Source organism: Hakea prostrata, chromosome 10 (assembly GCF_041222555.1).
Source record: "Hakea prostrata isolate BN-2017 chromosome 10, UWA_Hpros_2, whole genome shotgun sequence".
Classification (NCBI taxonomy): domain Eukaryota; kingdom Viridiplantae; phylum Streptophyta; class Magnoliopsida; order Proteales; family Proteaceae; genus Hakea; species Hakea prostrata.
In genome coordinates, this window is record NC_142609.1 from 18,270,623 (window position 1) to 18,342,711 (window position 72,089).

The 72,089-nt window shown below is 37.3% G+C and overlaps 4 protein-coding genes across 5 annotated transcripts in view; 2 read left to right on the plus strand and 2 right to left on the minus strand.

Annotated features, from left to right (window-relative positions):
* The first annotated feature begins 6,844 nt into the window (after positions 1-6,844).
* On the plus strand, positions 6,845-7,291 carry LOC149002216 (uncharacterized). The gene has a single exon (XM_089138665.1). It carries the CDS (start codon positions 6,845-6,847, stop codon positions 7,289-7,291), a length of 447 nt encoding a protein of 148 aa, XP_088994791.1.
* Positions 7,292-12,042: 4,751 nt separating this feature from the next.
* LOC149002217 (cytochrome c oxidase copper chaperone 2-like) lies at positions 12,043-25,260 on the minus strand. 2 transcript variants are annotated; one of them, XM_089138385.1, is made up of 2 exons: positions 25,107-25,260; positions 12,043-12,618 (listed from the first exon to the last, which is right to left on the minus strand). In XM_089138385.1, the coding sequence occupies exon 2, from the start codon at positions 12,615-12,617 to the stop codon at positions 12,369-12,371; it is 249 nt and encodes an 82-aa protein (XP_088994511.1). In that variant the 5' UTR covers position 12,618; positions 25,107-25,260; the 3' UTR covers positions 12,043-12,368. The 2 variants fall into 2 exon arrangements, with proteins under 2 accessions (XP_088994511.1, XP_088994510.1); XM_089138384.1 differs by having other exon boundaries at positions 12,048-12,618; positions 25,057-25,260.
* A 16,133-nt stretch (positions 25,261-41,393) lies between these two features.
* On the minus strand, positions 41,394-41,993 carry LOC149002218 (uncharacterized). The gene has a single exon (XM_089138666.1). It carries the CDS (start codon positions 41,991-41,993, stop codon positions 41,394-41,396), a length of 600 nt encoding a protein of 199 aa, XP_088994792.1.
* A 22,840-nt stretch (positions 41,994-64,833) lies between these two features.
* The window catches only part of LOC149002219 (putative magnesium transporter NIPA6), an 11,958-nt gene continuing 4,702 nt past the window's right edge, over positions 64,834-72,089 (plus strand). The window contains exons 1-6 of the mRNA XM_089137293.1: positions 64,834-65,403; positions 65,509-65,565; positions 65,954-66,044; positions 66,156-66,316; positions 66,397-66,524; positions 66,959-67,096. Coding sequence (XP_088993419.1) covers positions 65,274-65,403; positions 65,509-65,565; positions 65,954-66,044; positions 66,156-66,316; positions 66,397-66,524; positions 66,959-67,096 — 705 coding nt within the window. The 5' untranslated portion in view covers positions 64,834-65,273. The remainder of the gene's footprint in view (positions 65,404-65,508; positions 65,566-65,953; positions 66,045-66,155; positions 66,317-66,396; positions 66,525-66,958; positions 67,097-72,089) is intronic.

Here is a 72,089-nt window from a genome sequence, read left to right on the forward strand (position 1 = left end):
GTACGAACCGTCACAGGACCCATGGTTTTAGTCTATCAACAATAATAAATACAAATACAGATAATCAAGAGCAAGAATAGTGCAATAATTAATAAAAAGGTTACAGGAGTCCAAAAACTCCAATAAATCCAAGAACGAACGAAAGAGGGAAAATCAAGAATCAAAAGTAATATCGAGTGCAACGGAAGCAAAATAAATAACTAAATAATCTTCTCTCAGGTTTCTCTTATAAATCTAAAAACGGGTTATCTAAATTAACAAGTAAAGATGTCCTCCAATCTTTCTCCATACGATCATCAAAATACTGGCAATCTGCCTCCGTCTGCCATCAATGGTGCTAAAAGTGCACACACGCATCTTCAGGAGGCTTCATGCTCTGCAAGTCCATGTACCACTATTTGTCTCACATGAGCTTCATACGAGAAGGCTCTTTCATATGAATCATCTCAAACTTCCGACATTGTGCAACCATCTGTACAGTTTATATAATACATACAATGAAAAGAATGAGTTCCAATGAACTCAGTAAGGAACAAGCAATTCTCATATATATGTCAATACAATCCACGAATGCACAGATGAAATGATATGGATGGTATGCAGAAATATGAATGCTACTAAGATCTAACTATGCAAGTCTCTATTAGCTGACATGCTTTAAGATATACACCAGCCTTCCTTTGGGTAAGTCTCATCACTCTGATCCGGCAAGGACTGGTTACCTCTGTAGGGATCCTGGGCAAAGGGGGAAAGTCCACACCTGGCTCTCAAACCATGGCTAGGGGTTAAGTCAACACTCTCTCACCACGACCATTGGCAATGAGTACTGGCGCATGTCGAGGTTTCTAATCCAATGCAAGTCATAATGGTAACATACTATATGGAGTCCAAATACTTCCCCTATGGCACCAACCAACTCGGTTCAGTATCCTTCGCAACCTAGGAGTGAGAACCCTCACGGACTGGCTACCGCTATTGGACTCCACTCCTTAACCCTATGGTCATCCACATATTATTGGGGGGGATGCTCTCATGATTCCTCACGACACCCGGTCCGATCCTTGGACATCCATGAGCCCAACCCTAACATATGCAACCCTACCATTACATGACCAACAGTGGACCCAGTGGCGGAGCCACGTTGGGACCGGAGGGGGCCATGCCCCCCCCCCCCCGGATTTTTTGAAATTGTAAATATCCTTGTTTTTTTTCCTTATCTCTCTATCTTTAAATGTGAAATGCCACTATTTGGCCCCCCCCCCCCTCCAAAAATTAAAAATAAAAATTTAAGATAAAGATGATGGGTACAAATGTCATTCATAATCTTTATCTAATGGTTATCATTAAATCCCTAGTTTTAAGGAATAAAAGGTTAAATTCTAATTAAAAACTAACTCACAATCCATGAATTTCTCCTTATATATTCTCTCCTATTTTCATTTCTATTTTTTTCTCTCATGAATCTCCTATTTTATTCCTATTTTTTCTCTTTTTTTTTCTCACACGTCTCACAAAATATTGAAGTAGTTAGCAAATTTTGAAATTTTCCTAAATCTTCTCCACATCAGGTATTCACTCTCTCTTTTTCAAATTATTCATTTCTCTCTCTCTCACACTCACAAATTTTCTATTAATTTACCTAATTTTTAATGTAAACTCCACATTAAAATATAATAATATATTCTGATATGCGACCTACAGTGGGTCCCACATTGGCCCACATACATTCGGCCCCCCCCAATGTTCAATCCTGGCTCCGCCCCTAAGTGGACCACTGAGTCTCCGCATGGACTGGTTACCGCTGTAGGATGAAACATAGTCACGTCACCATTGTCACGGGTCACCCGGCTTCAATTCCCCTGCCGAAAGGGTAATAGCATGTGGGGTATCTAGCCATACAATTCTAGACACTCCTAAGTATGTCATCCAGTAATCGTGATAGTGCTGGAGACATCAACAGGCATGTGTCCTATTCCACAGCCTTCTGATATCCCAAGCTAAGATATCCCAAAGGAATACCCCTTCCATCACAATCACGCTACATCACTCTTTATCATACCATGAACAGTTGTGCAATATCATGAAAGATGAAGTACATCAAGGAATACCACAAATAGCAAGTGTACAATAAGATTCACATGCTTTATACAATTATAGCAAGTTACATGATCAAAGAATAGTAAATAAAACAACTGAATCATCATGTATATGTAATTGCATATAAACAAGAATGCATGTCCTTACCTATAATTATGTAAAATTCCTCTAACTTGAATTCCAGAAACTGTTATAAGACTTTTACTTGAAACAGAGAACACCTAGGCATAGGGTTACAAGAATATATAAGAGTCAAGAGTCAAAACAAATCCAAAATCAAACTTACACAGACACTGGAAACTGGCCGGTCGCTTGAGCCGGTCGCTTAGGTTGAGCGACCGCCACTAGTGACCGCCCCAAAAACAGAGAGTTTCAATTCGAAACTCAGGCTTCTGATCATCCGTTTTCAATCCGGATTTCGAGTGATCATGGCCTAAGTCTCGAATCTAACACTCCTAAAGACAATAGGTGAAGGGGAAACTAACAATCATCATAAATGGATTACCCAAAAATTCTCCCCTTGACTAGATCTATCCATTAACAAATGCAGGGATTCGTTTCTGGACAGGATCTCATCAAGAACATTGAAAAGGGAGTACAACAAATCAAATGGGTAACCACTAACAAAAAGGGGATGGGTTCATATCAATTAGAGGTTAAAAAGAAGAGAATTGCAGATGGAGATTCATTACCTTAACCAGAATCACCAATAATAGAAGAGAAAAGGTTCCATATCACTGACAGCACTTCAGACCTGAATCTCGCACGTTTCCACAGCCGCCTAATCGTCCAAAATAGCAATCCCGAACATAATAATGCGTTAATAGGGCGAGGGATGCTATTTATAACGAACAGGGGGCAAAATAGGGCAAAACCCCGAAAACAGACCGGGCGGTCGCTCCAGGCGGTCGCTTGGTTCAATCGACCGCCACTAGCAACCGCCCCCATGTATATTGCTATACAAGGGTGCTTTGCTCATGGGGTTGAAGACCAAGTACAACCTAACCCAAATGAAGACATGGGGGAGATCTTAGTCCGAAAATGAATCTCAATAGGTCAATAATAAAGGGGTTAGGGTTTTATCAAACATGGCTCTCATGGAAGGGCTAGGGAGAATCAAGATTCACCCTAGGGAAAGAGAAACAAAGAGTGCACAATCTAAAAAGGTGTTGGGGAGTTTCCAACAGATAAAAGAACATTAGGGTTTCAGATGTGGTTGCCTCTTATGAGAGTTGGTTACCTCTCATGAGAGTTACCCATAATTAACTCTCACAAAAACAACCCAAGATAGATAAAGGAACATCTCATTAGTATTTCAGAATAAAGAATGGCATTGGAAAGGGTCTACCAATGAGAGAAAATAAGGTTCTCAATTAAAGTGAAAGGAAAGAAATTCAAATCATACAATTAGGGATTTACTAACCAGAATCCGTGTATCCCACGGAAAGACTAAGGAGAATAAAGATTCACTCTTAGGGCAAAGAATTTACAATCAAGAAAGGTTTTGGGGAAGGTCCAATGAATTAACAGAAATAAAAAGGGTTCCCAAATGGTTACCCTCTCACGAGAGTTACCCAAGAATTTCCCCTCAAAATCTCTCCCTTTTTTGGTTTCCAATGGTCCAAGGAATATTAGGGATCAACTCCTCAATCATGAGGACACAAGGGAAGGTCATGGTAAAAGTATGAGAACTTCCCCACAATCATAAAGATAGGTAGAAAATTCAGGGAAAGTGTCATCAAGATCTTTGGTGGAGTCAAATTCAAGGATCATCGCCATATGGCTTCAAGAACATAGAGTGAATTGGGGGATTCTAGAATCTCTAGGGCTAAATAGAATTAGAGAAGAGGTCATTACAGCAGTGTAATACCCTTCTCATAAACAGAAGATCAGAAGTAGAGAAGAAAGAATGAATTAAAGAAGAAACGAATTGAATACCAACCTCATTGAAGAGAAAGCGATGAAGAAATCTAAACAGATGCTTGAGGATCTTCCTTGGCTTCGAAGGAGAGGTTCTAGGGATCTTCCCACGTTCTCCAAGGCTTACAAACAGATTGAGAGTGAAAAACATGGAGTTCCCCCTTTTAAATAGCACAAAGAGTTCAAGAATTACTAGGATTTCACCAAACTGACCAAACTGACCCTGTTGGTTGATTGGTCGCCAAAGAAGAAGTTCTAAGGTCCTTCCCACACCATCAAGAGGTTTAGAAACATGGTGGGATAGCTTACCACGAAATTCAAAGAAATAAAGCTTTAAAAAACCTTCAAAACAGAAAATTACCAAAATGCCACTGCCTGGACAGCTTATTCAAAACAAAGGATTTAATGGGCCAAACTTCAATATTTTTGGATGGGCTTCTTTCAACACATCATACTACTTACCTAGTATGGAGGGAAGTCTTCAAAACAGGTCCAACTAAGCTTTAGGTCCATAAACCAAGTTCTTCTTCACAAATAAATAGTTCAACTCCAAATCAAATAAGGTTTCCATAAGGAAACACCATCATCAGTATCCATGGGTTTTGGGTCAAACACCATATCTTCTACTGAGATGGCCCACAAAGACATCTTCCTCATTTTGGGACATTGGATCAACTCTAAGGGAAAGGTTTGACATGGCTTCCTAAGATTTTAAAAGATAGTAAAACTGAAATCACGGTCCAACTTCAAAGTCAACATTAAACAAACCCGACTTCACCCAAAACAGATCGGGTTTCCGGGCTAGATTTGGGATGGGTGTCACATTATCGCCAACAAGCACTCTATGAGGCATTACGTGCAGCATGGAATACTATTTTTTCCAGTGGAGATTGTTCCGATGAACGGAGATAAGTTCGTGTTTCACTTTGGCCATGAGCAAGACAAGTTCAATGTTATAGAGGAATCACCTTGGTCGGTTTCAGGGAATTTACTTATGCTAGAGTCGTGGCATGACGACAAGCAATGGGAGTTCACCAAAGTCGATTTCTGATTTCAATTCCATGCAATCCCCTTCGACCTAATGTCGCTTGACTTTGGATTCCAACTTGTAGAGAAAATGGGCTTCCCAGGTAAAGGTATGATAATCTAGGGCTTTCAAATGGGAAAACAAGTTCACTATTTTTGGTGTAGAATCACCATTGATAGGCAGAAGGAAATGAAACAATCACTGATAGCACGACACAAAAATGGAGCAAAAGTGGAGATCATCATCAAAGTTGAGAAATTACCCATCTATTGCTACAGATGTGGTCTATTAGGTCACGATGACTCTCATTGCACTAGTATATATTCAACATCTAAAGGAGAAGGGACAAACAACTTCGCCTAAATGCTCAACTCAGGGGATTCATACCAGATAAACATCTTCAAGAAGAAGTTTCATCTCTTTATTTTGAAGAATCAGACTATTACCAGCAAAAATACTCGACGCAGGAGCAGCGGCCAACAACCAAACCCAATGATCGGCCGATGGAGGAAGGCACAAGAGCGACAGGATCCGACACTTCCCTAATCCCTGTCTCCAGGGTTTTTGCACATATCTCAAGCGTGTTGCAGGCGGATCCTCTAGGACCACCAAATCATGCTTCTCGTTCTCCATCTTTGACCAACAATACAGAGATGTAGCCATCCACAATTCAGTCCAAGGAGGACCACATGCTGTCTCCATCCAGCAGACGGCTGGACTACCCTAATTTAACTACATCCTCTTCTGCAAGTGTTAACCTAACCAACCTCTTAACCCAAGTCCAAAATCAACAACCTTTTCCCAACAAACCCCTCATTAACCTAGAACTTCAATCCCTCCTATACTCCCTATTACCTAACCTAGCTTCAGTCACTCTAGCCCATCCACAACACAACATTTCCCCAACCCACCACATTACCCCACCTGAAAGCCCACTGAGCCCTTCTACTAATCCAGCCCATTTAGGGATTAATCAAATCCCAAGCCCAAATGTTAGTTCTTCCCCTATATGGAGCCCGGTTCTTTCACCCCATCTCAACACTTCTCCTAACCCAAACTCCAATAACATTATACCACTTTCCTTAAACCCAACCCAACACCTAACCACCCTTCAACCCTCTCCTTCACCAACAAGAAATCTAGAGCTGCAAGCTGCTTCTTTGATCCAACGACGGATGCTGGCAAAAAAAAGAAGAAACTGCGATGACGACCAGGTTTCACAAGAGGAAAGAATCAACATGGAAGAAGAATCTTTCTTATCATTTACTTCCGTGGAGGTTGGAGAGAATCAGCCCCATCGAAGAAATGATCCTGCTGAGCTAGAATTGTAGAGGTCTTGCAAGTCCCTCTACAATTCGTATACTGTGTAATCTTGCAAAGAAGAGAGGACCATATGTAATATTTCTTATGGAAACTATGGTCAAGAAGGTTAAAGGTGAAAGGGTGGCTAAGAAGTTAAAGATGGAGAACTGCTTTGCAATAGATTGAATTGGCAAAGGAGGGGGCCTGGCCATCTTGTGGAAGGACCCAATTATATTGGAAATTAGATCAGCCTCTCAAAGGCTCATTGATGGTTTTCTATCTATTAGCCAATCTCATAAATTTGATATATCCTTTGTAAATGGCAACCCCGATAGAAGATACAAGAAAGAAGTTTGGGACTCTTTAATTGAACTAGGACAACAAGAAAGAGAACATTGGTTATGTATAGGCGATTTCAACTCAATATTGGCATGGCATGAGAAGAGTGGAGTGGTATGCAAAGGCTCCAAAGATCTTAAAATCTTCCAGGAGACAATCATGAGATGCGGTCTAAATGATCTTGGAGCTTATGGATCAGGTTTTACTTGGAGTAATAAGCGATTGGCTAAAGCGAATGTTCGTCTTAGATTGGATAGAACCTTTGCTTCAACAAACTGGATGCTAAAATTTCCTGAGATAGCGATCTTTGTTGAAGCAGCAGTATCTTTAGACCATGCTCCATTACTCGTAGATACTGATGGTCGACCATCTAGAGGTCCCCACCCATTTATATTTGAGGCTACGTGGCTAAGAGACAGAAGTTGTGCAAAGATTATTAGGAAAGCTCGGAATAAACAGGCCAAGAGCTTGGAAGATCCACCACCTTCTATATTGTTTCAAAAATTGTCTTGGTGTGAAGAAGACCTTAAGAAATGGAATAAGGAGCACTTTGGGAACCTTCAATCAAGAATAACAAAACTGATGAAAGAGATGACATCCTTATAGGGGCAACAAGCTATTGAATTTTCCCAAGTGAAAATTTTCTACATAAGGAGCTGGAGCATCTTTTAAAATGTGAAGAACTTTTTTGGAGGCAAAAGTCCAGAGTACAATGGCTGAAAGAAGGCAATAGAAATACAGGCTTTTTTCGTGCAAGCACCATATCCCAGAGAAGAAGGAACCAAGTGTTAAAACTCAAAGATGAAGAAGGCAATTGGCATGAACCGGAGGCAGATATTTATGACATATTCTTTGCTTACTATCAGGATCTCTTTACCTCAAATGAGATAGAAGATGAGGACTTACACCTTGCTTTGGAAAGTACACCTTCAATTGTATCCCAAGCACAAAATCAGATGTTGTTGGCTCCACCTTAGCTGGAAGAAGTCAAGAAGGCCTTATTTTTCATGGCTCCACTAAAGAGTCCGGCTGTGGATGGTTTTCCCCCCTTGTTTTTTTCAAAATTTTTGGGAACTAACCCATGTGGAACTATACAACTTTGTAGTAGATTTTATTTGCACAGGTTCTTTGCCGGAGAATGCAAATGATACTTTGATTTGTCTAATTCCAAAGAAAGAAAATCCGGAGATGGTGAAAGATTTCAAGCCTATAAGTTTGTGTGGGGTAGCAGTCAAAGTGGCAACTAAGGTGATAGCATCAAGACTTCACTCCATTCTCCCCAACATTGTCCCCCTGAACCAATTGGCCTTTGTTCAAGAGAGGAGCATCTCAGATAATATTTACAAGGCACATGAAGCTTTCCATTGCATTCGAAGGAAGAAGAAGGGGAAGAGAGCTCTATTGGCCTTGAAATTAGATATGAAAAGGGCATACGACAGGCTAGAGTGGAGGTTTGTCTCAACTACTCTTACAAATTTGGGTTTTGGGGTTAAATTTGTTGATTTGGTCATGAACACCTTATCATCAGTCAGATACTCGGTTTTGGTGAATGGAGCTGAAAGATTTACCTTCATACCTGAAAGGGGTATCAAGCAAGGAGATCCTTTATCACCAGCCCTATTTGTCATTTGTTCTCAGAGTCTCTCCAACTTATTGGCTATTAAGGAGGCACAGGGTGAAATAAGCGATCTAAAGATTAGAAGACATTCCCAACCCTTGACACACCTCATGTTTGCTGATGATTGTATCATGTTCTCTGAGGGCAGATTAACAAATGTCTACACTTTGAAGGAGTCTAGAGAACTATATTGTAGAGCTTCAGGGTAGGCGATAAATTACAAGAAATATGCTCTATGTTTCAGCCCGAATGCAGCCCCTAGAGTTAGGACATGGATTTCAAAGATCTTCAAAGTGAAGTATGGGGAAGGTCCCGCAAAATATCTAGGCCTACCAACTGATTTTGGAGTCTCCAAGGTTGAATTGTTCCATTCCTTGAATGATAGAACCACCTCTAAATACAATGCATGGTTGGCACAATTGCTAAACCATACGGGCAGAGAAATCCTCTTAAAGTCAGTGGCTCTTCCATCTTCCAACTATGTACAATCTCACTTTCTTCGTCCCAAAATGACACACAAGTAAATGAAGTCAAAAGCAGCTACCTTCTTCTGGGGAGGAAATGAAGCAAAAAAGACCATACACTGGATGTCTTGGAAGAAATTGATTCGAGCGAAACCTAAAGTTGGTTTGAACTTCAGAGACCTTCTCTTACTTAATCGGGCCCTTCTATGCAAACACGCTTGGAGATTATTTTCACAGCCGGAGCTAAAGTGGTCAAGATTCATGAAGAATATATATTTTCCCCACAAATCCTTTATGGAGACAACTCTAGGAAAATCACCATCATGGGCATGGAGGAGCATACTAGAAGGTAGAGAAGTACTGAAAAAAGGTTAATATGGAAGATTGGTAGAGGTGACAACATTAAGGTTTGGGAAGATTCATGGATCCCCTCCTTACCTCACTTCAAGGTCCTCTCCCCCCCCCCCCCCCAACATTGCCAAATTAGACAGGTGCAAGATTTGATAATAGTGGAGGAAAGAAGGTGGAACGAGGCTCTAATTAGTTCATGGTTCTCATACATAGAAAGAGAGGTCATCCTAAAGATCAAGCTCTCTCTATTCCCTGCTGAAGATGAACTGCTATGGGGGGCCAGCAAGTCAAGCAAATTTTCAGTATCGGTTTCAAGTCCAAGCACTAGAAAGGGAAGAGAAGGCTATTCCCTCATCTTCAACACTACACAAGTGGGAGGAAATACCATCAGAAAATTGGGCAGCAATTGGGCAATGCAAAACATATCCGAAGATTAAAAGCTTCTTGTGGACGGCGTGCAATGAAAGTGTTGCTTCAGCAGTGGAGTTAAAAAGAAGAGGGGTGAAAGTCGATTCTTGTTGTGGAGGATGCATTCAGGAGGAAGAATCTATCTCACATATTCTTCTTCATTTTTCTATAGCAAAGTCGGTATGGTTTGGTGGCCCTCTCTCATGGCGAATGGAGCGAAGTAATTGCTTATTTTTGGCTGATTGGATCTCTTCTTGGAAGCATTTCGATATCCTAGGTAGGTGTGAAGCCAAGAAAATGCAAAGCTTGTGCTCATTCATGGCATGGAGCAAGAAATGAAAGGGTACATCGGAAGACAATATGGACTTCACAAGAAATTATCAAGAAGGCCTTGGTAGCTCATCAAGAATTTTGGCGTATAGATACCTATGTTGAAATGGAAGGCGACTTGAACCAAGGGGACCTACAAAGCTGAGGAAGATCAACGTTGGATCCCCACAACCCCGCCCTTCTTCAAGGTGAATGTGGATGCCTCGCTAAAGCAAAAAGAAAAGAAAGGAGGTGCTGGAGTTATAATTCGAGACTACTCAAGTAAACTTATGCTTGCTGCCTCCATCCCCTTTGTGCCCAACTCGGTTCTAGAAAGCGAAGCATATGCCTTTAGAGCCGGATCATTATATGCAATTGATGCAGGCTTTGAGCACCTAGAGATGGAAACCGACAACCAGCAGCTTATCAACATCATCAATGGAAAAGCCCAAGCACATTGTGAGGTTCAACCCATTGTTGATGACATTCAATATTTAACTTCAAAGTTGCTGAATTTTATTCCTTCTTATATTCCCTAGAAATTGCAATGTTATTGTGGATTTTCTAACAAGGAAAGCCCTCTTGGTTGATGGACCAACAAAATGGTTGTGTTCCTCTGAGTGATTATTAGAGCTTTGCTCGGCCACATTATCTCAATGAAGTGCTTTCTTACCCCAAAAAAAAAAGGTAGAGAAATCGAGGAGTTAACAATCTCTCATATCCCCCCCCCCCCCCCCTTCGCCACCAGCCCTTTGCAGGGATCCTCACTTAGAGGAGGTCAGCAATCTTCCTCCAACGCAACAAATCAAGCCAATGCATTTTATATTTCTCCCGCGCAAGAAAACACTACACCTAAGAGTCAAATTGTTTGATTGGCATAAAGGAAACCTAGAGCTTCCAACTGTGAAATTTCAACCATCGTATTTCACTTTTAAACGAGCATTCAATTATCTCAGTGTTTTCCATTCTTCTACCCTGCACAGCTGCACTTTTCCATACCTTTGCAAGGATCCTCACTTAGGGCCTGTTTGGTTACTTGAGTCTGGAGATTTCAAAAATCTAGAGATTTCAAATCTATAAATTTCAAATCTATGGAGTCATGGTTCATAAAATTAACTATTTGATTAACCTGAATCTTTGGAATGAAATCTATACATTTATCATAAATAAAAAAACATTTATGGAGTCATGGTTCAAATATTTAATGCTTTTATAGTAAGGGTGAAATCTCTGGATTTCATCTCATACCCATAAATCTACGTATTCATGTTTTTAATATAAAAATGTGAATCTCTAGATTTCATGAATTTAGAGATTCACACAACCAAACATGTATAAATCTCTCATTTGTGAAACTAGAGATTTGAAATCTCTGGATTCATGTAACCAAACAGGCTCTACGGATTCACTCCTTTTCGAAATTTTCATTTTCCTCTTTTCCACTAAAACAATAAAACACCTACCCACTTATTCGGTATCAAGGTAGCAAAAACCTTTTACCAAAAAATGAAAAAAAAAATTAGCAAGAACCTTAATTGGAAATTGAAGAAAGAAAATTAAAAGAAACTAGACATTTTGCTTCTAAAAATAATGATGTGTCCTTAATTTTTCCTTTTTGAGGAGGACACAAGGGAGGCAAACGCAAGAAGTGATTGAATTTTCTGGATTAAAAAAAAAAAGACTTATAAATAAGGTAAGTTATTGAGTTTGTTAAAAAGGATCGATTATGGATTCTCAGAAATAATTAAGGGCCTGTTTGGTTACATGAATCCAGAGATTTCAAATCTCTGGATTCATGAATCTGAGAATTATACCCGTGAATTATACCCGTGAATTGTTTGATTTGGCATCTCTGGATTTTAGGTGTAGTGTTTTTAGTGTAAAAACGTGAATCTATAGATTTATGGGTAAGGGATGAAATCCAGAGATTTCAAAAAAGCTTTACATTTACACATTTACAAAAATCACGTCGATCAAATAATTTTTTAGGATGAATCCACAGATTTCATTCCACAACCAAACACCTAATTTTATAAATTATAACTCTATAGATTTGAAATCTATAGATTTCAAATCTTTAGATATTTGAAATCTCCAGACTCATGTAACCAAACAGGCCCTAAAGGACTTGGCTATACTCTTCCCGTATAAGGAGGGGAAAAGGAAAAAAAAATAAAAAATACTTGCCTATTCATCCACCTTATTCAAATGTTGTAGGGTTCCACTGCTTAACTAAAATGATTGGTTACCTCAAATCTCCTTGCCCTCCTATTCCAAGAACTATACTTCAACAGAGTTCAATAGATGATCAATGGGAAATTTATAACAAGTAAAGAACAAAATCAAACACAACTTTTTTATACACAATGTCAACAAAATTCTCTTTATTCCAAATTATAAATGTCAAAATGCTTGATAACTCTGATTTGGTGCAAGTATAGGATTTTTTTATTTTGTTCGTAATCAAGTATAGGATACCAGTTCTCTATAAGCAGACTCCCTCATCCTTTGATTCATTATCACCTTACCAATTTCAGATCTTGAAGCCCTCTGCACGCAGGCATTGTATATGAGCATTAATCCATTTTGTGCAAGCATCTTCACCTTTCTCCACGACGCACTCATCTCTTAGCCTCTTAGTTTCAGGGCAAGCACAACAGATCTTCATCTTTGGCTTTGAATCAGCAGCAGGAGTTGTGATCGGTGATGCATTGTTTTGTTGCGACTCTGGCAATGCCAAGGATGATAAAGACTGTGTAGTAGTGGCCATTGTAGACGACATTCTGAAGACAAATGAAACATTGCAAGTGTTAACCAAATCATCAAAATTTTGTCAATAACTTAGAAGAGTGTAGATGTTTAATGGGAGCATAGAAGAGAATAGAAGAATATAGGAGCACATTTTTTTGGTGAAGATCAAAAGAGAAGAATGGAGAAGTCCAAAAGAATTGTATTCAAGAATCTCAGATCTCTAACACAAAATCAAACCACAACCAATCAGAAAATTGAGAAACCTACAAAAATCATACGGATGTGATATCTCAGGTTGAGATGCATAGGAAAAAGAAAATCCAATTAAATCAAATCAAACCAGTGGACAGGGCAGGAACTCAGGATCCATTCTTTTATCCTAATTCAACCCCAAGTATTAGAGAAATCAGATAGTTGGATAAATTATAACACCCCAGATCTGAACTACAGAATTACTGAAAACCCAACAGACCTTCAAGTAGCCTTGGAACTAGAGCTCAGAAAGCCCTCATAGTTAGTTTGCTCTGAAGCTTAAAAACAGGGGAAGAATAAGGTTGAAAGGTCATTAGGGTTTCTAATAGCAGGGTCTGATTGTTAAATAATAGCAACAAATCAGAAGAATCCTAACAACCAGAGATGTAAAACCAAATCAAACAGAAACCAACTAGTAGTAAACAGCACCTTATTTGAACACAAACCAGAGTAAAAGAACAAGAGAACACTCTATGTTTCCCACCTACAGATCAGAATCTCTCTTTCTTGTGAGCTTCTCACCAGTTCTGAATCTCTCAAGTTGGAGAGCAAGCTCCAAGCCTTTTTTATGAACAAAAATTTCATTAACCAAAGGAAAGAAAAGGAGAACAAAAGAATACAAAAGCGAATCAAGGGCAAAGCCCATTCAAAAGCAACAAAGAAAACAGAGGCTCAACAAATTGCACCAGGCAATACACTGGGCAAAGATCAAAAAACATGCCCAATAAGTGAGCTAGACTAGGTAAGCCCTAGTTTTTCTCTTTATTCTTTTCCTTCTCTCTAAAAGTCCCAAAATCAACAACGAAATCTCCATCTACACTTGGTAACGCTTCTTGATGATGCAGTTGCTTCTCCGGCAATCGTCATGATTAGAAGCATAAGAGGAAGTTGGGTTTTCCATCTCAGGAGCATCCTCCAAGATATCCTTATTACACAATGAGGAAGGGTCCTCATTAGTTTGCCCCCGTCCCCCAGTTAGAGGGGTAAGTGGCACGAGCGAAGGAGAAGGGGGTGGCCAAGCTCTTGAGATAATTGGATAACCCCTGATCAGGAGGTAAAACCAGAATAGCTGGAGAGAGTAGGGAGAGACAGGATGAGAAGGGGGGAGGGGAGACAACCTCACGTGGAGCACGGAGAAGGCTCGAGGTCAACGGATTAGGTGTTGTTGGGCTAGAGGGGGTGGCCCACAAAGGGGGAGAGGTTAAGTAGGAAACCAGGGAAGGAGAGGGTGGGGGTCGAGAGGGGATCCTAGAGAGACTTGGAGAGAGTTGAGAAGAGTGAGGGGTAGAGAGAGGAGAGGGGGGAGGTTGGTTGGGTGGAGGGAATGGGGCCAGTGGGGCTGGGCCGAGAGACGAGGAGTTGAATCAGATTGGTTTGCACGTTTGGTTCTCTAGAGAAGAGGCAGTTTGCAGGCTTAGCCCTTGGGGATTGAATCAAACAGGAGGAGGAAAACAGGTGACAATCATAGTACGAGATCTAGGTTTTCCAAGATGCCAAATTGAGAATAAATGTGAGACCCAGAAAATACCAAAACTCAACCAAGATCCCAATCCAGTCAAGATGTCGGCTCGACCGGGATCTCAGTCCATCTTGCCCCCTATTCTACTCAATCTTGGTCGACTCCTCTCCGTCTCGTCTCAACACCAATGGTGTGTTCTTCATTTGTTGCCTTTTTTTTGTTGGCATCTTGCTGGATTTTCACCTGCAACACTCCTAAGGAGTCCTTAGCTCATCTACAATAACAAAACAACATCAGTCAAGGGCATTTGTAGGTGTTCTTCAAGGTGAATTTTTTTCCCAAATTTGATTTTTACCAAATACTATATTCTAAACAATTTAAGTTATTTGATGTATCTTATCACTTAGTTTTCATATACATTAACTGATGGTTTGAATTTCATGTTTTATAAGATTGTGTGTTTATTCCTTCAGCATTTTGGTTTCAAACTTAGAATTGAATTGGAACTCACAATAGGCTTGTTTTCTCATAAATCTAAGACCACCAGTGTATTTAGAAGGCCAAGATAAGCTAGATACCAAGTTCCAACCCGACCTGACCCTTAAAAACCCCAGAGATGGGACATTGGGTTCACTCAAGTTGCCCCCAATTTTTTACCATATCTCCGCCAAGATCTTGTGATCTCAATTTTCTAGCCAACCAAGATCAGCCTCAAGACTGAAATTTCTTACCATGGTAACAATATAAACATGAGGTGCACCATCAAAGATTGGTCCATCACAAGCAGACCGCAAGTACCAGTTGAGCACAGCATGAAACAAAAGACAAGACGGAACAAGAGACAGATGGAAGGAAGTCTGAAGAACAAACAGGAAACGAAGAAAAACCAAATGAGACAAGAGACAGATTGAAGGAAAACAGAAGAACAATAAACAGGAAAACCAAATGAGACAAGAAAGCTGAAGAAAGAACACACCATGCCTCTAGAAAAAAAAATGAAGAAGAAGAAGAAGAAGAAGAAGAAGAGAGAGAAAGAAAGAAATATGAAGGGAACCATATCAGAATTCAGAACATAGGGAAAAGACAGACACTAAGAAAACACAACCACAAGCCACGGAACACTTGATAGAAATTCAATATATTCATTCCTGTCCATCTAATCTCTTCATGGAGATAATATGAAGCTAAAACTACGCCTTACATTCCTAAACATAGATCTTACTTATGAAATTAATGCTAAAACAGGAAAGGAAACTATCTCAAAGAAAATCCCAACATAGCTAACCCATAAAAAAAATCAATATCAACTCAAATTAATGCCCAAATATCCTATGAGAGGAAAAACAGATCAGACAGAGAATGATGCAGATGCACGGGAGTGATCTGCTATGGTGGGCTTCATAAAGAGAATGGTAGACGACTGGAAAGAAAAAAAGGGGGAGGGGGACGGAAACTCACATTCACACAAACTGAAACAGAGCTTCGAGCTTTCACTAACAAAATCTCATTAGTTCAAAGCTTCATAACTACGTTAAATCTACAGTTACACCGAATAAATAGGAATAACCTTGCATAGAAATACACATTATCAAAGATACAAACAAGAGAAATATCAAAAATACAAAACAAGAGAAAGAAACTAGCATATTGGTCAGGTTTGGGTTTCCAAAACCAATCATACTTGGCCCAACCAGTCAAAGTGCACCTGCATCATCTCTCCTTTTCTAAAAGGACATTGACACCATCGTGTTTGGAGAAGGACCAAGGAAACCATTTGAAACAACTCTCTGAAGGAGGAATGACCCCAATACTTTCTTGACCTTCATTATAGAAGTCTATAGCAGGAAGTAATGCAAAAGTCGACTTCCAACTGGATAGACCAGCAGGAGATCGATTACTATCAGGATTTATACAATAATGAAGACAAAAAATAATTAGAACTTTCTTTTTTTTGTTTTTCACATAAGAAAGAACACAAAAGGATAAGAAGAAGGGGGTAAGGGGATGGGCTATCTCAGCCTGACGTCTCTCACCCACAGCTATCTCAGCTGATGGACAATGATTTTACTCCATAACTGAGGCTAGTAAGCCATAAGGCAATTTCTGCAAAAGTCTCCTCTATTACTGCTACGAACTGGCCTATTTACAGCTTGGCTAAAGCTTAAACTCTCTAAAAATGAAAAAAAGAAACTAACAATCTAGTAACTAATGCCAATAGAATCTTATGTAGAAACTACTAGGCTTTATGATTCAGCCCCATGCATAAATAACTAAACAGGAAGTACCAAAATAGAAACTAAACTAAGGTCTTAGTTATCCCAAGAATAAAATCTTCACATAATCTGATCTTGAGCCCCACAAATCCTTTATGAATGTTTCCACCATAGTAAAAAATTCGAGGGAAAATCAAGTTTCAACCGGGTGAAAATGGGAAACTTAGGTGGAAACTTGGGAAATTTCGAGGAAACTGAAGACTTTTCCGTACAAGTTTCGATAGGTTTTAGAGAGTATTTTGGGGGTGGGATTCTGTATTTAAGCTAATTAGAGTACAAAGAACACATTGGCTGTATTTTGCTAAAAAATCTAAGTAGATATGTCATTCAATGTACATAACATCGATATAGAGTTCTCCGAAAAGTACACTATAAACTTAACTACTTAAGCACATAACATTCAATATATAATTTCTAACTTCAAAATAGCTGACAATAAAAGGAAAGTACAACTTAGTGCCAAGAGGAGTGCCAAGAGTGGATCCATCCTGTGAGATGAGCAGTATTATGCATGTAACATCCTCTCCTCCAATCAACGAACATAGACATCCCATGACATTTTATGCCTATGGTTGTCAAGGTAATCGACAATTGTAACTTTATGATGGGATATTTGTTATGGTATTTGGGGAAACATGAAATAAACAAAAAATTGAAAATTTGGGAAAGCTACAAAATTCCCAGGTTTCCACGAAATTTCCCAAGTTTCCACAAAACTTCCAATGTTTCCCACGAAATTTGGGAATTTTTTTTTTCTCATGAACCAGCTAGTCCAGCTGGGTTGAACCAAGTTTCGACAAAATTTTGACAGTTTCGACCGAAACTGAGGACTTTTTTTTGGGTCCTCGTAGGTTTCATTTCGCATTTTTCGACCGAATTTTGTACCATGGTTTCCACTATTGCAAATAATGGACTATCACACCGTTCACAAAAACAGCGTTTTGGCTTTCTTTCTATTTCCCTATTGCAAGAGTCCAAGTTGATTGGCCAAAAACTATGGTGCAAGGGTGATGTGAATCCAATTAGGGTTGGGGGTTTCTTGAATAGACCTAGAAGTAGGATTCACCTAGAATCTTCCAGCAAATAACTCCAATAATCTTATGGGATCCTATAGGTAGATGGAATCGGAAGGAAGATAAAGAAGCACAATTGGGATCTAAAGGTTTGTTAAGGGTTTAACAAAAATCTCTACGAGATGAAATTTGAGATATCTAATAATACAGGGTGGAAGGGAAAGTGGGTTCCTAACTAGAATCGGATTTAAGAAGGGATTTTATGATGGATATGGGTTGAGAGGAAAATTTAGGAAAACTATGGCGGGAAAGCAATTCAAGGAATTGAAAATCTGGGGCAACTTCTCTTCTTTCTTCTTTCTTTCTTTTCTTTCTTTTTTTCTTCTTTCCTTTCTATTCTGTCTTCTTTTCTCTTTTTTTTTCTGTTCTACTGTTACCGCAAGTCAGAGAGGGGAGGGGGTGGAGACTATCGCAAGGGGAGGGAGAGTGCTAGGAGGGTCGTACAGGGTGGGAGAGAGGACTGGGAAGGTCGTAGGGGCTTAGGATGCTTGCTGCCAAGCTGCAGCAGCAAGGAAGGGGGTGGGAGTTCTTGCAGAGAACAGGGGAAGGGAATAGGTGACTTGCGAGGGGTCTAGAAAGGGTGGGGAAGGGCTGGGGTGCTGCTGTACTAGAGGGGAAGGGGAGGGGAAGGGATGCAATGGAGGGGCAGGGGATTACTAGGGCTCGTGATGGGGGGAAAGGGAGGGGGAAGGGGTGCAATGAAGGTAGGGCGCAGGGGAAGGGGCTGGGCCTGCATATACTTAATTGGAAGCTGCTGTTGGCTGAAGATGACTGCTGTTGAATATGACTGGTGGCAGGAATTTGAAGAAATACTGCTTGAGCCCGTACTTGAATCTAAAGAGCTAAAAATCTGCCAAGGCCCTCCCAAAGAGAACCCCGACTTGTTTCCACAAACAAGATTCAATCTTTATTTAATGCAGACCAAAATTTACAATCATAGGTCGGCTTATTTATAGCCTTACATCAAAAAGAAAGAACATAACTCAAACTGGGAGACTCTATCTTGACTCAACTAGACTTAGAGACCAACTTAACTAGGGTTTCCTTTATAAGTTAGGATACCCTTTTACAATTAATTAACAACCACCTAAATGAAAGAATTCTTCTTGAAATAAAAGACTGACTTATCTATAAGAGTCCTCTTTAGAAAAAGACTCCTTAGCTGAGTAAACCATAGCCACTAATAAAGACATATTCCAATAAAAAACAAACTCCTAAAAGATAGAAACTTTTCTTGTTAAAGGGTCTTATCTTATCTACAACTAAACTAATGAAAACCAACTCAAACACAACTCAAAAAAAAAAAATTAAAATGTACTAGGACTCTTCTAATGAAGCTAGAATTCTGGAATTTAAATTCCAGAAGTAAAATAGGGCCTAAAATACCGGAAATACCCTTGGATAGGGTTCGGCCAGCTTGTTTGGGTGGGCCTCAGGGCCCACTTTAGGGGGGTCAATCTGTGTTCACATCAAAGGGGACCTTCTAGTTGGACCAGCTGGCTGGTTCAAGCAGGCCCTCAATGCTGATCCAAATTGGTCCAAGCTAGTTTGTTCCTTGGCCGGTTCCAATGTGTCCTGGTTCTACATCAGCTCTCCCCTCCCCAGAAAAAATTTGAACTCAATTTTTGGTACACAAGGGGCTGATCTTCATGATGTGAACGCAAAATTCAGGCAGCTCATTGTAGCTAGAAATGTAATTGTACAGGGAAGAAGGGGTGTCCTCAAGGTACCTTGAAGGAATATAAATTCCAGATGCACTATATCTCAAGTGTGTCCTTTGGTTCATTAAAGGTAGCAGTCGCCTTCAAATCAGATTTGGGTTCTACTGGTAAAGGGGCTTCATTAGCTAACTGAAAGCTAATAAAGGCTTTGCAACCTGTTTCCCTTTACTTGTAAGCTATTGAGGACCTTTACTTTCTTCCCAGTGGCTGATCAAGTATGGGCTTTGAGAGTTGATGACACTTCACTTGGTGGCTTTCAACTTTGCTTTCATTACCGGTATATTAAGGGGTTTAAGCACCAATGGTTTTCCTTTGAAATCTAAGAAATATCGGTTTTCAGTACCTCCCACCAAGACATTGTTATCATAGACCCATAATCTTCCTGGTAACACATCAGTCAAGATCATGGGTACCACATCACACCAAACTCTTCTTCATAGTCGGAAAGTTGTAGAGGGACAAAGCACATTTGGTTGACCACCAAAGTGTTGTCATTAGGTAGAGCCACTTTTTAAGGATGTGCATGTGGTTCAAGCTTGAGGTGCCCATCAATGACAAGTGCTTGAGAGACCATATTCATGCAACACCCACTGTCTATCACTTGACTACTGTCTATTACTTGAGCTTTGAACTTCCTGCAGTTCACTAATGTGTTAAAAAATGGTGTGTTGCCACCAACCCACTCCTTCAGATTCAGCAAGTAGAATCCTTGATACATTATGTATCCCATAACCATCATAATCAAAATCATCTTCCAAAGAGTCATCTAGGTATTCACTCTTAAGGGCAGCATTAACGGCTATTTGCCATCCATGGCTAAACACTAAGTATTTTTCAGTTGGATTGGGTAGCAGCAATGAAAAAGTTGGACTTGCCACATGGGGGCAAAATCTAGCAACATGACAAATTTTATTGCAACGTTAACAACATATGCCAACCTCCATATGGGCTTGCCCTTATCTTGAGTGGCTTGTGGAGCTTTAATGGGCGCAGCACTAGATCAATTAGGTGTATACATCTCCTTGACTTCACTAGCTGAATTATTGAATCATTTTGAGGCTGCCTTGATCAAATCTTCAGCCTCCATGGCCTTCTCAATGCACTCATTTAAACTAGTAATCGTGATAACACCCATCTTATCCCTTATGCCAAGTCTGAGTCCCAATTCGAAGTAAAATAAGAACTGTTCATCATCTTCATCCAAAACAATACAAGAAAGCATTTCATTAAATTGAAATATGTTTTTCAACAGTCTTATTACCTTAGTGCAGCGTATTGAGCTGGTCAGACAAGTGTTGAAAATAGGTGGTAGGAAGGCATTTCTCCATGAGGACTCCTTTCATGCATTTTCAAGTGGTGGGCTCTATTCATTGACAAATTAACCTTGCCTCATGAGTACACCACCATTATGTAGCTCCTCCAATGAGCTTTGAATGGAAGAGCTGCATCTTGCATGCTTCTGTCGTTTGGAACAATCAAAGTAATCATCCAAGGCATCCACCCAATCAAGGAAAACAATAGGGTCATGCTTTCCATTGTATTCTTTGAGGTCCAGCTTCACTTTATGCTAGTCATCTAGTGGACGATGATTAGGATCAAATTCATCTCCATCTTCATCCTCTCCTTGATTTCAACTAGTAAAATTAATTGAAATCTAATTTCAAAAGATTCCTTCTAGATAACTGTTATTTTATTTTGTTATTTTTTGAGGTCCTTAGTAGTGTCCTTTCCCTAATTAGAGAACAAGTAAGTTTGAGTCCAAGAGTCTTGTAATTGGCTATACAAAGGCCCCATACCCAATCATAAAATTCCGTTTTGAGTTATTGAATAAAATCTGAGAATCGATGGAAAAGTGAGGCGTGGGTTCCTAGAAGGAACCCCACAGCTGAGTTTGATCTAATTCTGCAATTTGCATCAAGTTTCTACTTTCTTCAAGCTGTAGCAACAACCTGACTCAAGCAACTAAAGCAGCTCAAGTCTCCCTCTCAAGTAAGCTCAGCCCAGCCTCTCTCCTTCCGCCCAAGACCTTGCACAATCCTCCCCCACGTTCTTTTCCCCTGCATCAGCAACTTCGCATCCCACCCTCTTGTTTCCTCCACCCGAAACACCTCCCCAGCCCCATTCCCCTCCCCTTCCTTCCCCTTCCCCCTTTTCTTATTCTTACGGCAGAATAGAAAGAAAGAAAAGAAAAGAAAGAACAGATAAAAGAAAAGAAGGAAGAAGAAGAAAAGGAAAGGAAAGACCAAGAATTATCAAAGTTGACCAAAGAACCTAGCCACAAGCTTCCCTACCCCTTTTACCCTGACCTTAAGACTCCCAAGACCTATCCCCCTTTGCCGTGAAGTCCCTACCCCTTCCTTTCCCTCCTCTAGCTACTTACCAAAAACCCCAGCCATTCCCATTCCATCCTAGAGTATTGTTGGGTATTCCAAAACCCTAAATTCACCCAAAATCTATCCCATCTTTTTAATTGTTAAAACCCTAAACCTCCCCAAACCCATCCTTTCTCAAATTCATTCCCCCTGGGTTCCCAAAATTTGAAATAAATTTCCCATGGATTGTTTATTTGTTAGCTGGTTCAGTTTGTGAGGATCCTGAAGACAGGCCCAGAACCTGGGTTAGATCAGTTCCTCTTCCTGCAGATGTGGGTCTTCGGACACAGTAGGAAACAGTTAGCCAGAGACCGACTGGTTATTCGTCTTGATGACCTAAAACATGAATGACTAGGGTTCTGCTACATGAGCCAAAATACAGTGGGCATGGTACTTTGTCCAGATGACCTAAAAATGTGAATGTTTTGGTGGTTTGATCTATAATGGATGCGGCTCTGCCACATTAGCTCAATTTGATGACAAATCAGGAGACTTTGCATTGAAGAAGATCTGCTGGTCCTTAATAATAGTTTAAATTTGCCACCTTCAACATACCATCATGAACTGCTATTTTTATGCTGTTATAACATTGATATGTTGTGACAATGCAATCTCATGAAACTGGTACTACTTCAAATATGTTGGTTGAGCTATACTTGTATATATACTAACATGGTTACAACTGGAAAATGAGGAATCGTATTAAGAATACCATTGTTATAATGCAACATATGTTGCCTAAGTGAGAATACTATGGAATGGTGAAAGAATGCTCTCCGAGTATTAAAGCATTCTAAATGTAGTAAGAAGATAAGAGAACCAGAATGGAAGGAAACAATGACAAATGATGCGTAAGCCTCTGCATTGTTTTCTTCATTTAGCTGGAGAGTGGTGGGCTGAGGTGCATTTTAAGATTGTTAACTTGCTTCGCCAAGGGAATAGGATTATGTGTGTTAAAAGATTGTTTACCAAGCTAACCAGGGAGAAATGGAGGGAGATGAAATCAATGGGTATTATTCACTTTGCAGGGATCACAATGAGAGGTTCGAAGTATGTTCCTGCACTTAACTGAGGGAGCAGCAAGATAACTGTGAACTACATAGAAAAGGAAAAAGTGAACAGAAAAATCAGATATACAAAAGTAATAATTCTGGTTCAAAAGGAAATGTTCTACATCAGTACTTCTTGGGTTTTTATTAAGTTACTTTCTATATGATTTGCATGGCCTGGTCAAATTTGTGACTAATGTGATTATTTAGGCTGGAGAAGTCACGAAATGTTATGTGGTACTTCATGACAAATTTCCACACAGCAGTAAGAGGCAACCCTGTCACTGAACCAGCAAAGTGACAGTAGACAAGTGGACTGTATTAAATGTTTTGTGTATCATAACGGTATATTTTGTTAATAACAGCAGACTGAAATGACGAGAGTTTTACATTTGTAGAAAATTATAGATGTCATCAAATCCATCGCAGAGTTGTAATAAAACCTTTTTGTGCATGATTTCTGCATTAATGAACTCTAATGTAATACAAGAATGTGTTAGCCGCTTGTACCACAATGGAAATGAATGACTTTCTTCCTGTGCATTCCTAGCCTAATCCTGAGTTGAAGGCCCTGTACTAGAAATCTGCGGTCATTGTAGGAGAGCTGAAAGATAAGTTTCTGACTAATTGATCTGATCTCTCTAATAATTTTAAGATATGGGTGACTTATCCTATGAGATAGATTACAGGAATACTGTATACTTTTGTTAATAATTATAGGCCTAGAATGGCAAGAGTTTCATTTAAAGGGAATAGAAGCTATAGTCTCTTATGCGACAACTGCATGGAATCTTTGACCAGAAGAAAAGTGAGGCTTCTTAGGAATTAAGTGAACCAGTTACCAGAAGTATTGTTCTAAAATTAAGTATAAAAGTAGTCAGCTTGGTTTGGAGATTGTAAGGAGTCCCGAGTCAAGACCACTAAAAAATATTAGAAGAGATAAGGGGGTTATATTTTTGATTTTCCAGTCAGTTATATCCTCTCCTTTCCAGTCCTAGTAAAGTATATAGGCCCAACTTTTCCTTCAATACTAACAATATGACTTGATCACTACTGTGGCTCGCATACACTGGAAACTCCTCCATGAGTAAATGAACACAAAATCACGTCCGGAATTGAAAAGAAAACAAATTTCACAAAATCTGATAGTCAAGTCTATCAAAAAAAACATGTGAACAGACAGAACTACAATTGCAAAACAGATTGAATGTTCAACCTCCAGCACATGATTAATAAACTTCCAAAGAATAGGATTAAACTAAAACACTCACAGATAACTTCAGTTTGGTGAATGCCTAAAAAAATTACACTATAAAAAAGAAGAAGAAGAAGAAGGAAAAGACAGAAGTGCAGAGCAGATAAATAACGGAAAATAATTAAAGATGACATAATAATATGCTCTGCTAGGCTAAGATCTTGAAGAAAGGTTGAAACACAATACTAAAATATAACAGTGGATATAAATGACTGTAAACATGACAACAGTAAAATAAATCAATCCCTAGTTCTTCTCCTCCTTCCTTTATTCCTGGGGGGAAGGAGGGTAGTTCAAACTTAAACTAAAGGTTTGACATACCCAAAATCAACCTTTCATGTAAGCTGAAGAACGGCAATCATTTGGGTATGTATTTTTTTAGCATAGCGGATACATACATGTTTGATATGATTGCTCTATAAGCAATAATGCGGGCCTATGTAACAGATATTCACAACCTAATAAACAAAAGAATATCCTGCACATAAATTTTATTGTCAAAAGAAACCTACATAACATCCTTTAAGGTTAGCTACTTACAGACAAATCACAGAGAGAGAGGGAAGAAGGTGACGATCTCGAACCAGAAAGACGGAGATGGAGAATCTCGAGAATCAAGACCGACGATTCCATGGTTTTTAATTTACTTGCAATCAAACATCTCAATTTTTTTCACTATTGCATCAAAATATTTGCATTCTCTTTGCAACTAAATGAACTCTTACATGTTACAAGAAAATTCCCTAGCATAACAGATATCTTTGTTTGCATTCTTGCTCTGAATATCCCTAATCAGTTATCGAAGGCAACAAACTTAAAGAAATAAAATCTTCAGCAAACGTCTGCAAAACTTGACGAAAAACAAGAAGAAACATATGAACATAGAAGAAACCTTACAAGGAGGAAGTCCAAATCCCATTTGATAAATTTCAGGGAAGAAACCGTAAAACAAAGAAGTAGATGAACATAGAAAAATCTCTATATGGAGCAGGGGGAAATCCGATTATTGAACTGACCTATACTGTTCTGTTTCTTAGGATACGGAGAAGATGGAAAATATACGAACCGCTGCAACTGTTTCGAGAATGGACCACCGGTGATGGAGAAGGTGAAGAGCAGGAGTCGCTTTTGCAAGGAGAAGCTGTAGTAGTCAAATTAGAGGAAAACACCTTCGACGGCTGTATTGCGTTTTCACTTTCTGTTTGTGTTTTTATATTTCAAACTATTCGCACGATACATATCCGTCTGAATCATGGTCTTTTACCACAAAAATTAGGGGTCCATTGGAGATCCACTACAAGCTGCCATGGGTCATACCTCTAAACGTTTTATAATGGTCTTCTCTAAGAATGACGTTCTTTACAATAATTATTTTTTAGTGTTTTTATCAACAAGTGGTGATCTAATCACAATTTTGACATTTTGGTAAAATTTGTGCCGAAAACATTTGAGGTGATAGCAAATTTTATTTTTATTTTTTTAAATTCTTCCAAAGACTAAAAGGAGTTAGAAGTTGCATGTAAATAAAGTTTGGGTTCAATATCCCTTTTTGACATGCTTTGTGTTTTGAAAACGGTAAAACAGTCAAAGTTGTTCTACGAAAAGCAAGGTTTAAAGTATCCCACGATACTATACGATACTTGTCGATACGTATCCATATTTGACCCAACCGATACGATACATTTCGATACGTCTTTCCATTGAATTACACTAAAATACATTAGCCAAAGCGATGCAATACTCGATACAGGACAATACGTCTCTTAAAATCACCTGACCGATACGATACTCGATACCGATACTTTAAACCTTGACGAAAAGCCTTCTGAAACAAGAAAATTGGACCAGTGCGTCTCCTGAAAACGAAAGAACAACTTATTTTTCCCTATGTTTTTTGGCATTCTTCAACATTCTAAACTTTTATAATTACACAAGTATGCGTCCCAGACTCCCACGTTATTTTTACAATTAAAAAGCGTCAGCTCCCCAACGAGGAGGTGATCTCGACTCACATATGGATACGCCTCTTTTTACATTGCATTAAAATACACTAGCCAATATGAGAGGAGATGATACTTAAAATCACCTGATCAATACTGTACTTGATACCGATACTTCAAACCTTGATAAACATACAGCTAGTAAAAGTATTAACAAGGTCTAAGTTATGTACAATTTGAGTTAAATACGGGACAACATATAAAACACGTTTTTTTAACCGTTCATATGATACGTACTGTATTGTTTGGTAATGTTTCTCTTTTTTATTTCTAGTGTTTTTTTGTGCTAGTGGAATAACAAATGTTGGGCAAAAAAAAAAAAAAAAAATAACAAATGAAACATTCCTCTTTGTACAATTAACTAATTTCATATGCAAATTAAAATATTGTTTGGTAATGTTTCTCTTTTTTATTTCTAGTGTGTTATTGTGCTAGTGGAATAACAAATGAAATATTCCTTTTGGTACAATTAATTAATTTCATATGCAAATTTAAAACAGATTTGTCTTTTCCTTATGTAGGGGTGTCAATTTGCAGCTCGAACCTCACGGGTTTGTTATAATCCGTTTTAATAGTTTTACATTAAATATTGTTTGAATCGTCATATTACCCTCGGTAGTTGGTATAGATAATCATATAAATTGAGCATGAATTCAAATATTAAATAGTCATTATACTACTTGTAAGGAATAATTAAATATGAATGCCTAATTCAATGTATTAAATTTGTTTAAATTGAATAAATATTTATCGATCCGGAGGCATTTCATTTGCATTATTGCATATCAAACTAAATACCAACTCAAAAAAAGACGGATTTCATAAAAGGGATACAATATATACATTTTCACAATACAATAACCCAATTTTAAGACGATCAATCATAGCACAAGATAGAATTTAAAAAGGTTTTTTTCTAGAGGACCATCCGGTAGAGCCTGAAGAATGAGCTTGCAGTCTCTATGTTTTATTTACTATCTAGGTTCTTGATTTCTATAACGTGAAATGACTTTTAATTTTTTAATGGAAATTGACTAATAACAATTTTATTCTTTTTATTGAATACCATAAACCGTTGATCAACCCAATCTAAACCATTAATCAGTCCGAACCCAAAACCAAACCAAAACTGGCCGAAACCGTTATTTTACTAATGGGTTATGTTTGGACTAGGTGTTTTGTAGCCCGAAACCAGCCCAAACCAGACAGTTGACACCCCTTTCCTTATGTTAGAAATATTTTTGAAACACCAAAAATCATTTCTATCCGATTTAAAATATTTTTTTATTTAAAAGGGTGATTCGCAAATTAAAACATCCTAACAGAGGCTCAAGCCGCTCAAGAAATAGAAATAGAAAGAAAATTAAACGCTTAAAAAAAAACAGATATAGATCAAAAAATTACATGCTCTGCCATTCCCCTGGGTCTTCCTCTCTTAATGTTATTTCTGCTATCAATCTAGCACTCTTAAGAATCTCTTGGTAATTATTTGTGCACATCACATTTCTAATTCCTCTATGATGGGCAATAAGAACATTAGATCTTGAATAGCTTTAAAGGGCCAGGGTTTTTTTGGGTTTGGTATAAACTCTTTAATCTGATTCCACTGCTCCCCGTTTGCCTTCAATCCGCAGGTTGTGATTTGCCGCCAATCTCAATCCCAGTATTAATCCTTTGGCTATTGTAGACACCAAATTGTATCCCTTGTATTTTCTGCTCCAACAGTAGATGACTCTTCCGCAGTGAGTTACACCCCAACAGCATCCCGTTTCATTGTTTTCGTCTTTGGCCGTTCCTGCACAAAATAACATTGTGAGATTTTCTGGTATCATTGATTGTAGTTTTAAAAAATGTACTCCCTTGTCATTTCCATTTAAGGCTACAGGTGGACTAGCATCTATAGTCCCAGGTGGTTTTAATTTTAGGTTGTTACACCATTTATTAATATAGGCTAACACATTTTTGGGATCCGCTGCGGCTTTCCTGAAAATTATCGCATTATGAAATCGCCACACACTATAGCATGTAATGCTTATAATGGAAAATAACCACCTTAACATAAACTTATCAAGGTTTGAGTTATAGAACAGATCTAGGCGAAATCCAGAGATATCTGCGAATGGCAACATTTCTATTCTAAGTCCTAATGGTCTCGTCGTCCAGATCCTCCGCGTCCATTCGCAGGTGAAAAAAAGGTGCCAAGCTGATTCAGTGCTGCAACCACAAAGTATACAAGGATCTGTATTTGAATTCCATTTAGCAAGTACCGGATTGATTGGAATTCCTGCATTCACAAGTCGCCATAAAAAGTTAACAAATCTAGGATGAATCTTAAGTTTCCATAGAAACGACCACCAATTTTTATATACACAATCAGATAAAGACGGGTTTTGTTTATACATCAAATGTTTATATGCAAATTTTGTAGTCACTTCCTGTGCAGATGAGTTTCTTGGCTCCAAACATCCTGTTCAAATGAAAGCATGACAGAGTTTATAGCAGAGGAAATCTGTGAATCAAAAGTAATAGAAATTTCAGAATTAAAAGTATCTCTGAAACCTATCACTTCTGCCAAATTAATCTTGTAATGCGCAAAATGCATGTTAAAATCACCCACCACATGATCCGTTTTATTTTTAACCCATGGGTCAAACCAGAAAAAAGTGTTTTCCCCATTCCCCACCTTTCTAACTACTAGATCTCTGAGAATGGGAAAAATAGCACCGAGACTATTCCAGACTAGAGAGCCTTTCTTTTTCCACACTTTTGGATCACACAGAGAGGTATTATGAAAATATTTGGCCTTGAAGCATTTTACCCAAATAGAATTTTGCTCCGTCAAGAGTCTCCAACCTAATTTAATAAGTAGAGCCTTATTCATGAGCTCCATTCTTTTGAATCCTAATCCTCCTGATATGGAGAAAATATGATCGAACAGGGTTCATACCTGGTTCAACCCTCGACCCCGGTCGAGGGTGAGGGAATCGACTCGCTCCCGAGCGAACCGGATCAGAAGATAGCTTGCCTGAGGAAGAAAACTTATTCAGCCACAAGCACACCCTAATCCAATTTATGGATTAGTTTAATTACCCTAATGATGGCAGACTTAAATTGACAGCTGCGGCTAATCATTATCGAAGGGATAATCATCGCATAACCTAGAGGTTATCTTAGGAGACCTCTACTAGTCCAAACTAGTAGAAGTCTATTTCTCAACGGATCTAACTGTTAAGATCCAACGACTACCCGAAGAAGGCTCAAGTGCATCCAACGAAGGAGATTCGAAGGTACACTCTATATAAACCTCACTGCCATACGAGGTGAGGGACGGAGATTCATATACACACTGATAGACGTAAACTATCAGGGGCTCACGATCTAGATCACCTTTCCCAGTTCTTCATTCCTTAGCTCTGTGCTTCTAGCAGAGCCGTTTGTGATTAAGTTCATTAACTGACTTAGCCTTCGGAGGTGGACTCCCGACCCCCGCGGTCGGGCCACATCTGACGCTTTCGTTTTGCAGGTCATCACGAGAAGATCTAAGGGCTGAGCAGATTTTGGACGCATCACCTCCCAAGGATTTTGGACGACAACATTTGTCCCAGGAAATGAGGGAAAGATTCTTACCTTGTCCCGAGTTTCCTAGCCAAAACCTTTGGCATATGGAATCCATTGATCTACACACCTTTTTTGGGAACAAGACATACTACATATGGTAAATAAGCACTCCTTGCAGTACAGATTGAAGTAGAACCGCTCTCCCAGCAAAAGAAAGTGAATGTGCTTTCCATCTAGCCAGCTTATGCTTCAACTTATTCAAAACTGGGCACAATCTGTCCGATTTAGCTTTTCCGGAGAACAGAGGACTCCCCAGGTAAGATGAGGTATTATCCATCTCCTTGATGCCTAGATAACTGAGGATCTGCTCCTTTATCGTAGGGCATGTATTTTTGCTTAAGAATGTTTCACTTTTGTCCAAATTGATTACCTATCTAGTAATAAGTCCAAAGGTATCTAGCATAGTTTCGATCACACAGACATCTTCTATAGTAGCACGACAAAAGATGAAAGTGTCATCAGCAAAGAAAAGATGTGAGAGTTCTGGAGCATACCGTGCTATTTTAATTCCGTGGAAAGCATCTTCCGCTCTAAAGACTCCAAGGAGCCGAGAGAGGATTTCCATAATGATCAGAAACAGGTAAGGACTCAACGGACAACCTTGTCTTAAGCCTCTACTCCCCTTAAAATAATTGTTGGGGGCCCCATTCAATTTAATTGAAAATGATGTGGATGAGATAAGACAAGAAATGAGATCACAAAATTTAACATCAAAACCAAGACATTTTAACACTTTCAAAATGACGCTCCATTTAACCCTATCATAAGCTTTTGACATATCCAACTTAAGGGCAACAAATCCATTTTTTGCTTTTGACTTCCTCATGAAATGGAAAATCTCATGTGCAAGCATAATATTATCAGTTATTTGTCTACCAGGCACAAAGGCAGCTTGGCAAGGAGAAATAATATTATGCAACACAGGCTTTAAACGAGAAGCCAATAGCTTCGCAATTATCTTGTAGGACACATTACACAAACTAATGGGTCTATAGTCAGAAACCTCAACAGCCTTATCCTTCTTTGGAATAAAACACAACAGAGTATGGTTAATTCCAGGGGGGAGGATAGCATGATTAAAAAATTCAGAGACAAAGAGCATCACATCCATTTTAATCAATTCCCAAAATTGTTGAAAAAAAATTCCTGAAAACCATCAAACCATCAAATCAAACGCTTTGTAACTCTCCATCTTCTGACGCTGTTTCTATCTTTGGAAAAGGTTTCTCAAACACCATTTTACATTTTCTTTGCACACAAACATTAGAGAAAACATTTTTGGTGAGAAACTTGTGTTTCATAATAGAAGCATTATCACGGGCTCTAGTGTTTTCTCTTAACCTCTTTGAATAAAACTTCTTTTTGTCTTGTGACAAAGAAAAAGAACGATTTTAAATTGTAATTAACTAATAAATTTTAATAAAGGTAATTTTCAGCTAGACCCCTAAGGTTTGGTTCATGTCATTTTTAGTCCAAATAAATGGACAATTTGCATCTGCCTCCCCTGAGGTATCCAATAAGATCAATTAAGAACAAATTGTGATTTTTATGACCAAAGTACCCTTACATCTATTCTATCGTAAGATCTGTATTATGTCTTCACAATTAAATCCAACGGTGAAAATCAAAAGAGTGGTATTTACTCCATTAAACACCAAACCTTCAAACCAATGGAAGGATAGTGCAGTGATTGAGAACCTCAAGTGGAGAAATTGTGGGTTCAATCCGTACCAGCAACATATGTAATATCCCATTCCCATCCCCAATTTCCCTATATATAAAGCGCCTTTGTTACCAAAAAAAACAACAAACCTCCAAATCCTCAACTATGACCACTTTGGCTCAAACAAGCACGATTGACTAACACAAAATAATGTGTTTCATTTAAATGAAATCACGACATTCAAAAGCAAAATAAAAGTAAATTCAAACCGAAACCATACAGAAAACCCATAGTTCAGAGAACTTCCTTGCTGGCTTTTTTTGGAGAATTACAGGGCAAGAATCGAGAAACGTTTCACAAGACCTGCATGAACAGAGATGCCTACAGGGAAGGAAAAGAAAGATCAATGTTTCAGAACTGCAGGCCTTGTAAGCCATGTTCCTCATTGGTTCCTCCTCTTTCTCTTCTTCTTCTCTGTAATGCTCCGGAGAGATGTCACAACAAGATTCCACTTCTACTTCTGCAAATGGAAACGAACAAAAGTTCTTATTCACCTGTTCTAAGGCGGTGTTGAGGGCCACAACCATGATTTCATTCTCTCTATTCACTTTCTGCCATGCATGTTTGGTTCTCCATCTCCACCCTCTTCAAGCATTCTTGTAGCTCCACTGTTCTTTTAGTTGTTCTTGCAATTTCTTCATCCGTCTGTCTTAGTAAACTCATCATCTTCAATTCCATCCTCTAAAGAACAACGATGACAAAGAAGCTGGAGAAGAAATTCAGCGAAGCAATAGAGAATAGATTCAATGAATAAATGGAAGGAATAAAATATTAGAAAATCAGACAAAAACATAGTCATAAACGGAAGAAAAATAAGAGACAGAGGAGAAGAGGAAGAGGTTGAAGATTTTATTCTTTTTCTTTTCAGGTTGTTTCTTTCTCATATGTAGAGAGGGAGACAAGATAGCCCTATTCCTACGATGAGAAGACCTGAAGATCGTGACCGTTGAAGAGAAAAAATTTGTACAGTAATGATGAAGATGGACTTATCGAAATCTGGCTCTTCTTCTTAATGAAACTGTATCATGTCAGTGAGAATTCGCACAATACCCATTCTTTTCATTTTCAGTAAAATGAATGTGAGGGTATTTTGGTCATAAAAATTACAATGTGTCCTTAATTGAACTTATTGGATACCTCAGAAGAAGCAGATGCAAAGTGTCCATTTATTTGGACTAAAAATAACATAGACCAAACCTCAGGGGTCCATATAAAAATTACCCTTTTAATAATTAACTAATATTACTTTGCCTTGCTATATTTTCCAGAAGGAAAAGGAATTCTAGGGTTTTCTCTCAAGAAAATCCAAACCCTAACCGAGAAATGCATAATATCTCCATATGGATAAGAGATTTACGACTTGCACCTTTAGAAAACATTAGATTAGGTTTGTACCACAAGACAATACCAGGGTCATCTATGATACCTTGCCTTGTATATGTGAGAGTTTAAATGAGATTCATTTATCTACTTTACTTTGTAGAGGGGTATTTGACTCGGTTCTAAACCATGTAACGTAGAGTATGGGATTGATTTACAATGGACAAATTGTATATGTCAATAGCGGCAAACTAAAAAATGAGAGCAAGTTGGAGGGAACCATCGTTGGAAGTCAAGATGGCATCTGATGTGTCTCAGATCGGATTGTGGTTCCAACCAGTGGAGGAGCCACGTTGGGGCTTGGGGCCATGGCCCCTCCTCGGATTTTTTGAAAATTTAAAATATACCTATATTTTTTGTTATTTCTCTCACTTTAAATGTGAAATACCACTATTTGGCCTCCTCCAAAAATTAAAAATAATTTTTTTTTGTAACTAAAAATAAAAATTTAAGATAAGATAATGAGTAAAAATATCATTCTTAATCATTATCTAATGGTTATCATTAAATTTCTAGTTTTAAGGAATAAAATATTAAATTCTAATTAAAAACTAAAGGTTAAATTCTAATTAAAAACAAACTCACGATCCATGAATTTCTCCCTATATATTCTCTCATATTTTCATTCATATTTATTCTCTCATGAATCTCCTCTTTTATTCGTATTTTCTCTCTTTTTTTCTGTTTCACAAAATATTGGAGTAGTTAGCAGACATTAGAATTTTCCTAAATCTTTTCCACAGTTATTATGTATTCAATCTCTCTCTCACACACTCATGATTTTTCTAGTATTCTTTTCATAAAGTATAATTTTTTTTCTTTCCGTTGTTCTTTCTTTCTCCTAAATTTTTTATTCTACTAATAGCAATTTAAATCTTGTTAGAATTCAGCCATTGATTTTATCAGATCCAATCATAATCATTGATTTTTTTTTAATCCTAAATTTGTCTCCTAAAATTTCACCTATTAATGTAAATTTAAATCTCGTATAGAATTTCAGCCATCAATTTTATCATATCTAATCGTAATCATTTAATTTTATTTTTGAATCCCTAAACTTTCTCATAAAGTTTCGATTCCTACTAATAGCAATTTAAATTTTAAGTTTTATTAGTTGGATGTTTACATTTCTGGCATTAATATTATTATATCTTATCATAATCATTGATTTTTTAAAAATTAATTTATGATAAATTGAGTGTTTACCCCATATTTAGTTAATAGACTTCAAATTTATCTTTTTTTATATAATTTCTCCCCTGATTACCAAAAAATATATATATAATTTCTCCCCCAATTTCTTTTTTCACCTTTTTCTTTCATGATTTTTTAAAGTTTTCCAATTTTAGCCCTTACTTTATTTTAATATATTTTTCATTATTTACTTATTATTTTTTAAAGTTTTCTGTCGCATTGGCCCACGTATATTCGCCCCCCAACATTCAATCCTTGCTCCGCCCCTGGTTCCAACTGAGTCGAGCTATCACCTGATTGCCTTCTCGTGTCCAGAGTCGATGAGCCCCGCAAGAAAGGTTAGACGTGGGACGGCTAGGATGCCGGGCAGCCACTTCCGATGACTAAGTCAGTCGGTTATCAGATTAAGGTCCCGTGCAAGAACAACATAGTAATTTGCTAAGAAGTGTTTGTTTTTTATTGGAGGGGTGAGTCTTTGTTTAAATAATATGCACGTTACCTTTTTGGGTTTAGACAGGCTCCTCCGATGGTTGTTCCGCCTAATCATCCTTGGGGTTGACCTTCTGTTCACGGCGATGTTGCCATATTGGTCTAGCGTGAGTGGAGCCTTCCATGTATGTCAGTCTTCCATATATGTCGTGTGGTCGGCTAAGAACCCAACCGTGTTGCTGGTTTAGATCCCGGTCGGTTCTAGACCCAATCGGGTACATTCTTCTTGTATCAGAATCAATCCGACAAGCTCGATGCAACTGGGAGAAATATGATGCGATGAACTTAATCCCCTTTTTTGGCCAATGAACTTAATCCCCTTTTGCTAGATTTATCATTATGTTTTTGGAATATTAGGTTTGTATGTTTAAGTCAACCACACTCCAAGACCACTTCAGAGTTCAGTAGCTTAACAACTAATGTGCTCGTAGGTCGTAGGAACTTCTTTTAGGGAGCTTAACTGCGAAACTTAATTTATTTTGTTTTCTTATAAAAAATAAATAAATAAATCATATTAATAAATTTATTTTGCAAAGGCTTGAAAATAAAAATCAATTTATCTTCACTTTCCTTTTAGTCTTTTTACTATTTTTACTATTTTAATTCTTAAATATTTTTTAAGTTAATAGTTATATAAAAACACTGTTCATGTTCTAAAAGAATAGTTACCACCAATGGAAGGTTGCTCGGTTGGTAAAATCAACACACACTTTTTCAATCCTTGTTAATGGAATATATAATAATGTCCATCCCTTATATATAAAAAGTGTCATTGTACCAAAAAAATAGTTACCATCTTGACTCCCTTCTTTCTCTCCAATCAAGTCATAATAAATCTGACTCTTTTTTTTTTTTTTTTTTTTTTTTTTTGATACATAAACGGGGTTAGAAAACCCAAATCAATTTAAAGAGAGCTGGTCAAACGATCCATCTGAAGGAACTCCTCTATACCTTGAGGGGGTTCCTGAAAGAAATGCGTAGGAGACTCCAATGTTGTTGTTCTCTTCGCCATCCAATCGGCAACCATATTTGCTTCTCTATTAGTATGAGTAATGATGATATTTCCATGCAAATCTACCAACTCTCGAATTGCCACAATAATCCTTAGTCATCCTTCCTTGGTTTTGAGCACTTAGTTTCAAACAATCGATTGCTTGTGAAGAGTCAGACTCCACGTAAACAGGTAGCATATTTCTTTCTAGCGCATAGCATATGCCTACACAAATAGCATGGAGCTCAGTTTCAAGAACACTTGTCTTGGAGATTCTATGCACAAAACCTCCCAAGTACACCCCTTCTGAGTTGCGAAAAACCCCTCCAATTTGATTGAAATTTTCTTTACCAATTGCAGCATCTACATTGCATTTTAGCCACCCTTCCGTTGGTCTTTTCCACTTTGCCTTTCTTCTAACACTTCGTGATAATGATTGTGGATTATTTTCCTGGGTCCAAGCTGCCTCCACATGTGAGTAGTATTCTTTTATCATTTCCACCCCTCCCCCTGGTCGACTGAAGTCTTCTTCATGAGTATCACGATTTCTCCAACCCCACAGTAGATATAGTGTGATGGCGAAATTGGCTGACCATCCTTTCTATTGTTGTGATAGATTTTCACAAATGTTTAGGTAAAGCCAATCACGACGATCACAATTGAAGAAATGTTCTTGTTGATTCATTGGGATTAATCGTTTCCATACTCCACTCGCATATTGGCAATCTCTAAATACATGTAGACTAGTTTCGGCTTCATGAAGACAGAAGTTACAGAATGAGTGATTCATGAGTCCCATTTTCCACTTCCTATCATTAGTTAGCAGCCTGTTCAGACTTAGAACCCACATGAAACAAGAGATTCTTTGCGGCACCTTTAACTTCCAAATGGCCTCCCAATACCTGTTATCAAAAGAAATGTCCACACCAAGACTATTGGAATCTTCTAACACTTCATATGCAGATTTTATTGTAAAACATCCATTCTGTGATGGATTCCATAGCCATACATCCTTTCCTCCGCCTATACTTGGCGGTGGGCATGCTTCAATTTTAATGCAACAGTCAGAAGGTAATATATTTTCGAATTTTCCTTTTCTCCAACCTCCATTTCCATCCACATATGATGATATTTTTTCCTTACTCATTCCACTGGGTATATCATATATAGCTTTTGACTTAAGGTTCTGCCCCACCTCCAACCAATTATCTTCCCGGAAAAAAACTGAAGTTCCATCGCCAACATCAACTTTGCTGTTGCTCTACACTTTGGGAGCTACAGTACAAATTGCTTTCCAGATGGGAGAGTCACTCGGACTAGCTTTGAATTTCTCTTTTCTTCTACTGCTTCCATATTTTGCCTGCAAAACTGATTTCCAGATAGTATTATAATTTAAAAACCCCCAAGCAAGCTTCATCTGGAAAGCTTCATTCACCTTAATGAGATTTCTAAAGCCCAATCCACCTATCTCTTTTGGTTTGCAGATAGTGTCCCACCCAATGAGATGAGATCGCCTTTTGTTTTGAGTATCACCCCATAAAAAACCTCTAGTTGATTTTTCAACATCTTGAAGTATTCCTTTTGGTAAGGGTCCTGACTGCATAGAGTAAACTGGAATAGCCATAATAACTGATTTCGCAAGGGTTATTCTGCCAGCCAAAGAAAGTGAATTACCTTCCAATTCGACAGTCTACTCTTCACTTTAGCTAAAATATGGTGGTAATTTTCCTTCTTAACCCGTCCATTCCAAATTTGGGTTCCTAGATATTTACCAATTTCTTTTGTTTCAGTGAACTTGCTGACATGGGTGATGTCTCTAGCTTGATTGCGATTGACATTTCTAGAAAAGAAAATTTTGGTTTTCGAAGTACTGACCTTGCTACCAGAAGCCATACAAAAATTGTTGAGACAATCATTGATTGTTGCTACCTGTTCAATTGTGGCTTCGGCAAAAAGAAGTACATCACCTGCAAACATTAGATGAGAAATGCATGGCCCGGTCCTCCCAATTTTGATAGGTTTCCATCGCCCATCACTTACAGCATCCTGTATACAATGTGATAACCTTTCTATGCACATCACAAAAATATAAGGTGACAAAGGATCTCCTTGCCGAATGCCCCTAGTGGGTTGGGAAAAAGTTGTATCTTCCCCATTCAAAAGAACACCCAGCTGTGCTGTGGTTATACACTTCATAATCACATCAATCAAACTATTCGGAAGATTGGCAAGTGTGAGGGTTTCTTGTATAAAGCTCCACCTAATCCGATCATAAGCTTTCTCAAGATCAATCTTGATGGCCACAGTGAGTTGTTTGTTGGATTTCTTGCGCATAGTATGAAATATATCTTGTGCAGTAATGATATTTTCCTGTATATGTCTCCCTGGAACAAAGCTGATCTGATTTGGAGATATGAGGCCTGGCATATACTCTTTTAATCTAGCAGTAATAACCTTAGTAATTATTTTCATGCTCACATTACACAGAGAAATTGGCCTGAATTGAGAAATTAACTCAGGTTTGTCCACTTTAGGGATGAGGGCTAGATATTTTTCATTCAATTTGGCATATATTTTTCCTTCAAAAGCATCTTTCACCATCCTAGTGACTGCTTGTCGTACCACTTCCCAAGATTTTTGGTAGAAGGCAGCTTGGAATCCATCAGGACCAGGTGCCTTCCATGGACTAATCTGTCTAACTGTCTTGTAGACCTCATCTTCATCAACCATTTTCCCAAGTGACAATAACCAATCATGATTTAATGTACGAAAGCAATGAAGGGAGTGAAGTTGTAACATCCAGCCCAAACCTAGCCCGGACACCCTATGTATTTTGGGATAAAGAAAGACTTGTTCAATGTTAGACCTTAAAAGTTGGACTTTAATTTCAATATTATTATCTTTGAAAACCTTAGGAAGCCATGTCAGACCTTTCCCTTAAGGTAGATCTATAAAGTCTGGCCTTATCCCAACCTTGACCCGGCCCGGGACCTATTATGTTTGTAGGTCCGAAAACCTAAAGTGGGGGAAATGAAACTTGTAGACCCTTTTGGTTGATATTTTGGTGTCGGAACCCAAGCCCTTGAACATTAACGATGATGCCCCTCACTTGAGGGCATTGTCAGTGTTAGTTTTGAATCTGCGCACCGAAGAGGGGTGAATTAGTTGAAATACCAAATGAACTCCTGTGCTCAATCTGATTATATTTCCCAAAACTAGACTTCTTGATGGACTTTTAGGAGAAAACCCCACTCCATTTGACCCCATATAGCCCTCCAAATCTCTGTCCGAAGTTGCTGAACTATGTCTGGCAAATCCTGCTTGCGCATTGAAGAAGGTGAACTTATTTGGTGGACCTAATGACCTCACATGCTTGATCCAAAGGTATTTCTAGAAACTAGACTTCTTTATTGACTTGTAGGAGAAAACCTCACTCAATTTGACCTTGTATAGCCCTCCGAATCCCTGTTCGAAGTTGCTGAACTATTTCTGGATTTTCTGCTTAAACCTGTTACTTGTTTTGGTCGATACCATCGACCAAGACCATCGACCAAACTTGTTGCTGACAACAACCTTGGCCAGCTTTGATCCAATTAGCATCCGATCTTCCCAATTTCTTTTCTAACTTATTATTGATGTTTGTTTAGGGTCTTAACAATTCTTTTGGACTATTTCTTGGTATTCTCAATTCATCATCAATTCAACCTAAGGTAAGGATGGTTATCTCCATAAACATATAGATCATCAACTTATAATTTATGTTCTTGTTTATGAATAGAACCTTTTGATTACTTTTAAATCTTTATAAGACTGTTATATATGTGTTAGAACAGTAGTATTGACATCTTCATACTTTTGTTATGTTACATTACTATTCTTGTTTACTTATGTCTATGATGATTCATTTCAATATCATGATTTAAATTTTATGATAAGTTGCATTGGATGCATGAAAGATTATGAACTTGAATATGTGATTGCTTACGTATGACTTGGGATTGGGGAGTGTTCTATTGACACTTCTGTCCTTAGGCATCGAAGGGAATAATATGGGATGTTCTCCAATGGTGCCTATAGACACTTTCCCGGGTTATTGGATGACATACATAAGACTGTCTAGTTGTTTGGCTAGGATGTCCCTATCGTATCAGACCCAAATCGGAAGGGCATTGAGACCGAATGACCCGTGGTAGCAGTGGGGATTTGTGGGCACTCAAGACCGGTAACCAACCAGTGAGAGGTCATAAATCTCATTGTGGGAGCCATTTATTGGTAGGGTTGCAAATGGATAGACTTGGGCTCACGGGCTCTCAAGACCGGTAACCAACCCGTGAGAGGACGTGAGAGCTTCTAGTTTACTATTTGTGGATGACCAATAGGGTTGATGAGTCCGTAATCCGGGATTACGCTGACTCTAGTGTGAAGGATACCGGAAAGGATCCCGGGGGCGAGGAATGGACTTATCTGGATCTGAGATGATATGACTGAGTAGATGACTTGCACTGGGCTAGGCTTTATTGTGACATGCGCCAGTACTTATACCAAATGGTGATGTGAGAGAGCGGTGACCGATCCCCTTACCATGGTTTTTGAAATGACTTTACCGATATTCCCCTGGCATTCCCAAGATATGGAATGTGAGAGTGACAGACGACCCAAAGAAGTATGGTGCTATGACTTAAAGCATGTCTACCTTAGAGACCAACATTTATAGAGTTAGAACCATACTTGCATCATGTGTTCCATATCATATTGTATCATATTATGGCTTGTATCATATGGTTTATATTTTATGGAATGACTACCTTGCTGAGTTCTTTTGAACTCACTCTTTTTTGCAACATATTTTGTTAGACTTTTCTACAGGTACTACCACTGTTGACTGTGGCAGTCAACACTCTGGAGGCCGAGTTGAAGACTTGTATCATACTGGTGGCGATGAACCAGTTGATTAAGACGAGTAGACCGAGATCGGGACTTGTTTGTAGCAGTTCAGTTTTATATTTGTGTGTTAGGGATGGGATGTCGCCTCATTCCCTTTTTAACATTTTATTTGAATTGTCGGGACTATAGCTTAGTTGTTTCACTTGTTATTTGGTGAATCGGTTGTAACCTTTACTTTTAGTCGTTTCAGCTTCCGCTAATATTATAGGACAGGTTTCCTCTCTCCTTTTCACACTTGATTGTTTATACTAATGAAATCCTTTCCGCACTCTGATGTTATTTGTGAATCCTTCTGAGGTACTTTCTCGACTTTTATTATTAAATTAATTGGATACAATGAATTGTTCTTGCTTTTGATTATATTATTGTGCTAAGTGATTATGATCGTTCCTAAATTTGATCGGCGGGACTGTAATTCACTCCCCGGGTAATCCAGATAGGGTATCCCCTTGGTGGATTTAGGGCGGGAAGTGACAGAAGTACCTGGCTATTTGATTGCTCCTCAGAAAATAGATTTTTATAAAATCCAGTGACATGTGCCTGTAGTTCAACTGGATCGCGAATCCATTCACCTTCATCAGATTTTAGTTCTTCAATCTTATTCCGCCGTCTTCTGATGATGGTTGAAGTGTGAAAATATTTTGTGTTTCTGTCCCCATGTAACATCCACATTTTTCTAGATTTTTGTGCCCACATAATCTCCTCTCTATCAAGAAGTTTTCCCAATTCAGCTCGCAGTTCTTTTTCCAATTTCTTGAGGAAAGGGTTAGATAATCTATCTGCTAGTCATTTCTGAATACCCCCTAGCCGAGCATGCAGTCTTTTCTTTGCCACATTAATACTCCCAAAATTATTATAGTTCCAAGTAACCAAATGATTTTGTAAAAAGTGAAGGGCTTCCGGAATCTCTTTATTGCTTTCCCATCCATCTGCAAATACTTTAGGAAAATCTTTATGAATCATCCACATAGCTTCAAACCGAAACACTTTCTTTTTCCTTTTTTGAACTATAGGCTACAACTCAATGACTAGTGGGTGGTGATCAGATTTAATTCTAGGCACAACCCGAACTACAACATTAGGATAAAGTACTCTCCAATCAGCATTGCACATACCTCTATCGAGTCTTCTATACGTTCTTTTGTAACCCTCCCATTTAGGTCCATGCCACGTGAATTTTGGTCCCACTGCTCCCATATCAATAAGATTACACCTCTTAATATATTTGCTGAAGTTCTCACATCTTTTAATCTGAACTACTGCTCCTCCCTTTACCTCTGATTCATCTAGGACATCATTCAAATCTCCAGCTAAAAGCCATGGTAGTTTAAACTGATCAGCTGCAGTTGCCAATTCTTCCCAACAAAATCGTCTATTGCCTTCTTGTGGGCTAGCATATACAGCAGCAAAAATCCAAGGAATATTATGTTTATCCATAATTTCAAACAAAAGGAATTGGGGGTGTTCACGAAATAACTTCACCTTCAATTCACTGTTTAAAAAAATGCACCAAATTCCCCCTGCTAGACCTATTGCATCACTCCGATAGCTAGCAACACCTTTCATTTTCTGTATAACTTTTGCTGCTCTTTCACCACTTATTCGGGGCTCCATAATTACTATGCAATATGGATTATAAGTACTTCTGTAATGCTTAAGAGCAGAGGTGAAGGCTTTACTCCTTGCTCCTCTGCAGTTCCAACAGAAAACTATCATTAAAAATCAATTATTTCGGGGGATCTCCCCATCTATCATCATCTCTTCCCTAATAGCGGAATTATCTCCACTGCTCTTTTCACATAAATCATCCATCCTCTGATCCTCCAAGCATGGTTCTTGGCAATGATCCGGTGGCTTCCCATGGTCCCTTAATATATTTGTTTTCCTTCCTTCCTAACTCCGCTCTAAGGCAGAATTGGTTAGTGTTGAATTTTGAATATTCGAATTTCAATTTTCCTGATTTGAAGGAGCTACCACTGGATTATTGCTTATCACTTGATCATTGCTGTCCTCATTTCCAATCCTGAATTTCGCATTCGCTAAGACTTCTGGTATCCTATAGGGGTGCTGTGTTTGAGGCTCTGTAATTTCTTTTTCTGGCACATGTCTCTCAAATTGATTACCATCCAATACCACCTTATAATCCTTATTGTTTTGGCTTATATTCTTCACATGTCTGTCATGATTCAAAGAATTTAGTTGCTGGGATGAGACCACATCAACTTCCTTAACTACATTAGGATTTTCTCCCAATATATCTTGGTTATTCTCCGTACTAAGGGCCATGAATCTTGATCCAGATACCACTCTTCTAGCTGAGTTTCCTCCTACCGCAAAATTCTCTACCCTTCTATCACTCCCACCGACTTCCCCTCCTCCCATCATTTTCCTTTTGTAACGTGGTTTTTGGGCGATCATCCATGGTCCATAAGTATCAAGAGGAGGGAGATTGTTTATACATGTAGCATTGATAAGCTCTGCTTGGACTTCCTCTCCTTCATTAGTAGTAGGTTCTATTATATCCTCGTTTCTTGTAGATGGCACTGATCTTGATTATGACTGAACTTCCCGCACTTGAAGCACAACAGATGTAGCGATTCATAGAGGATTTGATGCACTCTTCCTTTCCTTCTGAATTTAGATAATAACGGTTTTTGCAAATCTATCTCCACACAGACCCTTGCAAACCTTCCTCATGTGGCAGCCTCCGTAGTGGAATCAATTTTAATAACCTTCCCTATCCTTCCTGCAAGATTAGATAAGAAGTGTGTATCAAAGTATTCAATTGAAACTCCTGGGAACCGTACCCACACCACTAATTTTCGAACCTCTGGCTTCGCTGGGTTAAAATCAGGTTCCCACTTTCTAATGGAGAGATAATGGTCGCCAACAATCCAAGGACCCGTAGTTAGCACTTTCCTGTAGTCTTCCTGTGCTCCAAATTTTGCAATGAAAAATTCATTCCCTATATCAATTAGGTCTAGAGAGCCTACCGGTTTCCATAGTGTAGGCAAACGCTTAGATAAGAACAAGAATCCCGTTGATCGCCCTACTAATTTAATTATAAGCGACTGTTGCCAAGGAGCTCGTAGCCTCTCCTTTTCCTTTTTTGATAACACAATTGTCGGGCATAATTTCTCTTCCTCGTTAAGAATTTCTTCATCAATCTCCTCACTATCCGTCTCCCAATCCGAAAACCCCTCATAGGAAAACCCATCTTTGTCATATCCTTCGTCTTCCATCTTTTGGTCATAAGACATCTTCTGGTCATCTTCTATTCGAGTGGTGGATCTTGAACCTCTAACCATATCGACATAAGAACGAGAACAAGAGGAAGGAGAAATCCATGCGTCTCTATCCTTGTCAACCTACGAACAAGGAAAAGAATAAATTTTTGGATCATCCCCTTGGCATGGTTGTCCACGCTTTACTTTCTTGCTACTTCTTTTCAATTGATCGAGTTCCTGTTGAAGAAATGGAAAAATGATCACAGTATTTGAGCTGGAACTTCTAGGCGCGTTACAACGTCGCTTTCCTTAAGACGTAATTCGCCCTCACACCAAGGTGCTATGAGGTATTGCGAACCGTCTCCCAGGATACAAAGAAGCCCAACTTCGAGTTGAATCTCTTGAGTTTTGCTGAGCACTCGCAAAACTTAAGAACAAAGAAGACTTTGGGATTTACTCTCTTATACTGCTGTTGTGAAGCTAGACGTATATATAGGCATTGAGGTGCCTCTACTGAACAGTTCATGACTCTGTTCATATGGGTGCACCTCTCTGTAGGGATACGAATGCTGGCTTTCAGATATGAGCTGTCGGATCGTTCGGCCGCACGATCTAACGGTCCATATTGAACCATCAAAACAATATTTATGGATCTACTTCCATCGCCCTAGATCTACCGTTGATCACAACACACGGTTTAGATCTGATCTCGCTCGAAGCGATGCAAGCGATGCAAGCGTGCTAAGTGCTAAGTGCTAAGTGCGTGCGCCACAAACGCCCACAGCCCACGCCGCGCGTGCGCGCTCGGACGGTATACCGTCCTCACTCATACACTGCACACACACTGGCGTGTCTCATTATTATAAGTTAGAGTTAATAGGTGGTACCTATTAATTAACCTGGATTCTGACACCTCGGTTTCCAATGTGGGACTATATAATAATACACTTTCCTAAAATAACTAAAGGAAAGTTTTCCGCACTTACAGATCCAATAAAATGAAACATATTTTATTATATTAAAAATAATACAACAGTTCCTCCGTCGAAGCACCAATCACTGCTAAGCTCTCTTCCGATATCATCGCTAAAGGGTCCATTGAAGCCACTCCAAGCAAGGAAGGGTTAAGCGAAACGCTAAACCCTTCAAAGGCAAGAACTTTGAAAATAGAAGGAAGACGAGACGCAAAAACCCTAGGGTTTGCAACAGCAGACTAAATCTAACTCTTTATATTTTAAAAGAAACGTTTTATCTTATAGCCAAGGCTTTGTCCTTCCCTTTCCCATAATTCTCTCATCAAGGAATACAACTATATTTTTGTTTTCTTAAATACCATTATTTATTCAATCAATTAGGCATTTAAGTTATTAATAACTGAAATATAAAATTACCAAAGGGGGTTGGTCCAACTGGTAAGCAGCTTGGTTTGCTTAAGCAAGGTTCTGGTATTGAATTTGTCCTTATCCTATTTCTAATTCACAGAAGTCGGAGGTTAAAAACGATACAATTCTTACTATGGTGGCATTGTTACTGCGAGTAACTTTACATTCATGTTTCTTCTCTTACTCTCTTATTTCTTTCTTTTCTTTGATTAGTTTAATATTTTTCTTTTGTTTTTGTCCATGGGTTAATTAAATAATGTGACTAATAGATTATATCTGAGAAACTCATGGTGTAAAAGGACACCAAATCCCTCACTCAAGCCTCAATTCTTATTAAGCATGAGAAAAAGATTTATGCTTTTTAAAAAAGTTTTCTTAGATTTATGCTTTCTTTTGGTGCAATCCAAAAACAATCACAGCTTTGGCTAAAAAAAAAAAAAAAAGAATAATAAATAAATAAATCACAACTATGTTTTTACACTTTGTACGTGGACCATTTACTAGTCTTTATAAATGTATTTAAACTTCTAGAGTTTCCATGCATCACTTAAAGTTGTTATGACATAGGTATATTTAAAAGAAAATATTCCATTTATGATTCACTTTCTTTATTTGTTCATTTTCTCCCATCTATATTTTACTTTATTATGAATTATAAAGTAAGAAAAGAAAAATGTAATTTTCTAAATTCCATAATTTCTCTTTACCTATAGAAGAAAAATAGCACATCATGCTTCAGGCTTTCAGCTATTGCCAAACTAAAATCTTCCTCCACCAAGAATGACTAGAATCTACCAACAAGGATGATCGTGGCATGTCTACAACAATCGTGTTGTCCTACCTCATGCAAGAAGATCTCCATAGTTTCTCTTGGCATTAATCGTCATTTTACCGCTAGCCCCTAACAGTATCTTCAAGTTCTTATTGTCAGCTTTAGAAAGAGAAGCTTCAAAACATCGTCATCATCAGTTCCATCACAACTCCATCATGGAAGAATAGTGGAAGTTAACATTCACCAAACTTTCTTAGGGTCTGTCTGGTTACATGAATCCAGAGATTTCAAATCTCTTGATTCATGAATCTGAGAATTATACCCGTTTGGTTGTAAAAATTTATAGATTCATTAAATCTAGAGATTCACCTTTTTACACTAAAAACGTGAATCTGTAGATTTATGGGTAAGGGGTGAAATCCAGAGATTTCAAAAAAGCTATACATTTGCACATTCACAAAAATCACGTCGATCAAATAGTTTTTTAGGATGAATCTACAAATTTCATTCCACAACCAAACATCAAATTTTATAAATTATAACTCCATAGATTTGAAATCTCTATATATTTGAAATCTCCAGACTCTTGTAACCAAACAGGCCCTTCGAAACTCATCTAGACCACACGAAAGAGAGATGTGGCTATTTTCATAGCATCCAGACTAAAGCAATCCATGGCAGAGTTGGAGAAGAAGCTCAATAGCATTATATTTAATATAATATCCTGAAACTAGGTATACTTCTCATATTTTATTTTTAAAATAAAAAAAAGTTAATGTATAAAATCTATTAGTGCATATTTTAGTTTATTCTTGATAAACATTCTCTTGGTACCACTCAAAAAATAACATGTATATTTCTATTTGCCACTCGTGCATTGCATGTGGAACTTTAGTAGTATATATAAAAGAAAAAAAGAACTTCAAGATATATCTGTTATTTGTATATAATACATACATTTTTCAAAGTCATATTAGAGCAAGGAAATGATTTTATCAATATATAAATTTGTTAGTCCAAGTTGACATTGAAGGGGGGAGGGTTGAACCAGTTATTTTAGAATTCTTTTTAATATGAGGATGTTTCTTTAATTTCAAGTCAAGATGGGTTGGGATGAAGGTTTAAAGTATCGGTATCGAGTATCGTATTGGTCAGGTGATTTTAAGAGACGTATCGTCCTGTATCGAGTATTGTATCGCTTTGGCTAATGTATTTGAGTATAATTCAATGGAGAGACGTATTGAGATGTATAGTATCGGTGTAGTCAAATATGGATATGTATCGGCTAGTATTGTATGGTATCATAGGATACTTTAAACGATGATTCTGTAGTTACCAACCACAGACTATAATGTGCCTGGGACTACTGCATTCATTTATTTTTATTTAATTTGTTGATTCAAAACTCCCCAATTTTTATCAAAGAATAAATCTTCACCAGTCTCTGTGGATTCGACCCTACTCACTACTAATACAAATTCAGTTGAGATAAGGATTATCTTTGGTGGATTCGACACCCATCAAATTTTGGCGCCGTTGCCGGGGATTGGTTCTTTTAGATTTATTCATTTTGCTTTGTTTTATTTTTTTTTATTCTTGGTTGTTTGTTTTATGCCTCGATCCATTCGTACAAGTGAACTTCAATTTGATCCTGAGATTGAGAAAACAGCCCGTAGATTGAGGAAGGAAACCAAACAACATTTTCAGGGAGTATCATCTTCTTCATCTTCTAGTATTGATTTAATTGGATTATTTGGGGTTGAAAAAGAAATCATGGATGCTAATAATATTAATGAGAGGACCTTAAAAGATTTAGCCATGCCAGATTTGAACCAACAACCATTATGTATTGAATATCCAAATATTGAGGTCGCTTTTGAATTAAAATCTGGTTTGATTCATTTACTCCCCACTTTCCGTGGTCTTGCAGGTGAAGATCCTCATAAACATCTCAAGGAGTTCCATGTGGTGTGCTCCACAATGAGGCCACATGGTGTAACCGATGAACAAATCAAGTTACGAGCCTTTCCATTTTCTTTGTCTGAAAAAGCTAAAGATTGGTTATACTACTTACCTTCTGGTTCAATAACCACCACGGATTGATATGAAAAGGCGTTTCTTGAAAAGTTTTTTCCTGCCTCGCGGGCTGCTACTATAAGGAAAGATATATGTGGGATCCGACAATATCATGGAGAAACTCTTCATGAATATTGGGAAAGATTTAAGCAATTGTGTGCTAGTTGTCCCCAACATCAAATTTCTCGACCAACTTCTAATTCAATATTTTTATGAAGGGTTATCTAACATGGATAGGAATATGATTGACGCTGCTAGTGGAGGTGCGTTAGTACATAAAACCCCTACTGAGGCAAGAAATTTAATTTCTAATATGGCTGCCAACACTCAACAATTTGGGACTAGGCGGGACGATCCACCAAGAAAAGTTAATGAGGTAAGTGTCTCTTCCATTGACCAACGTTTGGATAATCTAACTTCTCTTGTGGAAAAATTGGTTGTAGGAAATATCCAACAAGTGAAGGCTTGTGGTATTTGCTTCAAAACAAATCATGCCACAGATGCATGCCCAACACTTCAAGATGAGACTCATGAACATGCCAATATTGTTGGAGGATTCCCAGGTCCACCACAAAGAAGATATGATCCATACTCAAACACATACAATTCAGGATGGAAGGATCACCCAAATCTGAGTTATGGGCCTAGAGCTAACAACTTCCAACAACAATATCAGCCTAGGCAGTCCGATCAACAATATCAACAAGTTCCTAAGCAAGGTAAGTCTCTTGAACAATTAGTTGAATCTCTTGCTGTTAGTTCTCATCAATTCCAACAGGATACAAGAGCAAGTATTCAGAACTTGGAGAGTCAAATCAGTCAACTCGCATCTTGAGTAAGTAAGCTTGAGAATCAAGGAAAATTGCCCTCACAAACAATTATCAATCCAAAGCAAAATGTGAGTGCCATGACATTGAGAAGTGGCAAAGAGTTAGAAGGACCCATTGCTTATCATTCAAATTTAAGAGAGGAGACAGAAAAAGAAGTAACACCTCCTGTACAACATGTAAGTCCTAAGGTAACACCCCCTCCTTTTCCAACAAGACTTTCTCAATCAAAAAAACTTGAAGAGGAAAAAGAAATTCTTGAGACATTTCGCAAAGTTGAGGTAAATATTCCTTTAATTGATGCTATTAAACAAATTCCTCGCTATGCGAAATTTCTTAAGGAATTATGTACTAATAAGAGAAAGTTGCAAGGCAATGAGAAAATAAGTGTGGGGGAGAATGTCTCAATTTGTGTTACAAAAGAAATTACCTTCAAAGTGCAAAGATCCAGGTATGTTTGTCATTCCTTGTAAAATAGGTAATATGAAAGTTGAGAAGGCCATGTGTGATTTGGGTGCTTCTATTAATGTTATGCCTTTATCAGTTTATAAATCTTTGAATGTTGGACCTTTAAAGAATACTGGCGTAATAATTCAATTGGCTGATAGATCAAATGTTTATCCTGAAGGAGTGTTAGAAGATGTTTTAGTTCAAGTAAATGGATTAGTTTTTCCTGCAGATTTTTATGTACTTGATATGGAAGAAGACTATACTCCTAATTCAAGTTTGATTTTATTGGGGAGACCTTTCTTGAAAACTGCTAGAACTAAAATCGATGTGCATGATGGAACATTAACAATGGAGTTTGATGGCGAGATCATTAAATTTAATATATATGCTTCCATGAGATATCCTAATGATGTATATGTTGTTTATGCTTTTGATGCCATTGACACTCTAGCTCAAAAAACATTTAATTTTTGTGATGAAGACAAGTTAAAAATTGTACTTAGTAATGGTTTAACTCTTGAAGAAGTGCAGCTTGCAAAAGAAGAGTTTGCAATAGAGGATGAATTGCAAAATACTATTTTTGAATTAGAGTCACTTAGACCTATGAGGGTTGATGTTCCTTTTGCTAATCTTCCTATTTCTAACACAAAACTTTTACCCTCTATTGTGCAGGCCCCCAAGTTGGAACTCAAAACATTACCAGATCATTTAAAATATGCATTCTTGGGTGATAATAAAAGTCTCCCCGTAATTATTTCAAGTAAGCTGAATGCATTAGAAGAAGAGAGATTGCTTAGAGTGCTTCGGGAATATAAGGAGGCTATGGGATGGACCATAGCGGACATAAAAGGTTTAAGTCCCTCAACATGTATGCACAAAATCCTGCTTGAAGAGAATTGTAAACCTTCTAGGCAACCTCAACGCCGTTTGAACCCACCTATGATGGAGGTAGTGAAAAAGGAAATTTTAAAACTCCTTGATGCAGGTATGATCTATCCAATCTCAGATAGCAAATGGGTAAGTCCAGTTCAGGTAGTTCCAAAGAAAACTGGCATCACTGTGATTCAAAATGAGAATGGTGAGTTGATGCCCACCCGAATCCAAAACGGATGGAGAGTTTGTATAGATTATCGTAAATTGAATGCATCAACTAGGAAGGATCATTTTCCTCTCCCATTTATTGATCAAATGCTTGAACGGTTAGCGGGAAAATCTCATTATTGTTGTTTGGATGGCTTTTCAGGTTTTCATCAAGTTCTGGTGGCACCAGAGGATCAAGAGAAAACCACATTTACATGTCCTTTTGGTACTTTTGCTTACCGACGGATGCCATTTGGACTTTGCAATGCGCCTGCTACATTCCAGAGATGTATGGTTAGTATTCTTTCTGAGTATTTTGAGAACATCATAGAAGTGTTTATGGATGATTTTACGAGTCTATGGTGATTCTTTTGATATATGTCTAACTAACCTAACAAAAGTGTTGCGAGAGATGTATAGAAGCTAATCTTGTTTTGAATTATGAAAAATGTCACTTTATGGTAGATCAAGGACTTATTCTTGGACATATCGTTTCTGCAAAAGGTATAGAGGTTGATAAGTCAAAAATTGATATTATAAAATCATTGCCTTATCTTGTAACTGTACGGGAGATTCGTTCTTTTTTGGGGCATGCAGGATTTTATCGTCGCTTTATCAAGAACTTCTCCAAAATCACACAACCTTTGTGCAGATTATTGCAAAAGGATGTAGCATTTGACTTTGATAAAGCGTGCAAGGAAGCTTTTGACATTTTAAAAGACAAGTTGATTTCAGCCCCCATCATCAGATCACCAGATTGGAACCACCCTTTTGAAATCATGTGTGACGCAAGTAACTATGCAATAGGAGCTGTTCTTGGACAAAAATTTGGAAGAGAGTCTCACGTCATTTATTATGCTTCAAGAACTCTTGACAGTGCACAATGCAATTATTCAACAACGGAAAAAGAACTTTTAGCTATTGTATTTGCTTTAGAAAAATTCCGTTCTTATTTATTGGGTACTAAAATTGTTATTTACTCTGATCATGCAGCTCTGAAATATTTGTTTTCAAAGAAAGAAGCAAAACCGAGGCTGATCCGTTGGATACTCTTGTTACAAGAATTTGATTTGGAGATCCGTGACAAGAAAGGTGCAGAAAATTTAGTTGCCGACCACTTGAGTAGATTGATTTCAAGTGAAGACTCATCTCCACTACAAGACAATTTCCCAGATGAGCATCTCTTTTTCCTTAATGAGGTTCCTTGGTATGCAGATATAGTTAACTATTTAGTTACTAAAACTCTACCTAAGGATTTATCTAGAGCTCAAAAAGATAAAATAAAAAGTGATGCCAAATATTATGTGTGGGACGATCCTTACCTTTGGAAGCATTGTTCGGATTTAATTATTCGCAGATGTGTCCATCAACAAGAAATATCATCCATCTTACAATTCTGTCATTCATATGCTTGTGGTGGACATTTTGGTCAAAAAAGAACGGCTCAAAAAGTTCTAGAATGTGGGTTATATTGGCCAAATTTGTTTCATGATGCATATAGGTTTTGTAAATCATGTGAGCGTTGTCAAAAAACTGGGAACTTAGGACATAGAGATCAATTACCCCTTATCCCTATACTTATTTGTGAAATTTTTGATGTTTGGGGTATAGATTTCATGGGTCCTTTTCCTAATTCTTTTGGTAATTTTTATATAATTCTTGCTGTGGATTATGTCTCTAAATGGGTGGAGGCTAAAGCTACCCGAACTAATGATTCTAAAGTGGTTGTAGATTTTGTCAAGTCACAGATTTTTGTCAGATTTGGCACACCCAAGGCAATGATTAGTGATAGAGGCACTCATTTCTGCAATAAAGTGATTGAAGCATTGTTTCGCAAGTATAATGTCACTCATCGTGTTTCCACTGCATACCATCCACAAACAAGTGGGCAAGCTGAGGTGTCAAACCGAGAAGTCAAGTCCATCCTTGAGAAAACGGTAAATCCAAATCGAAAAGATTGGAGTTTAAGACTTAATGATGCATTGTGGGCCTATCGGACAGCCTACAAAACACCTATAGGTATGTCTCCTTACCGTTTAGTGTTTGGGAAAGCTTGTCATCTTCCTGTCGAGATGGAGCATAGGGCATTTTGGGCTGTTAAACAATGCAATATGGAAATGGACAAAGTTGGAGAACAACGAAAGCTTCAGTTACAAGAGTTGGAAGAAATTCGCAACGAAGCCTATGAGAGTTCAAGGATTTACAAGGATAAAACAAAGGCTTTCCATGATCAGCAATTGCGAGGTAAGAATTTTACAATTGGTCAAAAAGTTTTGCTCTACCAATCTAGATTGAAATTGTTTCCAGGAAAACTGCGTTCTAGATGGTTAGGACCTTTTGTCGTTACTGATGTCTTCTCTCATGGTGCAGTTGAAATCCAAAGTTTTGAGACTGATAAAATTTTTAAGGTTAATGGTCATCGGTTAAAACCTTTTTATGAAGGTTTTCAAGTGCATAATGTTGAAATTGAGCTTTGTATTCCAGAATACAAGGAATGAAAATGAACCAGGTCTAGCCAAAGACGTTAAATGAAGGCGCTAATGGGAGGCAACCCAATTTTCTTTACTTTAAAATTTTTTTTTATTATTATTATTTTATTGTTAGAAATCTTAATTTAATTTTTTTTCTTTTCTGACAACCAGTTTTTTTTAACTCTTCGCCTTTCGCTTGATTGCTCAGCTTCAGTCCACTGTTCTATATATGAGGGGAGTATTCCTAGATTCTCTTATTTCTATTACAATGGGGACATTGTTACATTTAAGTGTGGGGGAGGGGATAACATATTTATACTTTTTGTGGGTGAAATTTTCTGAAATTCTTTTTAATGATGTTTCATTTTCTATGAGTTCAATGGAATGCATGACCAATATTTATATGTTGAATTCAATTTTGATGAATCATGATCAATTAAATTCTTTAAAATCACGTGCTAATGAAAGATTGTTTTAATTTCTGATTTAGAGGAAAAGATGCTAAAGATTCATATACACAAACAATTTTTGTGAGATTTTGAGCCTAAGAGCATATATCATTAGTTTTGCTCTGATTTTCTTGATTGAGTGATAATCTCTTATGGTTGGATACTTCTAGAACTTGTTTAGTTTTGCATGCTGAAATCATATAATTGGATTAAATACATACAAATGACAAGGGCACCTAGGATTTACCACCTTTTTAGCTTTCTTTTGATAGCCTATCCTTGATTTTTACCTCTAGGAGCCCACTTTGAGCCTTGACCTTTTATTTTGATAATATACCACTGTATAAACCTCATTAACCTTTTTTGTTCTTTTCATTCTATTGAACCCAAATCTAAGGATGGTTGAGTTACTGATATGAAATATCAATTAATACTGAAAAGGAAAGGCAAGTACTGTCAAACTTAATGCATCTTTTACTTAAAGTGCATTGCAAAAAAAAAAAAAAAAAGAGAGAGGTGTGGCTGCATTTAGAGAAGAAAAAAAAATGAAAAGAATCAGTTGCTCCGGAAAAAAAAAAAAAAAAAAAAAAAAGAGAGAGAGAGAAAGAAGAAGAATCAGTTGTTTGGAAAATAATATCATTGAGCGACATACTTTATTTTTCCAGTGCATACTGTGTTGCCTTTTTGCTTTATGGCTTCTATAAGTTTTTGAGAACCTGAAAAAAAAAAAAAAAAAAAAAAAATTGATTATGACATATTATTGTGATTCAACTCATTCCTTTGATTTCATTTTATCCCAGTTTCCTTGTTTTTCCATACCCTACCTAAAGCCTCATTACAACCTATTAAAAGACCTTTGGATGTATGTGTTTAATTCAATGCTTAGTGGTGGAGGTGTGATTTCTTTACAAGCATATGGTAATTATCCTTCTGTGATTGATTTGAGTGACTTTGTTACCCTTAAACACTGAGTGTATAGAGTGAATCCAAATGAGAGGGTATTGGATCTTGATGCATCTTGAATCTGATGATTTATTGAAACTAGTTCATTCATGTCGATTGATAAAGTTTAGTTGAAATTGTTGAATCTTAGTTGAAATTCAATATTTTTTTTTTAAATCTTAGAAAAAAAAAAGAATTTTTAAAATAATGCTTGAGGGCAAGCAATGGTTTAAGTGTGGGGGAATTTGATAGGTCATTTATTTGCATTAATATTATATCAAATCCTTTATATTTTAATGAGACTAATTGGTTCTTTTATTTGGATATGAACAGATTATAGCATTCGGATATCAAATCTATAAAAAGAATGGTTAGAACCATATTGGCACATTTTTAAATCAAATCAAAGAATCACACCCAAATTAAGATGGAAGATTTGATTATGTCCAAAGCTAGAGGTTTGATCTTGCCCAAATCAGAAGGATTTTCGTAAAAAGTCTTAATTCAGCAAGCAAATATTTCGTTCTCTCTTGCGATCAGACATCTAAGGAAGAAGCTGAATTGGAAAGTGACTAAATTAGAAACCATTGCATTGGCAAATATGAAGAAAGGAAACAACTGAATTGGGAAGAATTGCATTGCCAAAGCGAACGATGGAAATAACAGATTTGGAAAGAATGCAGAATTGGCAGGAATCCTCTATAAGAAGGAATGCATTTTCAGAGATTGAGGACACAAGCTACAACAAGAGGAAGCCACAATTCTGAGGAAGAACGGCACAATGTTTTCTATTTTCATTGCTTTGTTTTTATTTTCCATGTCTAGCTAATTCTAGCTTTCGATCAAGATTAATGGAAGTTTGATTTTCACCAATTGTGAGACTTTGGATTATCAGTTTTCTTTAATTCTCAGGTATTTATGCGTTTTCTATATTTATTATGTTATTGTATTAATCCTTAGACAAGAGGCCTGTTGTTTTATGATTAATACAATACTCAGTCAATTCTTATATAAGTGACAAATAGCATTCTCGAATGGGTAATCAATGCCCTGGAGAGTTTGCTATGAGAATGTATATCCTAGTTTAAATAAACAAGGCTTTTTTCGAGTTTATTGACTAGGGATTGGGTCTTTTAATTTTTAATGCGATTAATAGACATAACTCAAAGGACAGATCCGAAGGTTATGTCTATTAATCGCATTAAAAATTAAAAGACCCAATCCCTAGTCAATAAACTCGGAAAAAGCCTTGTTTATTTAAACTAGGATATACATTCTCATAGCAAACTCTCCAGGGCATTGATTACCCATTCGAGAATGCTATTTGTCACTTATATAAGAATTGATCGAGTATTGTATTAATCATAAAACAATGAGCCTCTTGTCTAAGGATTAATACAATAACATAATAAATATAGAAAACGCATAAATACCTGAGAATTAAAGAAAACTGATAATCCAAAGTCTCACAATTGGTGAAAATCAAACTTCCATTAATCTTGATCGAAAGCTAGAATTAGCTAGACATGGAAAATAAAAACAAAGCAATGAAAATAGAAAACATTGTGCCGTTCTTCCTCAGAATTGTGGCTTCCTCTTGTTGTAGCTTGTGTCCTCAATCTCTGAAAATGCGTTCCTTCTTATAGAGGATTCCTGCCAATTCTGCATTCTTTCCAAATCTGTTATTTCCATCGTTCGCTTTGGCAATGCAATTCTTCCCAATTCAGTTGTTTCCTTTCTTCATATTTGCCAATGCAATGGTTTCTAATTTAGTCACTTTCCAATTCAGCTTCTTCCTTAGATGTCTGATCGCAAGAGAGAACGAAATATTTGCTTGCTGAATTAAGACTTTTACGAAAATCCCTTCTGATTTGGGCAAGATCAAACCTCTAGCTTTGGACATAATCAAATCTTCCATCTTAATTTGGGTGTGATTCTTTGATTTGATTTAAAAATGTGCCAATATGGTTCTAACCATTCTTTTTATAGATTTGATATCCGAATGCTATAATCTGTTCATATCCAAATAAAAGAACCAATTAGTCTCATTAAAATATAAAGGATTTGATATAATATTAATGCAATTAAATGACCTATCAAGTGATTTTAAGAGACGTATCGTCCTGTATCGAGTATTGTATCGCTTTGGCTAATGTATTTGAGTATAATTCAATGGAGAGACGTATTGAGATTTATAGTATCGGTGTAGTCAAATATGGATATGTATCGGCTAGTATTGTATGGTATCATAGGATACTTTAAACGATGATTCTGTAGTTACCAACCACAGACTATAATGTGCCTGGGACTACCAGACAGTGTCCCACCACTCTGGAATTGAAATAGTCTAACATATACAATAAAAAAAAATAATAATAAACTAGAGATATATGATACCAAATTTACATGATTCGGCCAAATGGCCTATGTCCACGGAGTAATTCCCAAATAGGGTGTCATATTGACTCAATACTCTCTTATTAGAAATTTGATCAATGCAATGATCAAAGAATACCCACTCTCAATACATTCAACACATGGAGCTTCCACTCTAACATGAACTCTTACACCCACAAGAAAATGAGGCTATAACCTCAAGCAATTCATACCATTTAAATGAAGGAGATTACAATAGGAAACTCACTCAGTTTCTTCAATATTTCATCAAAATACATTTCTGGGCTTTTTCTTCATACAATCTTACCTGTTGGCTTCTTCTCTTTGTTTTTTCTTGTCTCGACAAGCCAAAATCACCAAAAACCATATTCTATTTCACCCAAAATTGAGTTTTGGAAGAGAAAGAATGCGAATGTATAGGAATTGTCCAATTATATCTTTTGGATGAATCTCAAATGGAATTTAACTTTTGAAACCGTTGGATTATATCTTTAATGTGGCGGGTCAAATCTAAGCCGTCGTATCTTTTATGTAAGATTAGAGTACACTTCATATTTCAAATGGAATTTTACTTGATTATGCCTTAAGTCTACGATATAGTAGATCATCTTAGTCATAATGCTTTGCATTACGCCATATATTATTCTCTTGACCAACCACAAGCAACATGATGGAATCTTTTCCGTCTTGAGTATTAAAACTCTAAGCGCATTAATCTCAGCCCTTAAAATGAAATCTTTATACTTGGCCTTCTGATAGCCGTTGGATTCACATCATTTAAGCTTTTATAATAACACATTCCTCCTTAAGACTTAATTCTTTTTTCAAAACTCTTCAAAATTATATTCTAACCCCTATTGTAGAATAGCATCTTATAGACCAATTTTTCTTTAATCTCCAAATTGTCCAAATATGCTTGCGTGTCATGCACCCACTCGAGAAACACCATAACTACTTCATTTAATATCGGAATCACAATCTGAAAAAGTATGCTAGAAAAAAGATTTCAAGAACTACAGTTTTCCATTTGAAGTTGAACCCAAAAGACAACTGCATGACCATCTAAAAATTCATTCAAGATGACCCTTGCATAGTGACCTATGAAATCCACCATAGTAAGGAACCTTCTCTTCAACTAGAGCTCTCAAATCTACTATAAATGCTCAAGATCATTGTTGGGTAATCACCCTTTAGAAATATAGCGAACACCCAAATCTTCTATGGAACCTTCACTTCATAAGCCACACACTTTCAATACATATTGCAATTTGGTTGCCAATAATGACAACACATGCAATCTTAACCAATGAATCAACAAAATTCAATAGATTCCTCAAGTTCAAATCCTCTATACACATTGAGAGAAAATTTTCCATGGATTCTTGATACATGTCCAATCTCAAATAAATATTTTCTTCTTTTAATAAATTAGTTAAAATAGAACTTAACACTATTATTCACTGTTTAAAATGGGACAACAATAAATAAAGGGATAATTACTATTGCCCCCCCTATACTTTGATTTTATTACTAATGTATCCCCTATACTTTTTAAAATTACTAATCCAACCTTTAACTTTGTCTACAAGTATTATTGCCCCCCCTATACTTTGATTTTATTACTAATGTATCCCCTATACTTTTTAAAATTACTAATCCAACCTTTAACTTTGACTACAATTATTATTGCCCCCTGCTGATAAGTTCCGTTAGTATACTGATGATGTGGCATCTTTATATTTTCTCAAAAACCCCTCAAAATACCCTTATACTTATCTCTTTACTTATTTACCATTTTGTCAAGTTATAGTAGTATTTTTAATTAATTGTGGAGAAAAAAAATAGCTATAATCTGTTTCATTCTAAAAAAAAAACACCAAATAAAGAAAGAACGATTGCATAAAACTCAAATAGAAACCGAAGAGGAAGGAAATCGAATTCAACTCAAATTGAAAACTGAATATCATTTAAAATATTTTCAAAATAAATAAAGTTTAGTGAAAGTGGGAAACTAAATTGGATTTGGATTTTGTTCATTTCTTTAATTCAAAATAATGAACTTTAGTGAAGGTGGGAAACCAAATCGGATTTGGATTTTGCTCATTTCTTTAATTCAAAATAACTGAAGCTTAGTGAAGGCGATAAACCAAATCGGATCGGATTTGGATTTTGCCCATTTCTTTAATTCAAAATAAATGAAGTTTAGTGAAGGTGGGAAACCAAATCGGATTTGGATTTTGCCAATTTCATTAATTCAAAATAAATGAAGTTTATGGTAAAATTGACATTTAATTTGGTTTTTATAAATGCGGTAGCATCGTCATTTAATTTCTTAATTTTAATGATTTCTTAATTTTAATGAAAGGCAAATTAGACATTATATATTCAAACTTAACGGCTACTTAACACCGTTATAAGGAAGGGGGGCAACAGTAATTTCGTAATGAACATGGTCTTATTAGTAATAAAATCAAACTACAGGGGGCAACAATAATTATCCCATAAATAAATTATGAAATCACACACTTCAGGTAGATTTAGAATACTATATTACTTTCCCAAGTGTAATTGACTAATAAGAAGTTAATTAGGATATAAGAGTAAAGAGAAGGGGCCAAAACCCCTCTCGAGAGGGAACCTCACTAGATAATTAGTGTTTATTTGGAGGGAACAAAGAAATTCCTAATTGAGGCCATAAAATCATTCTAGAAATGAATCAAAGACTTATTGGTGGTAGCAAGAAAGCCAAAAGACCCTTTTCAGGGGAGCTAAAAATTCAATAACATTACCTTCAAAGTCGCCGACCTTCCTTTTGAATATGCGATATCGATATACGGGTGTGAAGGTAATGTTAATCTCTACCCTCCTTGAGGTTAGAAAATCCCAACTTAGAATCAATTGTCCTCATACATATCTAATAACATATAAGGTTAAATGCAATTAAGACTAACTTGCGTGCACCACGACTACATCTACAAGGCGCTTTTTATATAATTAATATAGGCGGGACTTCGCCCCTGGCCTCAAGGGGATTCGAACTCTGACCTCTTATGTGGAAGCGTTGGTCTTTGTCAACTGAGCCACCCCTCGGGGTTAGTATGCTAGTCTTTTAACTATAGTGCCACACAAATAAAGCCGGAGCCAACCCCTTGGACTAGTCTCATAATTCTACCGAACTGTTAGATGCCCCTCTCAGATTCCATATGTTGGGGCCTTGCTTTGGTAGTAGGGTAATTTTCATCTGGATCCCCTGAGGTTTGGTTTATGTCATTTTTAGTCCAAAAAAACTGAAACTTTGCATCTGCCTCCCCTGTAGTATAGAAAAAGTCAATTTAAGGACAAATTATCACTTTTATGACAAATTTGCCCTTTTTTTTTTTTTAATTTAAACAAAACATGGAAAAAAAAAATTCAAATTCAAATTCAAATCTTTGAACCAGAGAAATGCGATTGTTAGCATTCGAAATCAAAAGAGTTGTTTAAGATTGAAACATCATGCCATTCAAAATCAAAAGAGTTGTTTAAGATCGAAACACATGCCATTCGAAATCAAAAGAGTTGTTTAAGATCGAAACATCATGCCCTTGAACCTCGCGTCGAAGCTCTGCCACTTGAAGTTTTCTTAACCCTTCGAGCCATTGAATCACATCTTTTTTATCGTCGGATTTCTTATCGTCGGAAGTTTCAGATTTGTCTTCTCCGACACAGTCTTATCTTCGAGCCATGGAATCACATCTTTCTTATCGTCGGCGTTTCAGATTTGTCTTCTTATCGTCTTTCGCCATTAACCGGTGTTTAAGATCATAATACTTCTGTTTATAGTTCTGTGGCTTCAGAAGACGAAGATAAGTGTTTCGATTTTGTATTTCCATAGCCACAGAGTCTCAGCTATTGGTTCCATGACGGTTAATGGCACATGCGAACAACAGCTTCTCCCAAATCCCCAATGATTGCTTTACAACATCTTCGACTTTAGCCATGGTTTCTCATATCTGACGCTCCATCAACTTTTCTGCAATTCATGAATAATTTTTTTTTTTCAAAACTAGGGTTTTTTCCCTTTTTATTTCTCTTCGGATTTCTCGTCACTTAATGAAAATTTACTTTTTTCAAATTTTTGAATCTTGTTTCCACTTACCTGAGCTTTCCAAAGTAGCCCCGTGAAGCAAGAGAGTTTAAGCTAGGGATTCAAAGTTAAATGAGTTGAATGAAGAAACATTCAAGTGTTTGATGTTCTTAGAGCGGTTGTGGTGTTTAGCTACAGTTCTGAAGAACGGGATTTTGAGAATCACAAATGAATATTAATTTTTTTTCATTTTTATTTCCTATTTTTTTTGTTTAAATTAAAAAAAGGGTAAATTTGTCATGAAAGTGATAATTTGTCTTTAAATTGACTTTTTCTATAGTACAGGGGAGGTAGATGCAAAGTTTCAGTTTTTTTGGACTAAAAATGACATAGACCAAACCTCAGGGGGTCCAGATGAAAATTACCCTTGGTAGTATACAATGCAGTGAATGGTGAATTATTGTTGATTTGCAGCCTTTATAGATTTGACCCTTACTTTGGAATCGCAAACAACAATGCATGTCTCTCCTTAGCACCCATCGTGCAACCGCCATGTGTTACTACCCCAACACCTTTGCCCCGGCTAGGAAAGGTCGTGACATGGTATTTTTTTTTTGGCCAAAAGTTCAACATTCATTCATAACCTTTAAAGAAAATACGAACACAAACACCAAACAAAAGCAGAAAAATAAAATTTGAGGATGGGTCAAGCCCAATAAATCCTTGTGATACTGATTGTAACTACTACAAAGCCAGTAAAACACAATGGATATGATAAACCTATCCACCACCAACGCCTGCTGAGACACACTACAAAGGTGGACATCAACACAGACACAGACACGCCACAAAGGCGGAGATATAAAACCCCTCAAGGGTGTAATTACCTAGTTATGCATAGGTCTTCTACTCATCATGCTACTCAATATTAGAAGACACTAACCCTCAATGATTTGGCATTTTTTTTGGGTTAGCAACAACCCTATTAGCATTCCTCCAGATCCCCCCCCAAAGATTTGGTCCTTACTCTGGAAAACACCTTACTAGTGTTACCTTGTGGCCCCTGATAGATTTAGTTTTTGCTTAATAACACTACACTGATCACCTCTCATCACTCTCATCACTCTCACCCTTACATCACATCACTCATAGCGTAAACATAAATCATAAACAAATATGGAAATCCACACCACTAGTTGACCCAACCTCAATTTCCCCATTGGTAGGACTGTAGCATGTCAAGATTTATCAAGCTATGCATTCCATATGATTCCACACATACATTATGTCAAACATGCTGAATCCCATGCCCACATCATTTACATAAACCCTTGCCATGTCATTATATATGCACAATAATTACACCAAACCATATCTCATCCACAATCATATCCACTTTTCATGAGTAAATTTAATAATCATATTACTAAATTTGATGGATGCAAATATTTTTATTATAGAATTTAATGAATGGAAATATATAACACTATGCTCAAGGTTATAAGCCACATGTGGCCAATCTCATTTCCATGGTCCCAATGAATGCATGAAAAAGTAAAAATGAATGCAAGAATACAATATATAATTTATGTTCAATCATAGAATAACATAAGCACATTCGAGCATAATGAAATACAAATCCTAGTATCTATCATACAATTCCCTTGACCTTGGTTTTGGAGTTCAATTTCTTAGTTTTGAGAATGGAATAAATTAGAGAACATTCATTAATAGGCCATTACAACTTTTTTTTTTTTTTGGAAATGAGGTTCATCCAGGCCAGCTTGCGCACACCACGACTACATCCTCAAGGCCCTTTTTATATAATTAATATAGGCAGGGCTTCGCCCCAGGCCCCGAGGGGATTCGAATTCTGACCTCCTACATGGAAGCGTTGGGCTTTGCCAACTGAGCCACCCCTCGGGGTTAAAGTAGCTTGTTATTATGAGGTGGGAACTAACCTCCTCGTGGGAGGGCGGTCTTTAACCGCTTGACTAACCAATCATTGGCTAGGCCATTACAACTTAGCCAATCCCTTGAAGTTGGAACGACTTATTTTTCGAAGTGATGAAAAAAAACAAACACATTAAGCAAGTTATACATGTAAGCTTTTTTATCTAGAAACAATTGGCTCTTATCATAGGGATTTTCTAGCAGAAACGACGTTTTATCTCTTGTATACGAGTAATTAGTATTTTCTTTTAGATTTTGCTTTCTTGTGGAAATGGATTTCATCGAACAACAAGGAAGGTTTGCAAGAGATTTTCTCAGTACACCGCTAGATGATTTATGGATACATGACATCCTCTTTTTCTGAAATATATATAAAGAATGAGGATATTATATAATATATCATCAAGTATAATCAAACCCACGACCTCTTCACTAAGAGGTGTTGATCTCACCGAGTAGCTAAGAAATTGAAAAAAGAAAATTAAAAAACTATAAGGGCATTTTTATTAAAAAAATGATGACCCATTGTCCTTAATTGGTATTATATATACCATAGGAGAGACAAATGCAAAATATTATTTCTTTTGAATTAAAAATAGGGTAATTTTCATCTGGACCCCATGAGGTTTGGTCTATGTCATTTTTAGTCCAAAAAAACTGAAACTTTACATCTACCTCCCCTGTACTATAGAAAAAGTCAATTTAAGGACAAATTATCACTTTCATGACAAATTTACCCTTTTTTTTTTAATTTAAACAAAAAACATAGAAAAAAAAAGAAAAAAAAAAAGAAGTTAATATTCATTTGTGATTCTCAAAATCCCGTTCTTCGAACTTGTAGCGAAACACCACAACTGCTCTAAGAACATCAAACACTTAAATGTTTCTTCATTCAACTCATTTAAACTTTGAATCCTTAGCTTAAACTCTCTAGCTTCACGGGGCTACTTTGGAAAACTCAGGTAAGTGGAAACAAGATTCAAGAATTTGAAAAAAGTAAATTTTCATTAAGTGACGAGAAATCCGAAGAGAAATAAAAAGGGAAAAAAACCCTAGTTTTGAAAAAAAAAAATTATCTACAAATTGCAGAAAGGTTGATGGAGCGTCAGATATGAGAAACCATGGCTAAAGTCGAAGATGTTGTGAAGCAATCATTGGGGATTTGGGAGAAGCTGTTGTTGGCATGTGCCATTAACCGTCATGGAACCAATAGTTGGGACTCTGTGGCTATGGAAATACAGAACCGAAACACTTCTCTTCGTCTTTGGAAGCCACAGAACTATAAACAGAAGTATCATGACCTTAAACACCGGTTCATGGCGAAAGACGATAAGAAGACAAATCTGAAACGTCCGACGATAAGAAAGATGTGATTCCATGGCTCGAAGATAAGACTGTATCGGAGAAGACAAATCTGAAACTTCCGACGATAAGAAAGATGTGATTCCATGGCTCGAAGGGTTAAGAAAACTTCAAGTGGCAGAGCTTCGACGCGAGGTTCAAGGGCATGATGTTTCGATCTTAAATAATTCTTTTGATTTCGAATGGCATGTGTTTCGATCTTAAACAACTCTTTTGATTTTGAATGGCATGATGTTTCGATCTTAAACAACTCTTTTGATTTCAAATGCTAACAATCGCATTTCTCTGGTTCAAAGATTTGAATTTGAATTTGAATTTTTTTTTTTCATTTTTTTTCATGTTTTGTTTAAATTTAAAAATAAAAAAAAATAAAAAAAAGGCAAATTTGTCATAAAAGTGATAATTTGTCCTTAAATTGACTTTTTCTATACTACAGGGATTGTCCAGATGAAAATTACCCTTAAAAATAACTTAAATCAAATCTCAATAACAAGTCTAAATGAAAATTACTTTAAAATTTAAATATATGACAAGACTTTGTCCTGAGTCCAAAAGATTGGATTTGATTTTTTTACCTTTGACCTCATACAATGGGACGCTTTTGCCAAATAAGCCAATCCCTTTGAAATTAAAATTTAAAATTCTTTGAAATGCAGAAGAGTAGCATTGAAATGCAGAAGAGTAGCACAAACCCATTAAGCAACGTTTATAAACGTAAGCATCTCTATCCAGAAGCAATTGGCTCTAATCACGGCATTTCCTAGATGAAATTAAGGTTTTATTTATCTCTTGCTACTTTTTTGGTAACATATCTCATGCTCATTTTTTCTCAAAAGGCTGATTGGCTCTTAGACATATGAGCGGTTGCATGTTTGCTATTATTATATAATTTTTTTTCTTCAGGAAAATCATTAATCTCATGGGACATTCCTTGCCTTTCCCCTCTTTATTTAAATGGTATAAACAGAACAGAATAATTAAAAAAAAATCCCTTCTCCGGTGCAAGATTTCAGAAACGTAGACAATCGTCTTCCTTACTGTTGACCGTTCGGCGTTTTCCTTGGCTTTGGATTCTTCCATTAGCCCATAGGAAAAAGCCAATCAATTAACAGAACACGAAACCAAAATTAATAGAGGGAAGAAAGCAAGAATGATATGGACAGCTAGGTTATTCCATTGTGGGTCATAGCCCTCGCAGATTCCATATGCTCAGGAACAATCTTATTACCATCATTGATGATAGAAGGTGCTGATTGTAGAGTTGAAACGAGTGAAGACTATATATGTTGTCTGAAATGGAATCACACTGTTCTCAGATTACCCAACAATAACAGAGGATATCGGCGATGGCTAGGAGGACGACGACACCGATGATCTGAAATTTCTCAACGGAATTCCACGAAGGAAAAGGGATAAGAAGAAGGAGAGAACATTTGAAAGATGGGTTCTTCTCAAGACAATCTAGTAGGTTTCATTTTGGCTCTTAGTTCTAGTGCTTTTATAGGGGCAAGCTTCATAATTAAGAAGAAGGGTCTGAAACGAGCAGCTGCTGCTTCTGGAGTTCGGGCAGGTGAGATTTGATTCTACTTTTGGACTGACTTGAGAATTTGTTTATGGGTTTTTGTTTTCTTGTGGTTTTCATTAATGGGTTTCTTTGGATTTTTTGTTTCTGCAGGAGTTGGTGGGTATTCTTATCTTTTGGAACCTCTCTGGTGGGCAGGGATGTGCACGAGTAAGTAAAATTCGAAGCCTTTTTGTTTGAGAATGTTTCATTTTCATTTGTTGTTATGCTGTTCCTAGGTTAGGTTATTAATTTTTGTAATAATTTCGAGCTTGGTTTCGGAAATTTAGTACTTTCTTCTCGCTTGTTTCAGCAATGCGAGTTTATCTTAAGGGTGAACACCAATTCATATATGGCTCTCTCTTAAGCTACTGATTTCAAATCACCCCATCACCACCCCACCACCCCCACCCGCCCCAATCTTTTGAGTTCATCTTGGGGGTCTCATCTCTTTCGTATACATTATTGGCTGGAGTAACCAATACAAACACTGTTGTTCATTTTGGCCTTTGGTCTTGTCACTGACCGTCTGCTATATCTGTTTGTTTAATCTGTTTAGTGTTTGTGGGAGAGGTTGCAAATTTTGTGGCCTATGCATTTGCCCCAGCAGTTCTTGTTACCCCACTTGGAGCCTTGAGCATTATTGTCAGGTAGGTTGGTCTTTCTAATCTGTTCAAGTTCTTACAGGTATTTATGTTATTACTTTATAAGGTCATTATGCTTCTTATTGACATTTGTGATGGGTTGGATGGCTGGTATAGTGCTGTTTTGGCTCACTTTATGTTAAAAGAGAAGTTACATAAATTGGGGATCTTGGGCTGTGTAATGTGCATTTCTGGTTCAATCATTATTGTTCTCCACGCACCAGAAGAGGGTGCAATCACTTCAGTTCAGCAAATATGGAATATGGCGACACAAACAGGTCAGAGTTGCTCACTTTCTTGTCAGTTTCCTCATCTTCTTTTGAATATAATGTTAATAAACGACTTGTTCATGTTTCAGCATTTTTGCTTTACGTGGCATCAGTGATTGTGCTGGTTTTCATTCTAGTCTTCCATTTCGCACCAATATGTGGACATACAAATGTGCTGGTTTTTACAGGCATTTGTTCTTTGATGGGCTCCCTCTCGGTGAGTTGGTCAACTCTCTAGTTTCTGCAATAGGTACTTGAGAACCCCCTACCCAAAAGGGAGAGGAAAAAAAAAAAAAAAAAAAAGAGAAGAAGAAGAAAAGAAAAAAGGTGAAGGTGCTGAAGAGGGGTAACCTCCAAACGTTCCTTGAGACCTAGTTTTGCTAGATTTAATTACTGTAACTAGTGGAATAATGATTACTGTTCATTATAGATATTGATAAGCTCATATGAAGTTACAGTTGGTTCACCAGTATGCCAGACTGCCAGTGTTACTTAGCTACTTGCTCTTGATCAGGAGCTAAAAGGACCAGAGTGTTCATAGTATTTGCATTATTATTCTAAAGAGTATCATCCAGTAGCTTTAAAAACATAGCTCAATGGAAATAAAAGCTAAGTTGACTTTAATTGAATTGAGCATTGTTTACTCTGCAGGTGATGAGTGTTAAGGCCCTTGGGATTTCCCTCAAATTAACTTTTGAGGGTGATAATCAATTAATATACCCAGAGACGTGGTTTTTTATGGTGGTGGTGATTACATGTGTTGTTACTCAAATGAATTATCTCAACAAGGTTAGTGTGAGTTATTCTTGTCATTACTGTTTTCATGCTTAGAAGAGTTCATCTTTCGGTCTGCAAGTTTATGATCAACTGGTATTCCATCTAGGGCTGCTAATTGAAGTGTACTCACATGTCAAAAGGGATGTGAAAATATGGATTACTGTTGTGGTAAATGCCCCTTCATTGGAGTCAAGAGTGTTTCCATTTTCCATCGAGCAAATTTTAACTCTCATCGTGATTGAGTTTTGTGAGTTGTACAATTTGAAAACTTACCACTAGCAATTGTATGTTCTCTGGCCTGATGCATATTTTTGTTCTAGATTCTTTCCTTTTCAATATTTTCTCTAGTTAATTATAAAATAGGATCTTTGGCATTAAGCAACAGGGCTTGTGGACTGTTTTAAGTTTAAACTTCTGAGACATTTGTCTTACACTAAGGACCAGGATACAGAACCTTATGATGAGTAATATGTTGAAAAAACCATACTTAAGCACTTGCCTGGTAGATCTTTCAAACCATGGTGTGGGATACTTTCATGGCAAAGGGTGAGAAGTAGCTTTTTAGTGAATTTGCTTGTTTCACTAGCCTCTAATAATATTTCTTTAACTAACATATTTTGGTTTCCTGTTAAATTGTGGGAAGATATGGAAAAGAGGAACCCAACCCAAATCGTGCCTCTGGTTTCATGACAATACAAAGATTTCATCCTGTGAGAAAATATTTTTATTTCTGTTTAATATAAATTTCAGTGCAAATTTTCTGAAGCATTTTTAAAAAGAAACCGGTTGATGGTGCCTAGAGTCTTCTATGGGAAGTAGATGATTTCTATATGACCACGTCTTGGTGCAATTATATTTGATGTGACATTCAATAGGACAGATTTGAAAGCTTGAAATAGTCCAGGACAGGTCTTAAATGAGAGGATAAATCGCACTTCTGAGATTTTCAAGGCAGCCGTAAAAGCTGAAGGAAAAAGGTATGTGACGGAATAAAAATCAGTCAGATTGTAGATAGCAGTTTGGGGACTAATAATGGAATAGGGATGTAAAGATTAGGTCTGAGATAATGTAAGTGATAGTGCAAAATGTCTCTATGCAATTGGCAAACTCAGGCCTTTGTATTGATTTCATAAACTAAGCTGAAACTGCCAAATCAATCCAGGGGACAGGCTAAAAGAGTAGTGGGGAATATCACAGATCTACAGGTGTAAAGGGTCTAAAATTGTTGTTGCATGATCCTTGCATGAGGGGTGAAACTTGATCAAAAGATGATTGATGGTTGGATAGGGCTGGGGTTGAGGGATAGAATATTGGTATATAGGTTGAGTAAGAAGTTGGGTCTATTTGTGTAGTTCATTTTCTGTTTTAAAGATTCAACAATTTCAGTATTGAGCGCAACTTAATTATACCCATGATTGTGAGCTTAGCAGTTGATTAGGAACCTCAAATTCTGCCACAATTTGAGTAGGGGATCACTGCTTATGTTTTGGCTAAGTAGTTTTCTTTTAAATTAGAAATTGCAATAGTCTGTTAGCTAAATCTCCGCTTTGTGGTTTTCCTTTTCTGTTGAAAGTTACAATAGGCTGATTACCCCCCTATTACAATCAGTTTAGTTGAAATCTTTGCTTCAATTGCTGCTGCTGCTGCTGCCTTTTTCTCTTGTGTGTGAGAATGTTCTTCCTTAGTTATTGCTGCAATTCTAGGATGCTATTTGCTTGGTAACTAAGTTGCTTAAGACTGGTCGGGGCCCGTGTACTCCTTGTTGATGAGAAGCTTGGGAGGTTTCATTAAAATTCTCCTTCAACATAGTTGATTACTCATTTTTCCAGCAAAAGCTGCTGCCACTAAAGGACTGCAACTACGGTAGACGAATTAGATCCCCTGATCTTCTAGGTCATAAGCAAGGTTTTTTTTTGGAGAAGATTCTGCACAGCTAATCCAAGCATTGGATCTACATCTCCTTTGGACATCATCCATACCCTAACTCAAGTGTACTGTCCAAATTCCATATATGTGAGATCCAACTATTTATTTCATTGTTCAATCAAAACTTTCCCAAACTAGAAACTTCAAACCTAAATTCCAGCCATTCTAACCATCAGAATTCCTTCATATATTAGGAACATCATTCCCTCAATAAAGGCCCCATCCGGTCCCCGCCAAAGCCCCAACTTGTCCTTGATCCATAAATTCAAGCAAAAGCTAAATTTCCCAAGAACCCCTTTAGATCTCCAATTCCAGCCATCAGTTTAGCTCTAAAAGTTGGATTGACGTTGAAACCAGCACCTTCTATACCCAATCCTAATCCATGTCCGGTAGTTAGTGGATCACAGCTTTAGCCTGAGGTCAAGGTGTAGAAACAGCCTCTCAGCGCCTCCCTCCGACCCCCCCCAGAAAAAAAAAAAAAAAGGAAAAAGAGAAAAAAAAGAAAAAAGAAAAAAGGGGTAAGGTTGCGTAGGAAAACTGCCCTTCAGGGACTCTGCTTGTGTAGTTATGTGGAAGGCTTCGACACCTGGTTTGCCCTTTTGGAAACCCTATCCCTAATTCTGCCCACATTGAGCTGGTTCTGTTCAAAGGTTCTGCTATTTGGCCCTTAGTCCTTCTAAGGTTACATCAATGGAAAATCAAGTACTCATGATTTGAAGACAAATTTTTATTCAGTGCTCATATACGTTTCAAGGACTTACAAGAAGAAGTTTGAAGGGTGTTGGTAAATAAAAAATTTAAAGGCAGTTTAGATAGAATTATCTACTCTTCCATAGAAAATGTTTCAAGCACGTTGAGAAATTGTCTGATTAACAATTTAAGATGCAACTAACAGAGACACGTTTGTTTTCTACCAATTTCCGATTCTACCTGTCTCTCTTGATGATTCAAATATTTATTGAAGGAAAATTAACTGGCAGTCTGGCATCAAGAAATTCTAGGATGGTTAAAGATGAGATAGAAATCAAGAACTAAGATTAACTAAGCTTCCTATTGCTCTGTTGGATCGGGAGACTGCATCGGTTCAGCTGGGCCCCTTTTGGTCCACTTCCATGGTTGTTTTCTAGTCTTATGGTTGGCTATGGATCACTTGTGCTATGTAACAAGTTGCTATTATTGTTGCCCTTAAATCCTTGCTTGGCTCATTGTCTTTGTTCGACCTTGGGCCTCTTATGCTTGTGTATCTAGTTTGCTTCATTTGTTGCTCTAACTAGTTGCTAAGCTCCATGCCTCTTAGGTTGCTTGTTAGTTGAGGCTTTTTTCTCGCTTTGTCCGGGCTTGTTGCTTGCTTGTCGGTTGCTTGTTGCTTGTACTCTTGTAAAATTTTCTCTTTGGTAATGAATTATTTAAGCATCCAAAAAGAAGAAGATTATATGGTACTTTTATCATCAAGGACTTGCAAGGTTGTTGGTTAACATATTGAGATTAGTAGAAGTGGAGAGTTTTGTTGTACTGGGTAGAACCCTTGTGAATTAAAAAAAGTCCTTGCTGTTTTACCTTGCCATGTTTATGTCGGTGTGAAGACTGTTGCTTGCAGTCTGATACTCTTATTAATACGACCTGAAAATACAAAATTTGGATTTCTGATGCAATCAGGCCCAACGATTGAACTTGTGATAAGATATGAGGTAAAAGAAGAATCTGTATTATTAAGTGGAAAAATAAAGTCGATGGTAAGGCAGCTAAAACAGATGAGAGCTATCCACTCAAAAGAAATGAGAGAGAAAGAAGAGAAAAATCAGATATATATATATGATTCCTGTATGCATTGCTCAACAACACAAAACTCTTCAAAAGTCAGATTCTGCACTCATATATTAATGAAGCAAAATCAAAACAAAATTCTATTTGGCTAGCTAGTGGTATTCTAGTCAACTTCAAACATGTAACTATCAATCACATGCACTACAACTCCCCCACTTTATGGACTTCTGTATTAGGCCCATTACAATTAAACCCAAAAATATAGATAATATAACCACTCAAAGATCAGTTCCAGCTCATTGGGGTCCATTTTAGCTTACACATAGGAATTCATGCGGGGGATTATTTCTAATGCAACTGCACTAAGAGAACCATAAATGAATCATATCAATAGCATTTAGAGAGTCAATATATATCTTCCATGGAGACATAAAACAAATGAGTAATACCTCGGAAATACGTTGAGTTTTTCAAACCCACCTGATTTAAGAAACTACTATTATAGAGAACCAATTTGGTTTTATGCCAAGATGATCCATGATTGAAGCTATTTACTTAGGAGACTTATGAAAAGATTTAGAGATTGCAAAAAGATCTTTATACACATTATTCACCTAAGAAAAACTTGTGATAGAGTCCTTGTAGAGTTAATCTGGCAAGGCGGCAAATACTAGAGAAGGGAAATGTTTCAAGTAAATATGTGGACATACTTAGTGATATGTTTGATCATGTGGGGAGTTTGGTTGTCAAAGGATTGTGGATGGGTCAAGGTAGTAAAGTCTCAACTGCAATTGGGTTACATCAAGTACCAATTTTAAGGGTTTTTTTTCCGTCTTTCCTCCCCCCTTCTTCTTTTCTTATGCTTATTATTGAGGTTTTAACATTGACACTTAAGATGAAGCTCCTTGGTGTTATCTTTTTCCTGATGATATCATTTTGTGGATGTGACAAAAGGAGGGAGTGCACCAAGTGAGTTTGGAGATCAGTCTTGGAATCAAAAGGTCTTTAAGACAAGTAGAATGGGACCCTAGGAGGGTTACTCAGTTGGGAATCCCATACTTGTGGGGAAGAGGTCATGCGTCACAAGTCTCATTTGACTATTTTAAATCTAGAGAAAGAGGAAGGGATAAGTAGGATGAAAATGGTGTATGTGGTTTATAAATGACAGGATATTGAAGTGGTTAAATCAATGAAATGGAGGTTCCATAAAGTGGTTATTTTAGGTGATTGGTTCTATCATGAATAAAGAGGATGATGTCTTGCGGAGAATTAGAAAGATATTTGTGGATGAGTGCATTTGGTATTTTGTGTGATC

Excerpts from the sequence above, each read along its gene's own strand:
- LOC149002218 (XM_089138666.1), bottom strand. The coding sequence starts at position 41,993 with ATGGAGCCCCGAATAAGTGGTGAAAGAGCAGCAAAAGTTATACAGAAA.
- LOC149002217 (XM_089138385.1), bottom strand. The coding sequence starts at position 12,617 with ATGTCGTCTACAATGGCCACTACTACACAGTCTTTATCATCCTTGGCA.
- LOC149002216 (XM_089138665.1), top strand. The coding sequence starts at position 6,845 with ATGAGATGCGGTCTAAATGATCTTGGAGCTTATGGATCAGGTTTTACT.